At 39.4% G+C, this 60,948-nt stretch overlaps 1 protein-coding gene across 1 annotated transcript; it reads right to left on the bottom strand.

Annotated features, from left to right (window-relative positions):
• Nucleotides 1-682: 682 nt before the first annotated feature.
• Nucleotides 683-15,755, bottom strand: FGF23 (fibroblast growth factor 23). The gene is made up of 3 exons (XM_036761470.1): nucleotides 15,554-15,755; nucleotides 3,284-3,387; nucleotides 683-1,114 (listed from the first exon to the last, which is right to left on the bottom strand). Exons 1-3 carry the CDS (start codon nucleotides 15,753-15,755, stop codon nucleotides 683-685), a joined length of 738 nt encoding a protein of 245 aa, XP_036617365.1.
• Nucleotides 15,756-60,948: the final 45,193 nt, after the last annotated feature.

Raw genomic sequence — 60,948 nt, 5'->3', positions numbered from 1 at the left:
AGGGGAGCTTCTTAGAAGGGGCTCAAGGAGTAAGATAAGTGAATTTAAGGTTTACCTTATCAGGATAGTAACTTGGAATAAGCAAATAGAGAAATGGCTGTTTATAAGGTGGTATCTCAAGATTATCTATGGGGCTGGGAAACCAAAGGATTCTTAGACTTACAGGTCTCATCCTGATTTGCAAAGGAGGGGGAGCTTGATGAAGGGGTTATAAACACAGAAGAGGAAAAGTTGGCTTCAAGTTGGGCAGAGTTTGGCTGTCCACTCTAGGGTCGAGTCTTACTTGCTTTTTAGCCAGTGTGCTCCCCCACCACCCAGCATCTTCTATCCTTCATCTTAAACTAGAGGAAGCCACAGGAGTGATACTATTAGCATGGCAAAGCCTCTAACCGTTGATCAAAGATGAAGGGGGACCATCCACATTAGAGTCTTGATTGGAATGTCAGGTGCAGGGATACAAAAGAGAGCAGAACTCTACCCCTCAGCCTAGGGATGAGGTCCTAGGTCTTAGCACAGTATTCCAGGTTTAATTCCCATGGAGGTCCTAAGATAGGAAAGGGGAGGAAAAAGTTGATTTCTCCCTTGTTCTTTAAGGTTTAAAGAGTTCTGGGCCCTTTAAAGATGGGCTAGCTGCTAACAAGATGAATCAGGGATGGTTAAAGGGGATTTTATTGTAGTCCACTTAAGCAGCCTTGGGGACAGGGAGACATCTTTCCAAACTCATCCTACCAGGGTAGGGCTTCAGTCGATTACTATTTCTGAGTACTTCCAAAGGGTCATCATCTACTACACTGTTCTCCTCAGCGCTGTGGAGTTCCTGGGAGCAGGGGGTCACCCTTGGTCGGGGTTTCAGCACATTCATTGGGTCCAAGTCAGGACTGTTCTCAGCGCTCCTGGTGTGCCGGTGGGGTTCAGGTGTGTTGAAGTGGATTATGGGGATCTCATTCCTCCGAGACAGGAACTGGGAGTAAGGAGGTGGGTTCATGCCTGGCAGGAAGGCCCTCTTTGCCTTGCCAAGGCTGATCAGGAGGTTGTTCTGCGGAGAGTGATAGACATCATAACCATTTTCTAGTGTCCGGTGTTTGAACCTGCAGTTGTCTGGGCTGAAGAAATGCTGGAAGGACAGAGAAGGGACCGGGTGAAGGCTGGTTTAGTAACCGCATTTCCAGCTTCAGGGTCAACATAGAAAGAGTGTCACATTTCTGTATCACCTTAAATTCTACCAAGCACTTTCCCTTCACTCCTGTGAGGTAGTTAGTATAAGCATTAGAGCCATTTTATAGATGAGGAAATGGAGGCTCAGAGCTGTTAGGTGACTCACCCATGGTCGAAAAACTATTAGGGTTGGAGCTAATCTAAGCTTCCTAATTCCCAAGACGAGCACTCTTCCAAATGCAAGGCACCGCCTCTTTGGAGACCTTGTGATATATTCCCAATTGCAACATCTGGCCATTTGGATTTATAAACAAGAAAGAACTACTCAAATTCAAGTTGCAGGTAGTCATGAAGGCAAGGGCCACAGAACTCCACGGCTATTAAGTAGTGTTGACAGCAGCAAACTGAGTCCTGTGATTGGAGAAAACCAGTCCCTTCCTGTCTTGGATATGTTGGCCTCCTCCTTCCACTTTAGGATCTGCCATAGGTTTAACCATATTTCAGGTATGTATTCAGAATGGGTTATTTGTCAAGATCAAGGGAGTAATTACCTTGGATCCACAAGACAATTCTCTCTAAGGTGTTTGAGTGTCCTCCTTCCCCCAAGCTCATTGCGTACTTAGTTGTAAAAGCTAACACTGGCCATCCCTCAGGTTCCTGCCGTCCACTCTATAGCAAAGCCAGCTCACCAAAGCAGGTGATGGAGGAGGAGACCCAGAGGGGAAGCTTGTAAAGCAGCATTAGACAGCAGGGACTGAGCAAAAGAGTTCTACCCTCATGGCCCTCCCCACCCAGGGAAAGGTTGGGGGTTAGGGAGAGAAGGAAACGTGGGACAAAATTCTAGTTAAGGAACTTGAAGTAATAACGTGAAGATAACCCACCAAGCCAAAGGAGGAGCTTTTGCACTAGATCTTTGGAGAGAAAGGACAGTTGTCTAGGCAAAGGTTATACTTGATAACCTTTCTGCTTTTCTGTGTCCCTTTTCTACCTCCTGGTACCTCCTTTCACTCAGCTCCCAGGCCGTCAGTGTCCTCATGCTTCATCTGGCTGCCCACAACCCCGCCTCTCCCACCCACCTACAGAACCCCATTTAGGGCTGCTATGCTCAGAACTCTCCCATGCTCTAAAATTGCCTCTCCCTATTCCCACTTCCCTTTCCAGTGCTAACACTTATGTTAAAATTCCCATTCCTTCAAGGCAGTTAAATCATCCTAGGACATCTAGACATATCCTCCTAGAAGTATTTGCATCTTAAAGTGGCATCTACTTAAATAACTAACTGCTAGACAGGGAGATATACTGACCCGGAAGTTATATGTAGCAAAGACACGTTTCAAATCTAGCATGCTTTACCCCGTGCCACACTATCAAGGACACAGGAAATAGAAATGGCACCAGTACCAGTTTCACAACTAGCAGTTCTTGCCCCCAGGTAATATCATCTAGTGGTGGTGTAACTTCTGAGTTTAAATCATTCAATAATTAGTTTCTTGCACTTGCACAAATCCTTTGGTTGAAAAAACAAGCCTGCATAACTGAATCTGTCACTTCAAACTCCCGCATATTGGTTATGGTTTTCATTCCATTTGTTCTGTGGGATGCCAGATACCAAGCTTGAAGCTTGCTCTTCAAATGTGCCTTGTCGGCTACATTCCCCTACAGTCTAGCATCCAAGTTTACTTAATTATATGGATAGGATGCCAGAGTTGCAAAATATCTTTGAGATGATCTAATCTATCCCTTTCACTTAACAGATAAGAAAAGTGAGGCTCAGATAGGCTTAGGAGGAATAGTAGCAATGGATCAGATTCCTTTTAAAAGGATGGATTTGGATCCAGAATCCTTTGTTCTGTTGAACTTCAGGTATGAAGGCAGACAACCTGGGCAAACCAAAGATCCTAGTGATTCCCCCTGAGGCTTGCTCTTCAACAAAGGAAAATGGAGCATTGAGATAATTCAGGTAGATACACATTTTAATGGTATTAGTACCTTGGTCTGGGAAAAGGTACCAAGGGAGAAAGCAGGCCATCAGAATATAAACCAGATGGAATTATTCCATTCTAGAATTCTATGATTCTCTATTAACAGTCAATGACCTGCAAGCCACAAGCAGAGTCCAAAGACTCACCGATCCGAAGATGTTGCCCCTGAGGTCCATACAGAGATACCTCCTGCTCATCACACCAGTTATTATGACTAGCCCAGCGTCCTCTGATCTGATCATTAAGGCACCTGTTGAGAAAAGCATCTGAAGTCAAAAACTTCACACATTGTCTTATTCCTGCCTTCACACAAGCCCTAAAATGCTTTCTCTTTTATGCAGCTTTCTGTGGTGATTAATAAAAAGAAAATAAACTATTCCAACACTATATTATACAAGTATGCTGCTCCAGCTTCCTTCCTTCACAACTTACCGTCTTACAAATGGAATGAATTATGTGGAATAGAATCCCAGAATTGTAAAGTACCTTAGAGGCGGACTAATCTAACCCTCTCATTATAGAAATAAGGAAGCAGGCTCAGGCTGGCTAAATAAATTGCCTTTTTATGAGGAATAGTTACAATAGCTCATATTTTAAGAATTGTCCATCTAGGGGCAGGTAGGTGGCACGGTGAATAGAGCACCTGCCCTAGAGGACCTGAATTCAAATCCAGCCTCAGATAATTGACACTTACTAGCTGTGTGACCTTGGGCAAGTCACTTAACCCCAATTGCCTTACCTTCCCCCCTCCAAAAAAAAAAGAATTGTCCATCTAGTTTAAATTTAGTAACCATCAATACACACATTCTAACCCATTAACAAGCCCTAACTTCTCTCCTTCCCCCTCAAAAAAATCAATCACAGAAAACATTTAGTACCAACTATGTGCCAGGTACTGTGTTAGACACTGGGGTTATAATCACAAAAATGAAGAGTCCTTGCCTTCAAATAACATACTCCATTGTAAATACAGGGTAATTGGGAGAGAGACACTCATAGTGTAGCCAAGATTACACAGGAAAACGTGACCTTCCATTTCAATTTTTTGGTTTTTAAATGTTAATGAGAGAGTTAAATCGTCCTCTTCCCGTGTCCCCTTTTTCGTTTTCCCTGTGTTGTTCCTATTTTGTTGCTGTTATTATGAGTTACATTCTCTTGTTACTGTTATCATTATTAAATAGTTAATAATTAGTGTTTGTATTATTGTTTCGGTTCATTTTTCTTCATTTTGCTTTATTTTCTGTGCCTTCATATATTTCTTTGTATTTGTTATTTTTCATAATATTCCATTCGTAGAAGGTTGTTGCCTGATCAATTTGAGCCCTACAGTACACCTGGTAAAATCACTGGATGTAAGGGACTTTCCCCAGTCTCCCTTGGTTTCCTTCCTTCTGATGGTTGTCTCCAATTTTTTCTGTATTCATCTCATTATACATAGTTGTTTGTATATTCCCCCATTAGATTGTGAGATCCTTGAGATCAGAGACTATCTTTTGCCTTTCATTTTACCCCCAGCACTTACCACTGTGCCTGGCACATAATAGCCCTTAACAGATGTTTACTGACCGTTCGCAAGATATTTCACCATAAGGATTCTACCCTTTTCAGATTTTGGAGTAGCCCATTCCTTTCAGACTTTAGCAAGTGTTAAGGAAGTATACTCCTTTAAAATATAAAGAAAAAGTTCTCCAAAAAAATTAGGGTGGCTAGTAATGGGCTGATGGAAGGATCAGTTACACACCTAGTGGCTTTTTAAAAGCTTGAGCAAGTTCAGAGGAGTCAGGAAAGAAGAGATCTAGCTATGGAGGAAGAACTCAGCTCTTAAGAGGGACTCTTCTAGTACCTTTTCCGTTCTGCCTTTTCCAAAGTGTGTGTATATGGGGTAGGGCTGGGGATGCCATAGGATTCCTCTCTTCTATACATTTCCCACTCTCACTATCGGTAGTGGCATCTTGCAATATAGCACCTCAGTCAGTAGGAGACATCATGCTAAACAGAAGGCTCATCCAGAGAGTCTGGCTTAGAGTCAGCTTGAACTGTGGCAGGCAGCAGACCTGGGGGGGGAGGGGGGGTGACATACTACTCAGCAGAGATATGCCCAGGGGAAGCAGATTGATACCACCAGAAGAAAAAAGATAGCAGGATGATGCAACACCAGAGGTAATGTATGCCACTTTGGCTTTCTGTGTTCCACCATTATTAGTACATACTCTAAGTGTATGTCTACTCTTTCCACTGCCACTGTGTGTGTTGATGGGCTTATTGGAGCAGTCTTTTGTCACTACTTTTTATTTTTGAGGGGGGAAGGCAAGGCATTTGGGGTTAAGTGACTTGCATAAGGTCATACAGCTAAGTAAATGTTAAGTATCCGAGGTGGATTTGAACTCGGATCCTCCTGACTCCAGGGCTGGTGCTCTATTCACTGCACCACCTAGCTGCCCCTTTGTCATTGTCTTTGAGCCATGCTATTTCAATAAATGAGTTTTATTGATAAACACAGTTTTGTTATTTATGTGTTCTGGCTGATATTTTTTTTTTGGAGGGGGGAAGGCAGGGCAATTGGGGTTAAGTGACTTACCCAAGGTCACACAGCTAGTAAGTGTGTCAAGTGTCTGAGGCCGGAGTTGAACTCAGGTCCTCCTGACTCCAGGACTAGTGCTCTACTCACTGCGCCACCTAGCTGCCCCCAGGCTGGTTTTCAAATAGAGCAATGGAGGCAGGATGGAGGGAAACGCACTGCACACATGTCTATCACAGTTTTGCTTAGTTTTTCCTCAATCATTGGATTCATGGATTGCTTCCAGGGCTGTTTTGTTGTTTTGGTTTTTAATTATGAATAACCCGAGGCAATTCCAGCTTCATTTACAGCGCTTCTGCTGGTATTCTTTCAGTATATTTTTCTTCCATCATTTCTGCCTCCATTTGTCTTAGTGATTTTTTTTTTCACTTCGAATTCTTTTGGAACTCTCATTTCTTCATTTTGGATAGATTTTGTCCCTAAAAACAATTTTCTTTGAGGGTTTCTGGTAGTTTGTGTTTCTTTGTCAGCATTTTTGTAGCTTCTCTCTCCTTCAAAAGGAGGAGATTTTTAAGGAACAAGGGCTCTCTTATGAGCTCTGTCCTGAAAGGCGGGCTCAGGTTTCTATAGTGCAGTAAGGCCTAAGAACAGAGATTTGGAGCTGGAAGGGACCTCAGAGGTCATCTAGTTCAGCACAGTTATTTTTACAGAGGAGGAAATCGCAGTTCAAAGAGTCATTGGTCAGCCTGATGGAATTATAAGGCCTTGGCCACTGAATGACAATAACTGACTGCAGAATAGCCACACCTTTGATGGTCTTTAAAAAGCCAGCTAGCCAGCTTGGGAGTCATTTACACTGAAGAAAGTTCATTTTCTACCTTTTCCCTTTCCCTCTTATGTAGGAAAAGGGAAATGGGAATTTCTTCTCTTCCTCCCTTTGCTCTTATTGTGAGCATAATTATCAAATGAATTTGTTCCTTCTGGAAAGGTACTAAGTGAATTCTAGTCCTAAAAGTTCTTCTCGTCCTAAAAGCATCCGTGCACACATTTCAGCAACGCTAGGGAACCAGAGTTCTAGCCCTTTGAGGCTTGAATTTGTTCCTTCTGGAAAGGTACTAAAGTCAGCTGTGTCAGTTGACTGCCTTATGGATCAATTCACCATCACTGTGACTCCCAGGATCAAAATTCCCTTCCGATGTCACCACTTCCCCATATGTTTTGTCTGTCCCTATTAGAATGTAAGCTCCTTGAGGTCAAGAACATTCTCACTTTTATATTTATATGTCCAGGTTTAGCCAGTGGCTGGCATTCATCGTATAAAGCTTTTCAGTTTGTAAAGTATTTGTAATCCATTGTATCTCGTTATATCTCAGATGTATCGAGAGAGGATTAAGGTTCTGCTATGCTTCGATCAGTATTCGTGGCTACCTTGGGCAAACCACTCCATTCTTGTTCATTAAAGGTTATCATACAAAAGCTAGATCACTTGTCTGGTGTGTTGTAGAAGGGATTCTTGTTTACACGTGGGTTAGATGCAATGCCCGCTGAAGTCTTTTCCAGCTCTGAAACTGTGATCCCTGCCAGACAGCGAATAATCTGAAAAACTCCCCTTTTTGGTAGTGTAGACTGGCGCTGGCAGTGTGGTACATCTCAGGGTACCTATGAGCAATATCTGGTGCCACCTACTGGGAGTGATGGGGATCTGCACGAGGCCCTTACAAAAGACGCTGCTAGCTAAGTCAAGGAGAGCAGTACCTGACACCATCTTCTGTAAGAATTGCAGGAAGATTCACCTGGCAGCCACAGCTGGGAGGAGTAGGGCAAGAAAAAGGAAGTCACTTGTGACCAAAGTCCCGTGTAGGCCCTTGGGAGAGGGTCGCTTAGAGGAGGTTGCCATTATCTTCCAAGAATTCTGTTGTGACTTACATTTAGTTTCCTTTCTCCTTTAATTCTGTGAACTGTGCCCTTGCTAGTGTGGCATATGCTCTTGGGATATGCTAGACCCTGAGTTAGGAAGACCCGAGTTCAACTCTCACTTCACAGATTTACTGTGTGACCCTAGACAAGTCACTTAACATATCTGCCTCAGTTTCCTCATCTATAAAATGGGGGTCATGACACCACCTGTCTCTCAGGATTGTTGTGAAGGTAAAATGAGATAATTTGGTAATGCACTATATAAATGCTAGCTGCTGCTGCTACTGTTATTATTATTAACCATCATCATCACCATCACTTGTATACTTTTCTCAGGTTTCTGCATTAAAGCCTATCGTAGTGAGAAAATCTTAAAGTATACTTGAGCCCTTCAAGGCATGGGGGACTTGAACCCAGATACCATGGGAGCAACTCACTAAACCTGTCAGTTTCCTGGACTAAAGAATATAATAAAATGCCTTTAGAATGAGTTCACGCAACAAGAAAAAAAACTGAATATGTCACTTTTTTTTTGCGGGGGGAAGGCAGGGCAATTGGAGTTAAGTGACTTGCCCAAGATCACACAGCTAGTAAGTGTGTTAAGTGTCTGAGACTGCATTTGAACACAGGTCCTCCTGACTCCAGGACTAGTGCTCTACTCACTGCGCCACCTAGCTGCCCCGAGTATGTCACTTTTAACAAGGTATTTACCCTTCCTGATCCTTAACTTCCTCATGTGTAAAATGGAGATGGCATGATGCCCGCCGTACAGAGTTGTTGTGAAGATCAAATGAGGTGATAGACGTGAATGAGCTTTGAAAAGTGGAAGATGCCTCAAAGGGCCAGGACTTTGGTTCCCTGGGGTTGTTGAAACGTGGGCACTGATGATTTTAGGACTAGAAGGCCTCTTTTGGAAGTTTGACCAGGTGTGGCAAGATCCATTCCATGCATTGTTTCATCCTGTGTCTTTCATTGTGCCCACTAGAGAGGCAGACGACATGGTACAAGGGAAAGAGAGTGAGCCTTGGAGTCCGGCAGATTTGGAGGGGCTTACCTGATACCTCCTTCTGTGAGCTCCACAGAATTTTAGAAAGATCCATCTGGCAATGGCAACCAAAGTCTCTTGAACAAGTAGCTTAACCTCGTGGTGTGCGAGGCAGTTAAAACTGAATTATAGAAGAGTTGCCAAATCTGTATCAGTAGATGTGTCCACACTGAGGGTTACCTACACCAGTGAAATCATGGGTCCAGTAAAAAAGGGCTATAACACTATATATCATAAGGAAGTGAGATAAGCTTCTGAGACAAAGCGCCAACAAATTCTATCAAGTACTGTCCAATGTGAAGCCCCAAGAGCCAGCAGAATGTCATTCAACAAACCCTTATTTAGTTCTTTGTGCCAGGCACTGTGCTAAACTAAGAAGATTCCAAAGAGGGGTCGTGTATTTTTGTCTTACAAAACAGATAAAGGATAATTGGAAAGGAAATTTGGGTGTCTGTCTGAAGAGAAGAGGATCTCACTCAACAAATACCAGTGCCATAATTTCTTAAGAGACCCTGTCCACTTAAGCAAGTTCAAATGACTCAGTGCTGCTGATCCTCAGCCAAGTCTTTATCTCTTCTGAATTTCTAATGCTCACCTGTAAAAGGGGCTGGAAATGTCTTGTCCCTCTTTACCTCCCAGAGAGCCTGGTGGGGATGAATGATACATGTGAAAGGATTCTCAGGAGAAAGAAAACGCCAGGAAGAAAGATAAAAGAGACTAGGGAAATTCAGCATCGAAGAAAGAAAACAGGTAGAGGAGGGAGAAAAGGGGGGAAATGAGAGGGAGAGAAAAGAAATAGGAAGGAGGAGAGGACATTAGTAATGAAAGATCTTTGAATCCACAAAAGAATTCTGTCCTTTTTGTGAAGAACAGGAGAATGGGGAATGAGAGGAAGGGATATATAGCTCAGGCTTTAGGAAGGACTACAGTGGTTTTGAGACATACGCTACCAAAGAAGACTTAATAGGATTTCCTGTGGATGTTTTTTCTTAAAAAAGAGTAGCAGATCCAGTAAATCTTCATTAATTTCAATCCTATCTCCCAATAATTTTCGGTTATCCAAATTATATGCACACGTACAAGTGTGTGCATACACAAACACACATACATACATAAACACATACACACGCATACTACATGTGGGGAATGGGGGCGACTTTGAAGGAAGCTTTACAAAGCAAATCCCTTTGCTCAAGACTTTCCTTCGTGTTTCTCTATACCATGCCTCCCAATGGCTCTGCCTCTGCCAGTCCTGCCAAGCTGAAAAGGTGTTAAGTACCATCCCAGTGACAGGCTGCACTTCTCTCATTGTAGGTCTAAGATGTCAAAGAGCACAGAGGTTAGCCAGGATGATCGATTAATTTTTCAGCCATGGCAACTTATGAAGACCACGCATATCGTACCAATGAGGTCCTTAAAATACTGAAATAAAACAAATTAACCTTGTAAACAAGATCTCATGGGGAATATTTTCTTAAGAGAAGCTTTCAAGCTGGCCATTATTATGTTAATTACAATTTTTTATTCATTTAAGCCATTCCATTTTTGGAGTCTGCTTAGCTGCTTGGATAAACTAGTTTGTCTTGGTTTTTTTGGTTTCTTTTTTTGGTTTTGGTCCAGTTTTGTGACTAATCTATGTAGGGAACTCGAAGTGAGGAAATTCCCTCTGCCAGTACAGATCAGGAACTGGTTTATTTATAGTCACACAGAATTGCCTGGTAGCAGTGACAGGTTAGGAGAATTGTCTGGTGCCACAAAGACAGTACATGTCAGATGTGGGACTCGAACCCAGGTCTTGCTCACTGAGAGGCTTGGTTTTTTCTCTATAATGAAAATGTCTTGCTTAAAAGTAATCCTCCCCGCACAGCCCTCATTTCAACTTATTCAGGTTGACCTCTCCACCCACCCCAGCTCCTTTGAATCGATGTTGTTTTCCTGTATTTAAAGAATATTAGATTTTATTTTGCCCAAAGAAAGGGACAAATGAAACTTGAAACTTAAAATGTACGATTACCTACTAATCAATTAATTACTATTACATATTTAATTCAATAATGATTTATTAAGCCTTTCTGTATACAAAAGACAAAACTAAACAGTCGCTGCCTCACGGAGCTTACAATGACCTGGAATATCCAAAGAGCAAAAGACTGCATGATAGAGTCGGGCTGGGAAGGGGAGCAGAGAGCCCTGAGCTTGAGATCCCTGGACTAGCTGACCTCTTGGTGAGATTCTAAGGTTAAACTGCTGATCTATACGGAGCTCTTACCCTGTTTTTTATGATCATCCAAGATAATATAGTTTAACATCATTTAACCAGCCAGGGATAGGCAATGGAAATAATAACCCTGAATTTACATTATGCTTTACAGTTTACAAAGCACTCTTCCACATAACAACCCTATTATCCCCATTTTATAGAAGAAACTGGCTCAGAGAGAGGAGGCTATATGTCTAGGTCACACAGCTTTAGGAAATGTCGGAGCCGGCATTTTAACCAGCTCTCCCAGGTACATAAGTCAAGCATGCTTCCTACCACATACCACACATGCAGCATTTCTGCCTCCAGCTTTTATTTTTCTTTTTCAGTTTTGACATATTTGTGAAAAGTTTTCCTCCTAAAACACACCTCCATAGTTTCTTAGCAGAGGTAGCAGAAAATGAATATGGAACATCAAATATACTGGAAGACACAGTTAACTTTTTAGTTAGTTTTGTACTCTATCTCTCTTTCTTCCTTCCTTCCTTCTTTTCTTTCTTTCTTTGTTTGTTTCTTTGTTTCTTTGTTTGTTTCTTTCTTTCTTTCTTTCTTTCTTTCTTTCTTTCTTTCTTTCCTCCCTCCCTCCCTTTTTTCTTTTTTCTTTCCTTCCTTCTTGCTTTCCTTCTTTTTCTTTTTCTTTCTTTCCTTCCTTCTTTCTTTCTTTCCTTCTTTCTTTCTCTTTTTCCTTCCTTCTTTCTTTCTTTCTTTCTTTCTTCCTTCCTTCCTTTCTTTCTTTCCTTATTTTTTTCATTCTTTCTTTCTTTCCTTCTTTCTTTCTTTCTTTCTTTCTTTCTTTCTTTCTTTCTTTCTTTCTTTCCTCCCTCCCTCCCTTTTTTCTTTTTTTCTTTCCTTCCTTCTTGCTTTCCTTCTTTTTCTTTCTTTTTCTTCCTTCCTTCCTTCCTTTCTTTCTTTCCTTATTTTTTTTCTTTCTTTCTTTCTTTCTTTCCTTCTTTCTTTCTTTCCTTCTTTCTTTCTTTCTTTCTTTCTTTCTTTCTTTCCTTCCTTCCTTCCTTCCTTCTTTCCTTTCTTTCTACCTTTCTTTCTCTTTTTAATAAAGAATGGCTTCCAGTGGGGAATATATTTGGAAACAAAAGTAATACTAATATAATAGATATCAATAAAATTATTTTCAAATTGTATCTTGGAATATGAAGGATTTGTCTCCTAGGAGAATGATGTCAAACTCAAATAGGAAGAGGAATGTTAATCCATACAACAGGTGGCATTATTGATTTTGATTTTGTTTTAAAATGTAATGTTATCTTACGTTTTGTTGTATTTTTAATTACATAAGTAAATGTTTCCTAATTACATTTTAATCTGGTGCAGCACACTTGAGAATGTTGTGGGCCACATGCCAGAGTGTGTGTATTACATACCTTTGTACTAAAATATAACAGAGTGGGGATGGGGGGATGGAAATGACCCAAACCCATTCATTTGTTCAGATTTCTCCTACGCTGGATATTTGCCATTAGACTCAATCCTTCATTTAAAAAATAATTATTTCTAAATTTCTGTTGTGTTCCTTAGTTTCTATGACTCTCTTGGTATCTATAAATACTTCTCTTACTCTTCTGTCCTCCTTTGGCATTTCTTATCTATTCTAGTTTATCAACTTATCTATACTTATCTATACTACTTGTGTATCACATACTGCATAGTTTTATTAGCTAGCTTTGTATGTGTATTTTCTCTCCCCAACTGGATATCCCAAATGTCTTAGTGCAGTTTTAAGCTATTAAAGCTAGTGTGTTGGGGCAGCTAGGTGGTGCTGTGAATAGAGCATCGGCCCTGGAGTCAGGAGGACCTGATTTCAAATCCGGTCTCAGATATTTGACACTTACTAGCTGTGTGACCTTGGGCAAGTCACTTAACCCCCATTGCCTTGCCTTCTCCCCTCCCAAAAACAAACAAAAAAAATGACAACAACAGCAAAAAGCTAGTGTGTCCCAGTAGCCAAGCAGACATCTAAACTATTACAGCTAATTAACATTTTTTAAGCTATTAAAGCTCACAACTGCCCTAAAACTTTGGGACATTCTGTCTCTTTGTATTGCCGATAGTGCCTTGTATGCAGTGGGACTAAAAATCCCTTTCAGCTCTAAAAATGATTCAGTTCTTGGGCTTTAAAAAATAAAATGACATGTCCAATAGGACATAGAGAGCGGCAGAGTTAGGACTATATTTAGAGATTTTCAAAGAAGACAATTCCACACCCTCCCTCGGTAAGCTATCCTAAAGTCCATAGTCTAAATATGTCTGTTTACGGCATTTAGTCTCCTTCATTCCCCGCAGGGCTCTCATATCATACACTACTCGACTGCTTGGGGTAGGACAAGAAGAAACAGATCTATTGCGGTGGGAGGAATTTATGATCTATGGTAACTATAGAGTTATGAAGACACTAATTATGGAGGCCCTGAAACCACCTCCTTTCTACCTGACAGCACCCCACACCTCCCCCTGGCCCTGCCACTTATACACTATTAGGGCCTTTGTCAGGGGTGGGTGGGTCAGAGTCAGCTCCTAGCAACTGGAGATTGTTAATTTATTAATCTACCTGTTAATAAGATAATTGTTAGATTTTCAGTGTGAACGTTTACACCTCAGAAATTGCTACAAATCAGGGCTCTATTTCTCATTTTGTGGATTGTCTGGACTTAAGAAAATGATGGAGAAAATACAAGTTAAACTTAAAAGTATTGTCCGGTACATTTCCCACTCATCTTCCCCTCCCCCCCAAAAAAGCTGGTTATTAAACATTTCCCAATACGCCACTGCTTCTATTTCCTCATGAGCAAAATGAAAGGTATGGACTAAACCAATGATAATCATAGCTGACATTTGTATCATACCTTAAGGTTTACAAAGGCAGTTTACCTGCCCTGTCATCTCATTTAGTCCTCATTTCAGCTGAGTAAGGTCAATAGTGGAGGAATTATCTTTATGATCCTTTTCCATTTTAAATCCTATGATCTGATTCTCTTTCTAATGCGAACTGTTACATCTGTTCTTACAACAAACTGCCTCCCTTGTCTATATACTAGGGAGCAAAAGGACCAAGTTTGAGCCCTACACAGCTGTGCCACATATTAGTTATATGACCATGAACAAATGTCTGGTCTCTCTGTGCCTCAGTTTCCTCATTTGTCAAATAGAGATAATAAGGCAGCATGGTAGTAGAGTGGATAGAGACCTGGCCCTGCAGCCAGGAAGATCTAGATTTACATTCTGCTTTTGATACTTCCTGGCTGTGTGATGCTAGCTAAGTTCCTTAACTTCCAAGTGTTTTAGGCAATTTTCTGACACTTTAATTTGTAGAGAAGGTGCCAATCAGCATTGGTGAAAAGACTTTCCTCACTTGGGAGTTCAGGATAACACCCAAATCATAGATTTAGTCCCTATCCTTAATTCTTGCATTACCTACGCAATATAAGTTTTTCTTGGGCAGGTTGGTGGTTCAATGGAGCTAGACTTGTCAGGAAGCCCTGAGTTCAAATCCAGTCTCAGATGCTAACTAGCTGTATGATCCTGGGCAAGTCACTTAACCTGTTTGCCTCAGTCTCCTCGTCAGTAAAATGAGGATAATAACATTACCTACCTCCTAGGGTGATTGTGAGGATAAAATAATATCTGTAAAGCACTTTACAAAACTAGAAGGATACTCGTAGATCATTTAGTCTAGTTTGTAATCTGTGAACTTGGTTTTTAAAAAAAAACATTGAGAATTGTTTTCAATATAATTGGGGTTTTTTTTGGTAATTGTATGTATTTTATTTTCTGCATTGCTCTGAGAAAGGATCCCTAAGCTTTACAGACTGCCAGAGTGGTCCGTGAGACAGGAAACATTAACAGCTCTAGACAAGTAGCAGAGGTTAGTGGAGACGCTGCTGGACTCCCAGGCAGGAAGGATCTGGGTTAGAATGCAGCCCCAACCCCGCTCCGTGCCTTAATTTCCTCATCTGTAAAATGAGGCTGGCTTTTAGGGTTATTGTAAGACTCTCATGAGATCATTTAGAAAAAATGCTTTGCGAACTTTAAAGTAGGGTGTCCCCAAGGTCTCAGACTTTATAAATGCCAGCTGTTATGTTACAGAGAAGGAAAATGCAGCACAGGGAGGTGAAGTAATTTGGCAAAGATTACAGTGACGCCCACTAGAGGACGTAGGGTTTGAACCCAGCTCCTCTGACTCAAAAGCTGCTACTCTTATCTATACCACCTACCATCTCTACTTTAATGAATAAATGAGTAAAGAAAGGGAGGGAAAGAAGTAAAGGGAGAAGAGAGGAAGACAGTCAGAAAGGAACTTTTCAAGGGACTCGATAACCCAGTTTATCTGTATAATTTGACCTCTCAAGATTTTCAAAGAAGGCAGTTCCACAATCTCGCTCCGTAACTAAATTGTTCCAAAGTCCACAGTCCAGTAGGAACCTGCCTCATCTCATCGCCTCAGCCCTCCTAGTCCTTCATGTGGCTGTTCTACCACACCACTGCTTCCTTCTGCCTAAGGATGCGACAGTAATGCAGACGGATTAGACACAGCCCTACCTGGTGGCCAAAGGATCTGTTAGAGATGCCTTCTGGCCATCATAACTCAGGTCTTTTTTTCCCCTTCACCAGCAGTCAGACTGATGAGTTCCCATTTCTTTCTTGAGTTCTAACCCTTTACTTACTATAGATGGTTTGATGAGGAGAGCCATCCACGTGGCCATCTTTGTGGATCTGCAGGTGGTAGCTGTTCCTGGCTGTGGCAGTGTATAGGTGAGTCAGGCCCCCCCAGCCAAGGCTGAGTAGGGGGGAAGCATTGGGGAAGGCTTGGATGGCCCGCAAGCTGCATAGGGCACAGAATAGGAGTCTGAAGCAACCCACTGACATCCTGGTGTTCTCTGAATGGCCGAGGCAGAGGGGTTGAAATCAGACACTTTCCCTCACTTCTGCCTGATTAGAGCTCTCTTCTTCCTCCCAGGGGTACTTAAGACTGGGAATTCTGTTGAGTCTCCCTCCTTTTCTTACATGGACTTTTAAAGGGCAGCAGTGTGACATCAAACAGGAAAACCTCTGCTGTCCACATCCTCTGTGCTGTAATCGGTCCATTTGAAGAAAGTGCAAAGACCTCAAAGGCACACGGAAGGCATGTTGGTTTCCCTAGAGAGAGAAACAGTTGTGTACACACACACACACACACACATATACACACCCCTCAATTTCAAGCCAGCTTTCCAAAAAGTGGATGTGTGGGCAAAAATTATCTGCAATTCTGGAATGTCTGTTGACCTGCTCCACCCACCTCCACCAGGAAAAGAGAAGGCAACAGCCTCCCGAGTGACCCAGCTTCAGACAGGCGCCTGAAATCCTATTGTAATCCTATTCAGCAATAAATAATTAAATTAAAAACTGGAATTGTTGTGGGTTCGAAAACAGGGTGCCCTGAAATAAAGCTGAATTTAAAAAAAATGAATTTGTCTTTTTATTAAAACAAAAATAGCTTGCTTTGGCCTCTTTTTCGGTCAGGGCAGGATGAGGACAAAAGGGGATGAGTCCAACAGAGGGGTGGCCTTTACTATAGGATCGGGAACATAAGAACAGAGCATTCAATATCGGAAAGGCCAAGGAAACTGAGGCCCAGCAGGATTAAGTAGCTTACCTAAGAACATTTAAGTAATGATGAAGCAACCAGGTGGCAAAGTGGATAGAGCACAAAATCTGAGTTCAAATCCAGCTAACTAGCTGTGTGACTCCGGGCAAGTCATTTAACTCAGCCTCAGGAAAATAACAGACCTACCTTCCAGGGTTGTCATGAGGATTAAAAAGATTGGATTTGTAAAGGTTCTTTGCAACACTTTCTTTTTTGAGGGGGGAAGGCAGGGCAATTGGGGTTAAGTGACTTGCCCAAGGTCACACAGTTAGTGAGTGTGTCAAGTGTCTGAGGCCGGATTTGAACTCAGGTCCTCCTGACTGCAGGGCCGGTGCTCTACTCACTGTGCCACATAGAGGCCTCTTTTGCAAAACTTAAGGCACTTTATAGCTACTAATATATACTATTATAGTTATTATATATGTACATATATTACATATACTATGTATATGTAATATATATATACTATGTATATGTATATACATACATGAATACATACATACATACACATATATACTGTTATAGCTACTATTAATAAGGAGAAAAGCCAGGATTTGAATCTAGTCCTTCTGACTCCAGAGCCAATATGCTTACACTAGCCTGCTTCCGGGTCAGGGAGCTTCTTCCTTTGTGGGAATGAGACACAAAGGCCTGAGTCTAGGCCCCAGCAGAGCAAGAGGCATTTTTTTTAACTAGTGGTGAATTGGAGGCTTCAAGTTTTTTGTTTTTGTTTTGCTTTGTTTTGATTTTTGTTACGTATTAAACACGCAACAAGTATTTTAAAAAATACTTGGTTCCTCATTTTCCTTCTTTTATGCCTGTATTCCAGAATCAGGAGACTTGGCCTAAGCTTTTCCACTGTGTCTCCTTAGTGGAATCACTTCATCTCTCTGGTCCTCAGTTTTGTCATCTATAAAATGGGGCTTGGACTAGATGATCTCTAAGAGTTCCCATTCAGCTTGGATATCCTATGATTCTCTCACTGGATACATTGAGCCAGGATGTATTGAGTATCTTCTTTATGCCCAGCAAGATGCTATGGAGAATATGAAAGTGTAACACAGTGGACCCAATGAGAGCCCCCACCAGTGTGAAAAGTCCTTTCCTGGAGCACTCTGGGGAGGTCCAGAGCCCAATGCCATCTCCACCGGTTGATATCCTAGCTAAACTTCAATGTCCAGGTTAATCCCACCAGTTTAAGGTTGACCAAACACTTACTGTCTCCATTTAACAGATGAGGAAACTGAGACTCAGAGAAGTAAAGCGACTTGTTTATGGACACACTGGCATAAAGTCATTGAGTCAGAATTGAAATACAGGTCGCCAGACTGAGTCCAGCAGACATTTCACTTTCCTGGCTGCCCCTCGTTGGTCCCTGTTGTACTTTACTGTACTTTTACATACATATTCTAATTTATATCATATTAATTTGTATCTACCCATGCCCTTGATCCCATCCCCTCTTCTCTCCTCCAGCACATTGCTCTCTCTGTCATCATCTCTCTAATCTTCAGACTCTCTGTTTTCTTTACCTAATTCCCTCAAATACCCTTAAGTCTTCCAGATCCTTAAAAAAACCTTCACTAGATCCCCTCAAGTTATTGTCATTTCTCTCGTCGACTTTTCTCAGCCAAACTCGTAGGAAAATAACCAAACCCTATCTATATTGGTTGCTTCCACATCCTCTCCTCCCTCTCACTCCGCAGCCCTTTGCAGTCTGGCTTCCGACCTCATCACTCAATTGAAACTGCTCCCTCCAAAACACCAGTGTTCTCTTGGCCAATCTGACTGACTTTTCTGAGTTCTCATCCTTCTTGGCCTCTCTGATGTATTCAATGCCGTCCCTTCCTGGATATTTTCTCCTTCTAGGTTTTTGTGACACTCTTCTCTTCTGATTCTTTCCTCCCACCTGTCTGGTGACTTTCCTTTGCTGGATGACCATCCATCCAATGCCCCCTATGTGTGAATGTATCTGAATACTTGTCTCTTCTCTCTCTACCCTCATTAGGTCCCATGATTCAATTAACATCTATATAGAGATGATTCCCTGATCCCACGTATCCAGCCTGAACACTTAGTCCAATAGACAAATTGGGTAGACGTCTCAAAATCAACATGTCTAAAACAACTTGTGTTTACTCCAAATCTCTTCTATCAAACTTCCCTCTTTCTGTTGTTCTAGTCTCTTGGGTTCATAACCTCAACCTTCTTCTTGACTCTTCATTCTCATTTCCCTCCTTTCCCCCATATCCAACCTGTTGTCAAAGTCCTGTCTGTTTTACCTCTGGAATATTTCTTCTATATGCCTCCTCGGACACTGCCACTCCTCTGGTCCAGCCCTGATCTCCTCACTCCTGTACTGTAGCCTTCTGGGTTGACCTTGCCTCCCTTCTCTCCCTACCCCAGTCCATCCTCCACTCAGCTGTCAAACTATTCTTCCTAAGGCACAGGTCTGACCATGTCACTCACACCCCTTCTCACCCCCATTCAATAAACTCTATTGGCTCCTTATCACCTGTGGGATCAGCTATAAAGTTCTTTGTTTAGCATCCAGAGCCTTTCATAATCTGGCTTCCTCCTACCTTACCTTTTCAATTTTCTTACCCTTTACTTGCTCCCACATACTCCGTGATACAATGCCACTGGCCCCTTTGCTGTTCTGTCACCTCCTGACTGGGCATTTTCACTGGTTGTTCTGGGTCTGGAGTGCTCCTCCTCCCCATCCTTACCTCCTGGCTTCCTTCAAATCACAGCTAAAAACTCACCTTCTACAGGAAGCCTCTCCTGATCCCCCTTCACACTGGTGCCTTCCCTTTCACTGATCTAATTCTCTTCAATTTAACTTATATTTAACTTGTTTTTGTATAGTTGTTTTCATATCGTCTTAGACTAACTCCTTGAGAGCAAGGATTGTATGGGTTTGGTTTTTTTTTTGTTGTTGTTTTGTTTTTTTGTATCCTCAGCACTTGGCACAGTTCCTGGCACATAGACACTTCATAAATGTTTGTGGCCTTATCTGACTGATTGTCCCAGACTTATCTTCCGCTACTCTAAGTTTCTTGAAGGCAGGGATTAAACTATACTTTTTTTTTTAAACCAGACTTGAGATGTCATCTATGTGGGGAGCTACCAGAGAGGGACTCCACTTACCAATGCAGATTGGTCCCGACTCTGCGACTTATCTTAGATAGTTGTCTGGGGCACTGATAACTTGCCCAGGGTCACTCAAGCAGTCTGCTTCAGAGCCCAAGTCTTCCTGGCTGAGAGACTAGCTTTCTATCCATCGCACCATGCTGTCTTACTCAACTTTAGATCTCTCCCAGCACCTGGCAGAATTCAGTGTGTGTAAAGTAGGTTCTTTAAAAATGTTTGCTGAATGTTTAATGAATGATAAATCCAAGTATGGGAGAATGTAATACAAACATGTTTTAAACAACTTCTGTGTTCATAGCACTGAACTGAGTTCTAGGGTCGATGCAAGATTTAGATAAGGCATAAACCCTGTCCTTATGAAGCCCAAAGGTTAATGCTACCATTCTAAATTCCAAGATGTATTCTCTTAGTCCCACCCATTTAAAATCTCCAGATTCTCAACCAGGAGCGATCAGACTCTGGAAAAACTAGCTCATGCTACCCCAACTCATTGGTAATTTCAGGTAGAAATTTGGTATACTAGTTTCTTTTGGAGGCAATCAGGGTTAAATGACTTGCCCAGGGTCTCACAACTAAGAAGTTGCTGAGGACAGACTGAACTCAGGTGCTACTGATTCCGGGGCTGGTGTTCTATCCACTGTGTCACCTAGCTGCTCAGGTTTACTAGTTTCCACTGGGAAACTTCCCTGAAGCATGGCCAAATAGAAAAGGCTCAATGCACAAGTTAGGAAACATGAGTTTTTAATTCAGGTTTTGCCCATCTACTAGCTGTGTGACCCTGGACCAGTCACTTAACTTGTTTGCCTTAATTCACTAGAAAAGGAAATGGAAAACCACTCTACTATCTTTGCTAAGAAAGCCCTATGAACACTATGGTCCATGAGGTCACAAAGAGTCAGACACAACTGAACAACAATAAAATTGTATTTTTATTTATTTTATTAAATATTTCCCAATTATATTTTAATGTGGTTTGGGCAACACAGACTGTTGCAGCAGCAGTCTGCATATTACATGTCTGCCTCAGAGAGCTGTATGAGGGGCGTTATCCTCTTCATCAGCATCATTATCTGGCACAGCTCCTTGATCTCAAGTGGATGAGATATTGATATTTATACAGCAGATAACTATAAAAATTGAGTGATTTGTCTGTAGCTAGATGGTTCATAAGTGGCACAATGTGAAGATAGCTCCGGGTACTAGATATAATCATTAGACAGGTTGTTGTGTTTGTCCTTCGTTTTCAAAGAGGACCATGACATCAGGGAAATGATGACATGGCGTGCAGTTGACTTTGATTTGAGTGAGGGAGGATTGTGCAAGGTCACCAGCCTCACTTTCTCCTCCAAAACCATCTGGGTCCAGTGGCCTGATATTCATCAGGATGACTGGAGATGACCCAGGATGCAATGGGAGACCCTGGACCTTCTAGGCTAAGGCCTTTTCAGGTACTCACTCAGAATGAGGTAACGCCCATTCAGTGAAGTGAATCCAAGGGGCCATCCCTTGAATCATTTAGACAGCCCCAGTGCTAACGAGTCTCTCATGATTAGCAACATTGTCATCTTAGTCTTATAACACAAATAGAACACCAATACTGCACTAGAATGAGCATTGCATAGTGTAAAATTAGACATTCTGCCTTTTTTTGTTCTTTCCCTCCATGAGGACTCTTCATTCAATTGCACAGATTAATATGTAGATGGACCTTTGAAGAAACTTTGGTTTCCTTCTTATGACTGAATTTGACAGTATACTATTCCTTTGGGTACACCTGTACCCAATATAATATATATAACATAATATAAATAATAATATATGATATATAATAATAAATAAATATAATAAACCTGTTCCTTGAGTCCCCAAAAGGCGGCATAAGGTAGTATAGTTCAGTAGTTAGCAGACTCTTTGATCTTGGCACCCCTTTATGCTCTTAAAAATTATTGAGAACTCCCTCAAAGAGTTTGTGTTTATGTGGGTATAACTACCCATAGTTATCATGTTAACATATTATCATATTAAGATATCCTAGAATTATCATGAAAATAGTTTTGATCTCATGGACCCCCTGAAAAGGTCTCAGGGATCCCCAGACCAATTTTTGAGAGCCTCTGGCTCTCCAGAAAGCGCAATCATTTAGTGCCTGCTTTATGATCATATACAGTTCATCCTTTTGCTGGGCCTCCATTTCCCCATCTGTAAAAAGGAGCTGGTCTAAATGATGTCTAAAGGCCCTCCCAGTCTGAAATTCTCCAATCTTGCGAGGTTATGGGCCAAAGGTGCATGGCTATTCCTGCTTTTTGCATCTAGAGGGCACTCATCTTTCAGAGTTCAGGTCAGCTCCTCAGTGTGATGATGGCAACCAATTACTGACCTCCAAGGGGTGCATCCAGCTGGAAGTTCTGAAGACAGCAAGAAGCAAACAGTCGGATTTGTTCCTATCCGGGAGTCGCTGGAACGTATTCCAAGTACAGCCATGAGGTAAGCATAGGGAGACTTGATACCAGAACCTCCTGGGTTCAGGGTGGAACTCCTCAAGAGGGCACTAAAGTCTAGTGGCTTATAAGGGAGTCTGACCTTTTACGGAGTGGGAGAAGGAAGAGAATAATGGCAGCTCGCCTGTTCTGGGAATGCTGCCCAGTGGCCTGGCATCCTAGGAGTCTGCCTGGTTTGCCATGTGGAGCACGTCTGTCAGTCAGTCAGTCAGTCAACAAGCACTTATTAACCACTTACTATGTGCTAGGCACTGTGCCAAGTGTTGGGGATATAAAGAAAGGCAAAAAATAGTCTCTGTTTTATTCATTAGAAAAGAATCATAGGATCTCAAATATGAGGGAATTTAAGAGTTCCTATAGCCTAACCCTATCACTTTTTTTTGAGGGGGGTAAGCAGGGCAATTGGGGTTAAGTGACTTGCCCAAGGTCACACAGCTAGTGTGTCAAGTGTCTGAGGCTGGATTTGAACTCAGGTCCTCCTGACTCCAGGGTCGGTGCTCTACTCAGTGTGCCATCTAACTGCCCCCAGCCCTATCATTTTATAAATGTGGAAACTGAGATACACAAAAGTGACTTGACTTGCCTGAGATCATAAGAGAAATAAGTAGCAATGTTAATATTCAAAGCCAGGTCCTCTGACTCCAAATACAGTGCTATTTCCTCTATAAATATTTTCAATTTCTAGCATGCATTTTAATTTGAAGATCAGAATGATTGAACGTATGAAAAAAACATTTAAGGGCTTACTACATGTCATACTTTGTACAAAGTATTGGAGATATGAATAAAAAAGCAAGGAACTCACATTCTAATCTGGTTAGATTAGATTAATGAATGTTCTCCTATCCCAGGAGTCAGCAAACTGCCAAAAGTACCCTGGAGATGCCAGGTGCATACTGAGAGGTAGGTGCTAGTGTTTTCATTCGGGATCCCCCAGTCGCAGGTTTCTGGAAGCCTCAGCCACAGGGGAATATTTCCTAGGTGCTGAGGATGCTGCTGCTTCAGTTGATTTGTCTGGTTAACCTAGCTACCCTGTTCTGAATAAAGATCTTTTTTGCTCTAATGTCCTATGTTTCATTCTAGTATAGTCTGGCAGGGCTAGGTTATGTGGCTAAATGAGTCAAACACGATGGTTTGTGAGTACCCAAGAGTGGATCATAAGACAATAGATTTAGATCTTGGAGAGACGTTAAAAATCACTTAGTTTAGTCCTTTCTTAAAATTTTTTTTTCAATTTTATATTTTTCAGTTAACATTTATTTTCTTTTCCTCCACCTCCTCTTATATTGGCAGAAGTTTTCTTTGAGATTCTGATTGAACACTACATTGATCAGGATTCTTAAGCCTTTCCAAGTCCTTTGTCCTTACAATGTTGTTATTTTATTTATTTTTTTTCTGTTTGTATGTATTTTAGTTTTCAACATTGATTTCCACAAGATTTTGAGTTACAAATTTTCTCCCCATTTCTACCCTCCCCTCATTCCAAGCTGGCATATATTCTGATTGCCTCATTTCCCATTCAGCCCTCCCCTCTTTCACCCCATCCCCCCCCATCCCCTTTCCCCTTACTTTCTTGTAGGGCAGGATAGATTTCTATGCCCCATTCTCTATATATCTGGTTTCCCAGCTGCATGCAAAAAATTTTTTAAAAACATTTTTAAGCATCTGCTTTAAAACTTTGAGTTCCAAATTCTCTCCCCTCTTCCCTTCCCACCCACCCTCCTTAGGAAGGCAAACAATTCAACATAAATCACATATGTATCATTATGCAAAACACTTCCACAATGCTCATGTTGTGAAAGGCTAACTGTATTTCCTTCCATGCTATCCTGTCCCCCTTTATTCAATTTTCTCCCTTGACCCTGTCCCTTTTCAAATGTGTTTGCTTTTGATTACCTCCTCCCCCATTTGACCTCCCTTCTATCATTCCCCCCTTTTTTAATCCCCTTCCCCTTACTTTCCTGTGGAGTAAGATACCCAATTGAGTGTGTATATTATTCCCTCCTCAAGTTGAATCTGGTGACAGTAAGATTCACTCATTCCCCCTCACCTGCCCCCTCTTCCCTTCCAATGAACTGCTTTTTCTTGCCACTTTTATGTGCGATCATTTACCCCATTCTATCTCTCCCTTTCTCTCTCTCTCTCTCAATATATTCCTCTCTCACCCCTTAAATTTATTTCATTTTTTTAGATATCATCCCTTCATATTCGACTCATCCTGTGCCCTCTGTCTATATTCCCTTCAACTCCTCTAATACCTGAAAAGGTCTCCTGAATTACACACATCATCTTTCCATGTAGGAATATAAAAATAACAATTCAACTTTAGTAAGTCCCTTATGAATTCTCTTTCTTGTTTACCTTTTCATGCTTCTCTTGATTCTTGTATTTGAAAGTCAAATTTTCTATTCAGCTCTGGTCTTTTCACTGAGAAAGCTTGAAAGTCCTCTATTTTATTGAAAATCCATATTTTGCCTTAGAGCATTATACTCAATTTTGCTGGGTAGGTGATTCTTGGTTTTAATCCTAGCTCTTTTGACCTCCACAATATCTTATTCCAAGCCCTTCGATTGCTTAATGTAGAAGCTGCTAGATCTTGTATTATTCTGATTGTGTTTCCACAGTACTCAAATTGTTTCTTTCTGGCTGCTTGCAAAATTTTCTCCTTGACCTGGAAACTCTGGAATTTGGCGACAATATTCCTAGGAGTTTTCTTTTTGGGATCTTTTTCAAGAGGTGATTGATAGATTCTTTCAATTTCTATTTTACCCTCTGGTTCTAGAATATCAGGGCAGTTCTCCTTGATAATTTCTTGAAAGATGATGTCTAGGCTCTTTTTTTGATCATGGCTTTCAGGTAGTCCAACAATTTTTAAATCATCTCTCCTGGATCTATTTTCCAGGTCAGTGGTTTTTCCAATGAGATAGTTCACATTGTCTTCCACTTTTTCATTCCTTTGATTCTGTTTTATAATATCTTGGTTTCTCATAAAGTCACTAGCTTCCACTTGCCCCAATCTAATTTTTAAGGTGGTATTTTCTTCAGTGGTCTTTTGGACCTCCTTTTCCATTTGGCTAATTCTGCCTTTCAAGGCATTCTTCTCTTCATTGGCTTTTTGGAGTTCTTTTGACATTTGGGTTAGTCTATTCTTTAAGGTGTTATTTTTTCAGTATTTTTTTGGGTCTCCTTTAGCCAGTCATTGACTTGTTTTTCATGATTTTCTTGCATCACTCTCATTTCTCTTCCCAATTTTTCCTCTACTTCTCTTACTTGCTTTTCCAAATGCTTTTTGAGCTCTTCCATGGTCTGAGACCAATTCATATCTTTCTTGGAGGCTTTTGATATAGGCTCTTTGACTTTGTTGACTTCTTCTGGCTGTATGATTTGATCTTCTTTGTCACCAAAAAAGGAATCTAGAGTCTGAGTTTGAGTCTGAGTTCGGTTTTGTTGCCTGTTCATGTTCCCAGCCAACTACTTGACCCTTGAACTTTTTCTCAGGATATGACTGCTTGTAGTAAGTACTTTGTCCCAAGCTTTAGGGTCTAAGCACTGCTATTTGTAGAGCTACTTCTACTCCACCGTCACCCCAGACTGTCACAGCAGAACTCCTCCTCCCCCCAAAACTGCCAACCAGGATGCAATTCATATCCAAGCAGGGCACAGCAAGAGAATCTGCCTTTGTGCCCACAAAGTGCTCCTTGCATTCCGGCTCTGATCTGCTGCTAGATTCCTCCCACTGTGTGAGCTAGGGACTTGGGAAGCCACTGACGTTGGTTCTCTGGAGGCAGCCTCAGGGGCTTCCCGCTGCTGCTACTGCCATGCTGCACGACCTCCTCCATCCCCAGAGCTGGCAGCTCTGCAGTTTCCCCCTAACCTGCTCTGACATTTGTGGGTTAAGATGTCTGGTAACTGCCTCAGCTCACTGTTTCATGGCCCCAAGGCCTCTTCCAGCTGGCTGACTCCAGGTCTGGTCTGTCCCAGTGCAGCCCATGTTAGGCTGCCCTCCGCTCTCAGCACCATGTGATAGATCCTTCCCAGCGACCATCCAGGCTTTCCTGGGCTGGAGATCTGTTTCCCTCTGCTATTTCGTGGGTTCCGCAGCTCTAGAATTTGTTCAGAGCCATTTTTTTACAGGTGTTTGGAGGGATTTGGCGGGGAGCTTAAGCAAGTGCCTGCTTTCCTGCCCTCATCTCGGCTCCACCCCGCCCCCCATGTTGTTATTTTATAAGCTGATCTCCTTGTTTTGCTGACATACCTCAGTTTATCTGTTTCCCCAGTTTTCTCAGAAACTGTTCTTGCTGTCATTTCTAATGGCACAATAGTATTTATTTACATAGCATAATTTGTCCAGCCTTTCCCCAGTTGATGGGCATCCCTTTTGTTTCCAGTTCCTTGCAACTACAAAAAGAATTGCTATATTTTTGTATGCATGGATACCTTTCCTCTTTCTTTGACAGACCTAGTGATGGCATTGCTGCGTCAAAGGGTATACACATTTTAATAACTTTTGGGGAATAATTTCAAATTACTTTTCACAGTTCTACCTGTCTCCATTCTCATTTTTTGTCATCTTTACCAATCTTGTGGGTGAAAGAAAGACACTCACAGTTACTCCAATGTGTGTTTCTTTAATTATTAATGATTTGGAGCATTTTCTTGTGGGTATAGTTCTTTGAAAACTGCTTGTTTATATCCTTTAACCATTTGTCAACTGGGGAATGGCTCTTATTGTTATAAATTTGAATTGGTTCTTTATGTACCTTGTAAATGAGATGTTTATATTGATGCAAAGATTTTTCTCTAGTTAACTGTTTCCCTTCAAATTTGAGCTGCATTAGTTTTGTTTATACAAAAACTTTTTAGTTTTATGTAACCAATCAAAATTTTCCCTTTTATCGTTTGTGATCCTCTCTGTTGCTTATCTGATCATAAATTCTTCCTCTATCTGTAATTGTGAATGGTAATTTCTTCTGTTCTCCTCTAATTTGTTTGTGATATGTTGCATCACAACCTAATTTCTGCTAGATTGATTTCCAGTTTTCCCAGCAGTTTTTGTCAAATAGTGAATAGTTACCCCAGTAGTTGGGGTCTTTGGGGTTATTGAACGCTGTGCCACTGTGGTCATTTTCTTCTGTGTGTTGCATGACTAATCTGTTCCACATGAATCTTTTTAACCAGTAGCAAGTCATTTGGATGATTATCACTTTGTAGTGTAGTTGGAGATCTGGTACTGCTGGTGCCCCTTACTTTCCACTTTTTTTTCACTATTTCCTTTGAGATTTTTAACCTTTTGTTCCTCCCAATTAATTATTTTTTTCTTGTTGCATAAAGTAATCTTTTGGTAGTTTGATTACTATGGCACTGAATAAATAAATTTAGGTAGTTTTGTAATTTTTATCCTATATTAACTTGGTCTACCCGTGAGCTACCATGAAAAATTAATATTTCTACTATTATTTACAACTCCCTCATTACAACTTCATTTGCAAATGAGGAAGCTGAGGCTCAAAGTGGTTAAATGATTTTCCTAAGATCGCAAAAACATCAAGTGGAAGCATTGGAATTTGAACCTAATTCCTCTAATTCCAAATCCAATGCTCTTTTCACTGAACCATGCTGTACCTCAAAGGTTCTGGGACATAGTATGGTTCATCAATCTTCCAATAGCTCCATAATTATAGTGACTCTTCCGCTATTGGAAAGTTAATGTTCCTCCATGGGCTGGGTCCTTTAAAGCACCACCTATGGCCATCTCTTCCACAGCTTGCTCACCACCTGCCTTACCAGCCACATGGTGTAACCATGCCCTGAAAGAACTTATGTCCTGGATCTCATTCTCCTTATGATAACTGCCTCTCTTGGGACACTATTTCAGGAAAGCTCTAGACATGTTTCACTCTACTCCCTAGTCTCTAGCCAACTCCTCTATACCTCCTTGCCTTTCCTACTCTATCCTTGCCCCCACCCTCCTAAAATTCTTTAACCTTGATCATATCAATTCTTCCATTGTTCCTGGATGATATATGTGCCTCCCCATGTCTCTACTCACCAGCCCTGCAATTTTCCATACCAAAGTTCCCCTCCCTATTCTATACTACCCTATGTATATTGTTTCTCCTTGTAAGAGGGTGAGGGTTGGGGGAGGGTGAGGAGGGAAAGGTAGTTGTCTTACCCAAAGTGTTCACTGAGGTCATGAAGAAGCTCCATTGCAGAGTCCAAGGTGAAGAGGGATTCCGTATAGGTAGTGAAGTCCTCTAGATGTTTCATGTTTGGTTGATTCTGTGCCAATTGCTTGAAGCCCAAGAACATTGATGGAAGACTGCTCAAAAGAATGTGTTCTAACTATTATCAGAAGAAAAACTAGATTAATGAAGAATGTCTGTTGTTCTGACTGATATGCAGTTAGATGGACAAGCTGTAGAGCACATCCTTTGGTATATATACTGACAGAAATTCTAATAGGATAATAAGTTTGACCAAGTATTTAACAGAAAGAGGAAAGCATGATGCTCATCCTCAACCAGACCTGGCCTACAACAGAGACCAATTCCACCCTCATTGTAAAATATTAGAGTTCTAACATTTACCATTATTAAATAAATATTACTACATATCAATTCTCCCTTATGTTTGCATAGGACTTTTAGCTTTTCGATGTGTTTTAAATATTTGATGATGTAGCTTAGCTTTAGAACAGCCTGTACACTTAACTCCCTCCATGTAACTTGATCGAATCAATCAATGAAAAGTATAAATCAGGTACAAACAAGTCTACAATCGATTTGAAAGGAATTGTTTTGATTTTTGGATAAAGGCAAATGATCCCGCTCAGGAAATACTGTAATGGGATGCAAAAATCAAACTCACTTTTTGGGTCAGGTATTAAATAAAAAATCAGTCAGTCAGTCAAGAGGACTTTGAACCCATGTTGAAAGATTCCTAAGAGGTTATTATCTTTGGGGGTGGGGGAAAAAGCTTCTTTCTCTTTCTCCCCACCTCTAGGCCCCCCTCCCCACATTTGACCAAGTGATGGCCTTACAAACTTCAAAAAGTTGGATGATTTGGAGTTCCTATCACTGTTAGTAGCAATGTCCACTCTGAGTCTGTAGCAGTGTCGAACTAGATATTGAAGAAAGACACCTTTAGGAAGTGTGACAGAAAGAAGTGTCAGCTGCATGCTCTACAGGAGCACTGATTTTCAGAGGGTAACAAATTGCTAGACTTGAGGTGAACATCATGAGGACTCTACAAAGAGAAAAGAACTCCCAGTGTCGAGACTTGCAAGGTTTGCCACATGTGTTCCCTACACACATGGCTCATTACCTTTGTGCTTTGTGTTTTACCTGCTGTATTATGTGTATACTTGTGGGAGAGTGTGTCCCAATGCTTTTACCATCCCCACCCCCACCCCCTAGGAAATGTTTCAAACTAACCGTTCTTATTACATCAACTAAGTATATATCTTTGCTAAAAGCTAATTGAGTCTACTGGCTAATAATGAAAGGGAAACATACTGGTAGGGGCTTATGAGCAAGGGTGCTAGAAACCCCTGCTCCTCAAGGTTATCCCTAGAACTCTGGATAGGAATAGTAGTCACCTTCTGGGAAGTAGAAAAGCCTACCAATGGGGAAGGGCTCTGAAGGGAGCACTATATATTTTTTGTTTTTTTGGAGGCAACTTATGGCCAACTCTCCTCACTCCCACTCCCACCAAATATAAAGAAAAACAAAATCTTGTAACAAATTTGCCTAGTCAAACAAAAAAAAATCCCATTTGGGTTGAGTCAAAAAATATATGTCTCATTCTGCGCCTTGAGTGAATCATCCCTTTACCAGAAGATGGGTGTCATGCTTTATCATTAGCCTTCTGGGATCCTAACTGTTCATTGAATTAGTCAGAGTTCTTAAATCTTTAAAAATTGTTTTAATTTACATTTTTGTTACGGTATAATTGTTCTTTCAGTTCTACTCTTTTCATTCTGCATCAGTTTATACATCTTTCCATGTTTCTCTGAACTTGTCTCATCATATTTTTAGTGCTGCAATAAAATTCTGTTACATTCATATACCACTTATTCAGCTGTTCCTAAAGTGGTGGGCACCCCCTTAGTTTCTAGCTTTTTGACACAACCAAAGGAGCTGTCTGTGTGTATGTATATTTATATGTGTGTATATGTGTATGTATATGCATATACACACATATACATACACATATATATGTGTATACATACACTAATATTTACATATGGGTCCTTTTTCTCTTTCTTTTGATCTTTTTAGGTTGCAGAACTAGTGGTATCTATCACTAGGTCAAAGGGTATGTGCATAATTTAGTAACTTTGGGGGCATAGTTCCAAATTCCTTTCTAGAATGACAAAGAATAATTCATAGCTCCAACAATACTGGATCAGTATGTATCCATGTACCCTATAGCCCCTCCTTTTTTTCATCATCAATCCAATGAGTGTAGAGTGGAACCTTAGAGTTTAATTTGCATTTCTCTAATTTTTAGAGATGGAAAGCATTTTTTTTTCAATTTGGCTGTTCATAGTTTGGATCTCTTCCTTGGCAAGTTGCCTGTTCATATTCTTTGACCTGTTATTTATTGGAGAATGGATCTTGTTCCTATAAATTTGAATCATATTACATATGATTATATACCTTAGTTAGCAGACCTTTATCAGAAAAAAAACTTACTTTAAGGATTTTCCCCCATTCAATTTCTAATTTTTAACCACATTGGTTTTGTTCATGCAAAACCTTTTTATTTTAATGTAATCAAAATTATCTATTTTATCTTTTGTTTGGTCATAAACTCTTACTCTCTCCATAGCTGTGAAAGATAATTTTTCTTCACTCTTCTAATTTATTTATGCCATAACCTTTTATATCAAAGCCCTGTATCTGTTTGGAGCTTATCTTGACATATGATGTGAGGTATTGGTCTAAGCCAAGTTTCTGCCAGACTGCTTTCCAATTTTCCCAGATTTTGTCAAAGAGTGAATCCTTACTTTAGTAGCTGGGGCCTGAGGTTTATTAAACAATAGGCCACTACGTTTATTTCCTTCCATATATTATTTAACTAATCTGTTACACTTATGAATCTCTTTATTTTTTAGCCAGTACCAAATTGTTTTGATGATTGCTGGTTTATAATATAGTTTGTTATCTGGTACTAGTAGACCTTTTTGTTTTTCATATTTTTTCCATTATCTCCCTTCTTGACCTTTTGGTATTCTAAATGAATTTTTTTTCTAGCTCTATAAAGTAATTCTTTATTAGTTTGATTGCTATGGCACTGAATAAGTAAATTGATTTAGAATATGATCTTTCTAATTATATGTTGGCTTAGCTTACCCATGAGAAATTAATATTTTCCAAAGATTTAGATTTGTATTTCTGATTAAAGAGATTTGTATTGTAGTTCCTGTATGTGTCTTGGTAAGAGTCTACCAACTCTGGAACCCTAATTCTGTACTTATTTTGAAGGAATTTCTCTTTCTGTCTCTTCCTGTTAGATTTTCATGGTGTTATATAGAAAATTTATTTGGGTTTTATTTGGATTATTTATTGGTTTATTTATTTGGATTTATTTGGATTTATTTTGCATGATCTTATTTTGCTGAAGTTATTTCAATTAGAAGAGATTTTTCTAAATTAATCATCATATCATATACTAAAAGTAGTTGTTTTGTTTCCTCCTTACCTATGCTTATTCCCTTAATTTATTTTTCTTATCCTATAAGTGCTATAGCTAGCATTTCTAGAAACATATCAGATAATAGTGGTGATAAAGGACATCCTTGCATTACTTCTGATTTTATTGGAAAAGATGCTAGCCCTTCTCCATTAAATATGATGTTGACTTTTGATTATAGATAGATAGTACTTACCATAGTAAGGAAAGTTCTATCTTGTTTCTGTGTTTTTTCATGTTTTTAATAGAAATGGGTGTTGAATTTTGTCAAAAGCTTTTACAGAAGCTATTGATACAATAATGGTTTTTAACATTGCTTTTCTTTCTGGTATGTCTAACTTAGTCATAGGTTATTATCTTAATATATTGTTGTGGTCTGCTAATATTTTATTTAGTGTTTTTGCTTCAGTGTTCATTAGGAATATTGGTTTTCATTTCTGCTGTGGGTGTGCCTGGTTTAGGTGAGTATTAGAGTTAATTGTTCTTTGAACATTTAATAGAATTCACATGTCAATACATTTGGCTCTATGAGTTATTTCTTTGGAGTTCATTAATGCCTTATTCAATTTCTTTTTCTGAAATTGAGTCATTTAAATGATCAAATACCTCTTTTGACCCAGGTGTTTTATATTTTTGTAAATATTCATCCATCTAATCCATTTTGGCATGTAATTAGGCAAAATAGCTTCTGATAGTTTATTTCATCTTCAATTTTATGACTTTTTAAAAATCTTTGATTCTGACAATTTGGTTTTTTCCCCTCTCTTTTTAAATGAGGCTAACTAACTGTTTAACAGGAGAGTTGTATTTGATATTATACAACTTTTTTATTTTCTTCTTTTCTTAATCTTTTGATTTTGCTTTCATATTTCTTGATCTTTCATGAAGTCATTGCTTTCTGTTGAGTCCATTTTAATTTTCAAGGATTTAATTTCCTGGATTAGTTTTAACACTTTCTGTTCTAAGCTCTTAATTCTCCTCATTCATTCCTCCATAGCTCTCATTTCATTTACTATCACATCTTGTACCTCTTTCTTCATTACTTAGATGGCTAGGACATTCTTTTCTGTGAGACTATACTTTTTGTGGTTCGGTTATCAACATGTGTAGTCATGTCAGCATTAGTAACTAAGGTGGGACTTTCTTAATGTTTTAGAATGACAAATTAAGTCTCTTTGATTGAATCTTCCTAGGTGCTAAACCCCAGGCCCACACCCTTTTACTAGTTTGGGCCCCAGGCCCAAACACCTAATTACTAGGTGCTAAGCCTATGTAGGTGTGAAGCCCTCAGGGTCCTAAGGGGAGTTGCTAAGACCAGAGCTCATTGTAGGAGCCTAAGTTCTGGTCCCTCAGATGAAGATTGATGATATAAGACTGTATAAAAAGAGAGAACAGAGCTATTTGCTGGATGCTCTCACTCCTGGAGGAGTATTGGCATGGGACTCTGGGCAGCCACTGTAAGAGCCTCCTGGCTCACTCAGATGTTGATGGTTTCTTGGTAACTAATGAATTTTATTTGGTCTCTTTATAATGTATGTGCGTAGTTTGTTTGTATTTGCTCTGAAGTTCAGGGTGCTGGCTTTTTCCCCTGAACTAAGTGAATGATATTTGTATGTTGGATTGAAATAAGATCGTTAACCCCTCAACAATGCTTTCCTTAGTAAAGCAGATCAAAAGAACCTGTGCTGGCAGCATCCTTGTTGTTGGGCTTGTGCTGGGCTTTCACCCCCACAACAGCTGCTAGCTGAATTGTTGCAACAATTTCTGACTCTGTTCCCTCCTGCGTGCTTGAATGAGTGGGCCTTCCCTGCTCCTTTCTGGATGTGATGGACAAGAATAAACCCCACTATGAAGAATTGTTATCCTGCGTCTGGTATAGTTGTCTACCATTGTAGCCCATTGCAAGATGATTTTAAAAACCATTTTTCTAAAATATTCCAATACCCTCAGAGGATAACAACAAATAAAAACCATCAAGAAGGTTAAAAAAAAAGTACCAACAAGGAGGTTGCCTGGACTCTCAGAAGCTCCTACCAAAGTGTCAAAAACTATTTTTATTCTCCTCTTGCTCCAAGGGTCCCAGATCAACCTATCTGAGGGCAATGTTAACCCTAAATACCCTGGGTCTACACCAGGCCTTCCTGGTTTTCAGTAGCTCTGGCTGTAGTTATGGTGGGGGTGGGGGAGATTAACTCACATTCCCAGTTCTCAGCCCATAAGACTCACCCTTTGCAGAAATTGCTGAGTTTTCACTAATCATCCTGGTAGTTTGATTTAGATGTTCAATTTGATTCCTTCTCACCTTCCTTTTTTCTTGAAAAATCTCAAATTCAGAGTTGGGTCCATCCCTCGCTGTGATCCTGACAGGCTTCAAGTCCATGTCATCTGCGGTGCTGGCAGCAAGCCATCTTGCCCACTTCTCTCCATCTTTCTCACAGGGAAAGTAATAGGAGGTAAAGTTGATGTACCAGTTTAGCAGAAAATTAAATAAGGCTAGTCTGGAACGACCTCATTTTGATGAAGCCCTATAGGCTCTTTGTAATCAATGCCTCCTTTTCTAGATGTTCGTTAATCCTTGTTTTTGTGACCTATTCTAGAACTTTTCCAGGAATTGAAATCAAGTTCACTGGCCTATAATTTGAAAATGTTGTTCACTTGCTTTTTCTGAAAAGGGTTACTACTAGTCAAACTATGCAGAATTCTGGAAGTTTGCACATATCTTTGGAACCAATGATTGCCAGTCAAGATCTCCTCTCTCCTTTCAATGAATTTTTCTTTTAATACTTAATATTTTCTTTTATAATGTTTTGAATTATGTACTTGCAAGTGGGGATCATAAAACATAGACAAAATTTGCCTTCTCCAATTCTGCAGTGCCTCTCCCATTCCCCTAAATCTTTTTTTAAAAATTTATTTATTTATTATTAGTTTTCACCATTCACTTCCATAAGATTTTGAGTTTTAAATTTTCTCCTCCTCCCCAAGATGGCATGGAGTCTGATATAAGCTCTACATATCATTCATATTAAACATATTTTCACATTAGTCATGTTGTAAAGGAGAATTAGAATCAATGAGAGGAGCCGTGTGAAAGAAGAAACAAAACAGCAACAAAAAAAGAGAGAGAGAAAATAGCATGCCTCCATCTGCATTCAGACTCCACAGTTTTCTCTGGATGTGGATAGCATTTTCCATCATGAGTCTTTTGGAGTTGTCTTAGATCCTTGCATTGCGGAGTCTATCAAGTTAGTCCTTGTACAATGTGGCTGTTACTTCACTCAGTATCAGTTCATATAAGTCTTTCCAGGTTTTTCTGAAGTCCACCTGTTCATCATTTCTTATAGCACAATAGTATTCCATTACATTCATATACCACAACTTGTTCAGCCATTCCCCAACTGATGGGGATACCCTCAATTTCCAGTTCTTGGCTACCACAAAAAGATCTGTTATAAATATTTTTGTACCTGTCCCCACAATCTTTTTAAATAGAATAACTCTAAAAGTTTATAAGTAGGTTTTAAAAAATCAATGTTATGAGTGCAAGATGGGGGCAGTTATGGCTAAAAAACAATTCATCTGATCTGAGGTTGCTGGCAAACTCTAAGTTCAATATGAAGCAACAGAAGCAATAGTACCAAACTGGAGAGAATTTAAAAGCAGATCATCGGGATGGTGAATGGCCTTAAAATAATTCCATGGAAAGATAATTTGAAAGACCTGGAGGTGTTTAGTTAGGAGAAGGGAAGATTTATGGGGTAGATAGTTGTCATCTGGAAGAAATTTTAGTCTTCCTCTGCTTGGCCCTTCAGGTCAGGTCTAGGAAAAATGGATAGAAGTTGCACAAAGGGCTCAGACCCTTCCTGAATAAGCCTCTGGAATCAGGGTTATGATATGATTTCAGTTTAATGGAAAAATTCCTAACAAGTGGAGCCATTACAGGGCTGTCTTGGAATAAATGGGTTTTCTCAGCAGGGCTTCAAGGTAGAGAGAGATGAGGTAGGCAAGGCAACAGCTCTGGCTGGGTAGCCTGTCCACTGGGGAATCAAATTTGTGTGACGAAAATTTATATAAAGCAAGAACCATCTTGTACAAGCCAAAAAGAAAGATAGCCCCTGTCCTCAAAGGGCATTATATTCCTTCTGTTTGTTGTCTTTCCCCATTAGATTATAAATTCCTTGAAGTCCAGAGACTTTCTTTTTTCAAAATTTACCTCCCCAGTGCTTAGCATAGTGCCTTGTCCATAGCAGGTGCTTAATAAATGTTTATTGACTGATTGAATGTAATTTTAGGCAGCTAAGTGTCATAGTTGATAGAGTGCTGGACCAGGAATCAGGAAGACCTGAGTTCAAATATGACCTCAGATGTCCTTGCTGGGTGACCCTGGGCAACCCACTCATTCTTCAGCCGCTCCAAGTTTTGTCATGGATAAAATGAGACTAATAATAGTACCTCCCAGAACTGTAAGGATCAGATGACATAGTATTTCTAAAACATGTTGTAAACCTCAAAGTACTATATAAATACTAGCTTTTGTTGCCTACTAATGGGAGAAGACAACACATAAAAGGAAGCTGAAGTGGGGGCAGGGCAGTTAGGTGTGGAGCATATTTGCTACCTTGCCTTACCACGGTTCATTCTTGCCTTGCCTGATAAATTGCTTGGATGGGGGAAATCATCAGAAATAGAAAGGAGAGAGAGACAGACAGAGAGATAGACAGACGGAGACAGAGACAGAGCCACAGAGACAGGGAGAGACACAGACAGAGAGACAGAGAGAAGGAGGAGAAGGAGGAAGAGAAAACACCATGTTCCCCTTTCCCTTTATGTACAAGATAGGAGAACTATATGTAACTGGAGATTTTCATATAACTTTGGAACCAATGGTTACCCATTCAAGATTTTTTTCCTTCCTTTCATAAAACTTTCTTTTGTAATATTTTGAATTGCATACATGCAAGTTGGCATGACGTATAGCTTATTTTCCTAGGTTTCCTGAGTTGGAATTACATGCCCAGAGAAGTTTAAAAAAAAATTCCTCAAAGTAGCTTCAGACCCTTCATGACACAAGTCTTGGGAACAAGTGTCACGATAATAAAGCTGCCTTTGTAAAAGTTACATTGAAGTGGCATATATAAGTGCAGTGGAGATTTGGCTTGGCATTCCAGCTTTGTTCACTCACTAGAAATTTCCCCATTTGTAAAACGGGGATAATGATACTCACAGTACCTATCTAAATGTGAATTCATAAAATTTCACAGGTCACCCATGGCAAGGTGAGTATTTGCATTTTATGACCTTGTGTGTCACTGGGAACTGGGAAAAGGTTGAATTGGTTGGGGAGCTTTCAGTTAAGGTCTCGTTGCCCCCAAATATCTCAGTGTTTTCACAATAGCCTTGTAAGGTGGGGAAGAAAGGCATTATTATTCTTATTCACTAATGAGACAGCATGGCTAAGTGATTTGCTCAAGACCATGTAGCTTATGTAGGATGAACACCCCAGTTACTAAAGTGCCTATATGTGCGCAACTGAATTCAGCAAACATTAAGCACCCTGCTCTGTGTAGCACTGGGCTAGGTGCTAGAGATTCAAAACTGAAAAATGATATAGTTCCTTCCTGCAAGAATCTTACAATCTAATGAGAAGCTAGGCATACAAGTAACTATGATATAAAGCAGAATGTGACAGAGGAATGCAAACAGAGTGTTTGCAGTTTGAGGAGGTTTTTCCTGTTGTTTAGTTGTGTCCAACTCTCCATGACCTCATTTTGGGGTTTTCTTGGCAAAGATACTGGCATAGTTTGCCATTTCCTTCTCCAGCTCATCTCACAGCTGAGGAAACTGAGGCAAACAGGGTTAAATGTACCCAGGGTCACACAGCTAGTGAGTGTAGGAAGCCAGATTTGAACTTAGGAAAATGAGTCTTCCTGATTCCAAGCCCAGTGCTCTATCTACTGCACCACCTACCTGTCCTTGAGGGGGTACAGAGTACTTTGAACTGAAATACCACTGGCATGAACTAAGGATATGCACATAATAGGGGGAGGGAAATGAGAGAGGTGAGATGGTCTTCACAACCTTCTCCAACCCGCCTTTCTGGTCATATTATACACCACTCCCTGTTACACATTTTATTGTCCAGCCAAACTGATCTTGCATCAAACTTGATCATTTCAAGGACGTTCCACCTGGAATCTTGCATGAGTTGTCAGTCACAGTGGGAATGTACCACCTCCTCGCTCCCATTTCTTACCGTCCCTAGCTCTTTCAGGGCTCAGCTCAAACACCACTTCCTGTCCAGGGCTTTTTCTGATCCTCCTAGTATTAGCCTATTACCCCCCCTCCCAACTGCCTTGTATTGTATTTACTTTCCGTATATTTGGTTTGGAGATATATAGCGGATAGAGAGCTAGTCTAGGAGCCAGGAAAGCCTGGCTTCATGTCTTGCTTTAGATCCATATTGTTCCTATCACCCTGGGCAAATCATAACCTCTCAGTGCCCCAGACAGCTAATACTGCTAGAGCAAATGCCAGTTTACACTGCTAGAGGAGGTTTCCTCATTGGGAGTTCTCTATACCAGTGAAGCCGAGGGCATGGTAAAATATGTGTATTTTTTGGTTTATATTTATTTAACATCTACTTACATGTGTCTGCACTGTCTCCCACATAAAATATGTGTCTTGGGGCAGGCATTGCTTCATCTTTGTTATCTCCAGTTCCTAAAACAGTGCGAGGCATAGAGTGGAGACTTAATAAATGCTTAGGCAGCGAGGTGGCACAGTGGATAGAGGGCCCTGCCTGGAGTCAGGAAAACCTGAATTCAAATCCAGTTTCAGACTTTAGCTATGTGACCTTAGGCAAGTCATTTAACCCTGTTTGCCTTAGTTTCCTTATCTGTAAAATGAGCTAGAGAAAAAAATGGAAAAAAAAAACACTCTAGTATCTTTGCCAGGAAAGCCCCGAAAGGGGTCAACAAGAATCAGACATGACTGAAAATGACTGAACAACAAAATAAATGATTACTGGTTGATTAATGGATAGAGGATAGAGAGGTAAGGTACAATTGGACCCCATCCTCCTCAGCTTGGTGCTACCCTGGAAGTTAATTGATTAATATTCACTGGACTGGGGGTGGGGGGAGGTAATTTTTTGTTTTTTTACCACGTGTGTGAGAGAGAGCCACATCAGCCCTAGCCCCTGGAAAGCAGAGGTTTGGGATCCTGGAATTTTTCCTAGCCTTCTGGGTGGAACTTTGTCTTTTCAGGCCATGCTGGGAGCTCGATGAAAAGGCAGAGCTGCCAAGAGTTCTGGGATTCCAGGAACGATGTGCTTGGGGAGGACACGGCTCGGTTTGGAGCTCAGGCATTGTCTGGAGCATCCCAGGCCCTCCCTTTCAGGATGACTGGGGCTTGTCACGCAGCCCACATTGTACAGAAAACATCCTGGTTCCCACTCACCTCCATGAAGCCAACAACACAGACCAGCCCACCGTGTTTGGGGCTCCGGGAGCCTGCCGACACATCCGGATTTGTGGCCGCCCAAGCCCTTTATCTCTGGATTCTGGGTCTTTTTAGCTCCCTTTCCCTCCCACCTCTCCTCCCTGTGGACACGTAGCCCATGCAGCCTTCTCGGAGGGGAGGGCTATTTTCAGCTGTGGGGCCGGTAACTCAGCCCCCGCCTATGTGCTTGCCTGGGACGGGAGACTTGACACGTTGTGGGTTCAGCAGAATGCAGGATGTCAGGGCTTCCGGGGGCAGGCATCCCCTTGGCTTTCGTTAGAGTTCAGGGTTACTGTCAGGATGGGGATAAGCAGGACATCCACATCTATCTCGATGCATTCAAGAGGTCAAGAATATCAGCAGTGGGATCCTTAAAGCAGCCTCTTTATACCTTCAGTGACTGCTCCCATCCCTCCACCCCATCCCTCAGGCTACAGAGCAATAATTCTTTTCTCAGGAGGTGTTAAATCCCATCATTGCCCACCCCCCCCCCTCTAAATCAGAAGTGAGTTCTGATCATTCTGATTGTTCTGATCGCTTCTTCCACACTATCAGATGTCTGAATAGATAACTACACCAAATTATCTCCCCTCAATGCCGCTCGGCACTGACTCATGGAAGAGGGAGGGTCTCGTGCTGTCTAGCTGAAAGTACTTGTCTTGCAGTCAGAAAATGGGAGTTCAAGTCTTGGCCCTAGAACTTACCTTCAGCAAGTCACACCTTTCTGAGCCTCATTCTCCTCCTCTGTACAATGAAGGTAGTAATACTTCACCTACTTACCTCACAGGGCTGGGACTTTATGAGTGTGGACAGTCCTTAGTTACTATATTATTATCTGACAGCTGAAGAAAGTGAAGGTGATCTGCCCAAGGTCATAAAACTAATGAATAGCAGTCTCTCCATTCATTCCAGGAACATTTATTAAATGCCTGCCGTTGTATAGAGCACCGGGCTAGGCACCTAGAGAGATACAAAGGTCAATAACAGGTCCCTGCCTTTAAAGAGCTTACAATACACCTGAGGAGGGGAATGTGATATAGTAAGACATGTACACAAATAACTTTAAGTCAGATTAGGGGAAGTGCAGGAAAAGTATAAAGTTCTGTGAGATAAAATAATAAAGAAGTCATTTTTAGCCGGGAAGATCAGTTAAGGTTTCAGAGAGGAAGGGAGCCTTCCAGCTAAGCAAATTTACCTGTATCATAGAAGGTTAGTTAGGTCTTGGAAGGGATGTAAGAGTTCTTCTACTTTATCTTTTCATTTTGCGGCTGAAGAGCCTGAGTCCTTGCTCTGTTTTCCTTTGGGCTGAGTATGAATCGTAAAATCATGAACTTAAAGCCGGTAGGGGCCTTTGAGGTCACCCAGTTCTATCACCTCATTGTATAGATGTAAAAAAGTATTCTTAGATCCAATTTCCCTGGGAGGAGAGTAGGGGCAGAAAGACAGCGCATGGTTTATGATAGCTTTGGGTAAGTACGCTAATAATAATAACAACCCACATTTCTATAGCACATAAAGAAAGGTTTATTATAGAACACTTTCCCAAATGACCCTATGAGGGAGGTAGTGTGAGTATTTTAACTTATTTTACAAAGAAGAACTTGAGACAAAGAGATTACATGGAGTGCCATAGCTACTTAATGTCAGTGCAGGGATCCAACACCATGTGTCAAGGCCAATGCTTTCCACCACAACATGGTGCCCAACTCAAAAACTTCTATTTATAGGTTATGCTTTACAGCATTCTGCCTTTGTAGTTACCATGTTTCCTCTCTTGCCCTCTCCTCCTTAATCAATCACTCAGTCAGAAGATAGTCATTTAGTAAACACCAACTATGTGCCAGCCACTGTGCTCACTGATGAATATGCAAAGACAAAAATGAAACCATCCTGGCTCTTAAAGAATGTATAGTCCGTCAGGGGAGACAACATGTACCTGTATAAGTGCACGAGAAATATACACAGCATAATTACAAGATAATATTGCGGGGAGGGCGCTATTGGGGGCATCAGGAAAGGACTAAGTAGAAGGTGTCATTTGAGCTGAGTTTTGAAGGAATGGGAAAGTGAAGATAGAGGGCACTCCAGGTACAAAGGCAGTCAGAGCAAAGGTAGGTAGAAAGGGAAAGGAGTATTATTGTGAAGTATCCCAAAAAGAACAATTATCTTCCTTATTCTTCTATGTATTTCCTGTCCTTCCCTCAGCACATCTTCTATGCTTCTCATTCCCTTTAAACAGCTTTGGAGTATGGGCTAGACTAATCCATATTCCAGCAATGATAAAAAAAAAGCACCAGATTGAGTAATGAATCCAAAGAGAAACATAAGTAATTGTCTTCATTCATCTCAGGGCTGCACAAAAAAGACAAGCTAGAAAGTGTCCCACTAGGAAAGCCAGCTTGAACTGAAGTGTGTGGGTTAGAAGCCCAAAGCATCTCTCAGACTGGAAAGGCCTAGGGGTGGGGTGGAATAGAAGCCAGGAGCATTGCCCAAACTGGGGAGGCCACAGAGGGATAGAAGCTCAGAGCAGTTTCCTGATCAGGTATGGTTGGTCACAAGGCTCTGACAGGAGACAGAAACTTAACATTGGTCTGAGTGCAAAAACAAAAGTGGATACAGAAGCCTGTAGCAGGGGCCCAGGAAATCAAGGTATAACAAGGGACTGGCTCCTGAGCTTAATCCCCATAAGCATGCAGGGATTGGTGCTGATGCAATTTTCTGTATAGAAGAAGACGGAAAGTAGTGATGGTATGTAAAGGAAGTGTCTTGAAGAGACTTTGGAGTACATATAGACATTCTGCAGCTGTTTCTGATCTACTAACCAAGAGGTGGACAGCTGCTTCTTTGATCAGCTACAGTGTAGGGGTGGGGAGGTGATTTAAAAAGGCTTTATTCAATCCAGTCCTCTCTTTCTTGATTAGACATCTTACCATGATTCGACTTCTTCACTGAGGGTGTCCAGTCAGAGACAATGCTGTAAGGGAACAGGCCATGGACCCTCTCCCCACTAAACACTGCTATGTGGCCCCATGAATGAATATAGGTCTCCATTTTTATTCTTTCATTTTGAGTGAAGGGTCTAGAAGTGATGACTTTGTGAGTTCTCAAAAGGTGAGAAGAGTAAGCCATTTGAGTCTAAGAGTCAAGTCCATCTCAAGGCTGCACAAAAAAGACAAGCTAAAAAGCTGTGGTTTGCATCCAGCCAGACAACCCAGCATTAGTCCTTTGAGGAATGAGGAACAACCTTGGAGGTCCAGCCCGGTGGCGGCTGAGACAAGGATTCATCCGGCAGTGATGTTATACTTGGACATGAACTTGATGGCACCAATGCTACATAAAAACCACTGGATTTGAGTCCACCCTCCTCAGAGGCAAAGGGAGAGGATGCCCCTGAAATGTTGGCAAGGGGAAGTTTATGCATTTGTTCTTGCCGTATCTTTAATGTAAATGTCCCTTTGTAAACACTGAGTGTTGTTAATCAGTTAAATGTAACTGGGGCACTAGTCAATAGCATCTAACCAGAATGAGGTAAAGAAAATTGTATTGGAGAAAAGACATCCAATCCCTCTAGAGAACCCCTAGCACCCTGAGGGGGAGATGTAGGCAGCTTCGCTTACTGTAGGATAGCAGTTCAGAGAGATACTTGTTACAAAGGTCAGGACCAAATATGGTCTGATTGTCCCATCTGGGAGGGGGAAGGGAAGAGCCTGACCGAGGCACAAGGTTTTAATCTAGAAACTAAGGTTGGAGATATTAGAAAATAAAAAAAAAAACTATCACCAAACATTATGAAGAAATACTGTGGATCAAGAGATACCTATGACTTAACCCAGGAGAAGAAAGTAAAGTCACAAGTTCTGAGTCTTAGGAAAAATTAAACGGCTTGGCCATGAGGAGTACCTGGAAGAAATGGAGCAAGAGATAAAAAATAAAATAATAACTCTATAGCAAAAATTATACAGAGGATAAATAGCTTATAACAGAAGATGTAAAATCTTATGTAAGTAGGAAACTCCTAGAAAATTAGAATAGAAAAAAAAAGAAATTCAGTGTCTCCATGATATAATAAGGAATATCAAAACCAAATCAAAATGGGGGGTTGGGGGGAAACAAATGTAAGGTATGATCAAAAACAACTTACCTGGAAAATAGGCCAACAGGAAACAGATAGTGTATTTCAAGAATTCAGAAAAATTATACAGACTTACTAGAACCAGAAGGCAAAATTAAAAAAAAACCCACTGGTTACCTCTTGAAAGAAACCCCCAAATGAAAACTTCTGTGAATGTCATACCCAAAATCTAGAATTTATGGATCCAAACAAAAATACCAGAGGCAGCCAGAAAGAAAGAATTCAAGTACCAAAGAGCCACTATCAGAATCATACAAGATTTGGCAACAACCACTGTATAGGAGAGAAAGTTTTAGAATTTCAGAAAAGCAAAACATAAAGGCATATAATCAAGAATAAGACTGATATAATCTCACAGGAGAAAAAATAGATCTTTGTTAGAATATAGAACTTTCCTGCACTTGTGAGGAAAAAAACAAAACTGAGTAGGTAGACAAACAGATAGATAGAAAGATAAAGCATCATACACACTTATTGTGTGCTCAGCACTTTGCTAATTTCTAACTATGAAAACCAAAAACCAAAACCAAAGAAAAAAGATTGTCCTTACTCTCAAGCAGCATCAAGAAAGCCACAAGATGGCCTCATCTTCAAGGGCTGGGGGAGGGGAAGGGAGCTGGCAATGCAGCTGAGTTTGATATACAGCAGACCAGAGAGTGAGCCAGGAGAAATTATAGAAACTTTGAATTACAGATATAGGAATCAAGAGAAACTTAGAAAGGTAAATTTATTGCTGTTCAGTTTCAGTTTTGTATCTGACTCTTCATGACTCCATTTGGGGTTTTCTTGGCAAAGATACTGGAATGGCTCATTGTAGATGAGAAAACTAAGGCAAAAAGGGTTAAATAACTTGCCCAGTATTACACACCTAGTAAGTATCTGAGGCTGGATTTGAACTCAGGAAGATGAGTATTCCTAACTTTAGGCCTGATACTCTATCTAGTAGTGCCATCTAGCCACCCCAAGAAAGGTAAATTACATTTGAAGAACTGGAAGGGACTAAATGATGATGAAAAATTTATAATCTAATTAGAGGAAAAGATGTTCCTTTGAAATCCTAATGTCTTCAAGGATCATAGAAGGAATTAATAATACAAGCAGAAGCCCTAGGGGTGGTTTTGTTCAGTTTTCATGGTCTTGAGAGGAAAGAAAAGAAAGGTAAAAAGGAATATACTAGGGAAAAGATGAAAAAGAAAAGAGTGGAGCTTACTATGTCTAATAATCAGAGTACATGAGAAGAAGAGTAGGCATAAAGGAAGAGTTGGGGGAGCAACTGTCACAGGAATCAAAATCTTATCTAAGCTGGTCAAAGGAGGGTTGAACACCACACATAAACATGCACAGAGTAAGATATTAAACTCAAAAGGGGTAGGGGAGAAGAATTTAAGATGGAGGGTAAAGTTGGGGAGGGAATAATCACAAAGCTAACTTCTACCTTACAGGGTAGAAGAGAGGATTAAAAGAAAAAAAAACAGAAAGAAAAGCAGTGATTGCAGGTTTAGATGAGATGAAGAGAAGAGGGTCAATGCAGTGGAAACAGACCATATAAATTTCAGATCAGTGATGTAGATCATATTCCTTTTCTTTTATTCTTTTTCTTGTGAGGGAGGGTCATGGGACCAAAAAAGGGGGGAAAATAAAGGGATGCAATGGAGGAAAATATACAATTAACAATCATAACCATGAACATGAATAGGGTGAACTCATCCATAAGATGGAAGTGGATAGCATAATGGATTAAAGAGCAGAATTGAACAATATGTTATTTACAAGAAATACATTTTAAAATATGAAAAATCCACAGAACTAAAATAAGGGATTGCATCAGAATTTATCATGTTTCAAGTGAACTTAAAAAGCAAAACAACAACAACAGGGGTACTAATCGTGATTTTAGACAAGGAAACAGTAAAGATAAACCTGGTCTAAAGATATCAAAATGGAAGCTACATTATACTTTAAGGCTCAATTCACAAAGAAATAATACCAACACTTAATACATATGCATTGAATGATATAGCATCTAAACACTGAAAGGAAAAGTTAACTGATTTTCAGGAAAACATAGAAATTAAAATTATAATAGTTGAGGATTTTATTTTATTTATTTTTTAACTTTGGTTGGGGATTTTAATGTATCCTGGTGGGACAATAACAAGAATGAGGTTAATGACCTAAATAGAGCTTCAGAAAAATTAAATATAACATATCACTGCTAATTACAGAATGGTAATATAAAGGGATATATGTGCTTTTTTAGTTGTGGATAACACTTTTATAAAAACTATCCGTGTATTAGAGAATAAAAACCTGATAAGCAAATGCAGATGCTTGCTCCTTAGAAGGAAAAGTATGGCAAATCTGGACAGCATGTTCAAAAAGCAGAGATCTCACCTTGCCAACAAAGGTCCATATAGTAAAAGCTGTGATTTTTCCAGTAGCAATATGTGACTGTAAGAACCAGACTGCAAGGAAAGCTGAGTGCTGCAGAATCAGTGCTTTCAAGCTGTGGTTCTTAAGAAGACTTTCGAGAGTTGCTTAGACAGCAGTAAGATCAAATCAGTCAAAACTTAAAGAAATTAATTCAAACTATTCATTAGAAGGTCAAATACTGAAGCTGAAGCTTAAATGGCTACATAATGGAAAGACTCATTGGCAAAGACTCTGAGGTTGGGAAAGATTGAAGGCAAAAGGAGAAGGGGACAGCAGAGGATGAAATGGATAGGTAGTGTAATAGAAGCGGTGGATATGAACTTGGACAAACTTTGGGAGAGAGTGAAGGATAGAAGGGCTTGGCTTGCTGTGGTCTATGGGGTCACGAAGAATCAGACACAACTGAGTGACTGAACAACAACAGGCAGATGCGGAAAAACAGAAATGTTAAACATCCTTTACTTACCACAACAAAATAAAAATTAAAATAAGCAAAGTGCCTTTGAAAAAAGGATTCAAACTAAAATATAGATCAATTAACTTAAACCTAAAGAATTGGTAAATTGAAGAAGGCAAAGAAATAATAGATGATTTCATGAAAGAAAATGACAATAATAAGGCAACATGTCAAATCTTTTGGGATGCAACCAAAGAAGACTTTCAGGGGAAATCGATATCCTTAAAACAAAGAGAAAAATAAACACATCAATGAATTGGGCACGCAACTAAAAGAACTAGAAAGGCAACAAATTAGAAAACCAAACAAAACAGTAAATGGAAATCCTGAAAATCGAAGAAATGAAACTGAAGGCCAAAAAGCCATGATTTACAAATAAAACTAGGAGCTAATCTTTTGAAACCACCACAACAAAAACATCAAATCTTTTAAATATTTAAACCATTAGCTAATCTGATTTTTAAAGAGAAAGGAAACCCAAATTTCCAGTATCAGAAATAGAAAAGAATTCACAAACAAATGAAAAATAAATAAAAGAAATTATTGGAAATTCTTTTGCCCAATTATAGTCCAATATAATTAATAACATGAAAAATACAAAAACTTGAAAATAAAATAAAATACCCAGATTAGCAGAACAAGAAAGAGAGAATTAAAATTCAATCTCAGAAGAAGACACTAAAAAAGTCAGAAATGATTATTCAAATAAAAAAAACCCAACCACTTCAGAGTCTCATGAATTAATAATTTAATTCTAAAAAATATTCAAAGACCAATCAATGCCAATATTACATTAAAATGTTGGAAAAAATAGGAAAAGAAGAGATACTACCAAGTTACTTCTGTGGTGTGAATATCTTGATATTTAAAATTGGAAGTCAAAAATAAAAGAGATGAAAGTATAGGCTGATTATCTAACAAATATCAACATAAAAATATTTAGTAAAATATTTGCAAAGAGGTTATAGCAACATATTTAAAAGATTATATGTGATCACCAGGCTTGATTTATATCAAGAATCCAAGGTTGGTTCAATATTATGAAAACTATAAACATAATAGACCATGTTAATAACAGAAACAATAAAAATCACATGACTTTATTAATAGATACATTAAAAGCTTTTGATAAACTACATCTATTTCTATTAAAAAGTTAAAAAAAGATAGTAATAATTGGACCTTTCCTCAGCATCAAGATAATTAGTGTCTATTTGGACAAGAGCTAGTATTAACTGAAATGAAGAAATGCTAGAGGTCTTTTCAATACAATCAAGAGTAAAGCAAAGATTTCTAACATCATCATTATATTTAGAATGTTAGATATTGCAATAAGACCAACAAAAGAAATTGGGGGAATAAGCATAGGCAAATTTGGAGTTTTCCTTTTGCAGATGATATGATAAACTACTTAGAGAACTCTATAAATTCAAATTTAAAATTAGTTAAATAGTAATTTTATCAAACAGCTAAAAGATACAAAAAAGACCCCTACGAATAATTTATTTTTTCTATATATTACCGAATAAAACACAGTAGGAAGAAATAGAAAGAGAAATTCCAATCAAAATATCTATAGAATGTATAAAATATCTAGGAGTCCATCTACTAAAGACACACACATTATATAAATATAGCTATAAAACACTTAACAGAAATAAAGAACTAATTAATTGGAAAGATATTAATTGCTCATGGTTGAAACATACTAAGAATAAAAATGACCACCTAAATTAAATAATTTGTTTAGTGACATGTCAACCAAATTACTGAAGAGTTACTTTATAAAGCCTGAAAAAAGTAACAAAATGCATCTAGAGGACCAAAATATCAAGAATCATAAAGGAAATTTAAAAAAAAAATGAGAAGAAGCCTAGCATTACCAGAACTCAAAAGTATCCTGCAAAGCAACAATCATCAAAACTATTTAGTACTATTTTTTTTTAAAATAGAAAAGTTGATCAGTGGGACAAATTAGTAACATAATAGTCAGAGGCAAACAAACACAATAGTATAGTACTCAATAAAATCAAAGATCCCAGTTCCTTGGAAGATGACTCATTATTCAAGGAAAATTGGAAAGGAAATTTGGCAAAACCTAGGTTTAGGGGGATGTCTCACTTCACATATCTTAAACTCAAAATAGATATATCACCTAAATATAAAAGATCACGTCAAAAACAAATTATAAGAACACAGAAGGAGATGCCTTTTACAACTATGGACAGAGAAAGGATTCTTGACCAGAAAACAGAGAGAATCACAGAAGACAAAATGAACAATTTTAATTACGTAAAACTGAAAAGGTTTAGTGCAAAACCAAAAAATCTTTGTGAAGCTAAAATTGGAAAGAACACAGTTATTTTGAAATTAAAAAAAATATATATATTTGCAAGGCAGTTGGGGTTAAGTGACTTACTCAGGGTCACACAGCTAGTAAGTGTCTGAGGTCATATTTAAACTCAGGTCCTTCTGACTTCAGGGCCAGTGCTCTATCTATGGCGCCACCTAGCTGCTCCTTCTGATAAAGTTCTAATATTCAAAATCAGAGAACTGAGATATATATATATCTATATATATATAATATATATACGCATATATATATAATATATGTATATTGATATATGTATGTATATTGATACACACACACACACACACACACATAACAAGATTCATCCTCCAATAGAAATAAACAGGAAGGTCCTAAAGGAAGAAAGACGAAGTATCAATAACATTATGAAAAAAATGCTCCAAATCACTAAGAGAAATGCAAATCAAAACAACTCTGTTTTTACAAGTAATTGGGGAGAAAAAAAATATTTAAAAAATGAAACAAAACCTCTGAGGGTCTATTCACACATATCAGATTGGCAAAGATGACAAAAAAAACGGAAAATGACAATTGTAAGAGGGATTGTGGGAGAATAGGTACACTGATGCATTGTTCATGGAGAGGTGAATTGATTAATCATTCTGGAAAGCAATTTGGAGCTATGCCCTCAAAATCACTGAGCTAGAATACCCTCTGACCGAGTGATGCCACTACCAGGCATATACTCCAAACAAATAAAAGAAAGAACACATGTACAAAAATATTCATGGAAGCACTTTTTATTGTGAAGAATTAGAAATTGTGGGGATGCCCATTACTAAGGAAATGGATGAACAAATGATTGTATATGAATATATTGAAATATTATTATTATATAAGAAATAAAGGCATGTATTCAGAGAAACCTGGGACAATGGGTATTAAATGAGTGAGCCAAACGAATTATACAACGATTGCGATATCGTAAAGAAAAACAACTTTGAAACACTTATCAGTACAACAACCAATCAAGACCAAGAAGATTGATGATGTTTCTATAATCTTCTCCTCCACCTCCTCTCCACTTACTCTCTTGGGTCCAACCTCATTATTCAAATGAAATTCCTCTCTCCAAAGTAACCAATGATTTCTTAATTGCCAAATCTAACAAGTTTTCCTCCAGTCCTCATCCTTCTAGATCTCTGCAGTCTTTGATGCTGTAGATCAGTGGTGTTACACAAATAGAAACAATCCCTGCAAGCAGCATATATTGACTTAGAAAACCACACGCTAACATTAGTTATGTTATATTGTATTTTTATTTATTTTGTTAAACATTTCCCAACTCCATTTCAGTCTGGTTTAGCTGCAGGGGAGTCTTGCAAGTCACATGTCTGTGCATTTGATACTTCTGTCGTAGATCATACCCCTGATATTCATTTCTAGTTCTCCTGACATTGCCCTCTCCTGGTTTTCCTCCCACTTGTCTGACCACTTCTCACCCTTCTTTTCTGGATTTTCATCCAGGTCTTGTCTGTTAACTATAGGTGTTCCCCCAAAGGTCTCTCTGGGCCCTCTTCTCTTTATTCTCTATAATATTATGATTAGCAGTCTCATCGGCTCCCATGAGTTCAATTATCACTTCTGTGCAGATGATTCCCAGAGCTACTTATCCAGACATAACCCTGTCCTGACCTCCAGTCTTGTATCTCCAATTGCCTCATGGGCATCCTGAGTTGAGTGTCCTTTTAGACATCTTAAATTCAACAATCCCAAACTGAACTCACTGTCTTCCCTCTCCATCCCCCAAGCCCCTCTTCCTAATTTTCCTATTACTCTCCAGGGCACCATCATCCTCCCAGCTGATCAGGCTTGAAACGAGGTGTCTCATGCTTGACTCCTCACTCTCTCTCTCTTTCTACATCCAAACAATCACCAAGCCCTGTCAATTCTTTTTTGTTTGTTTGTTTTGTTTTGGAGGGGGGAAGGCAGGGCAATTGGGGTTAAGTGACTTGCCCAAGGTCACACAGTTAGTAAGTGTGTTAAGTGTCTGAGGACGGATTTGAATTCAGGTCCTCCTTACTCCAAGGCTGGCGCTCTACTCACTGTGCCACCTAGCTGCCCCAAGCCCTGTCAATTCTACCTTCATAACATATCTCTAGTACATCCCCTTCTATCCTCTAACACTGCCACCACCATATCCATATATATTTATATAAATATATACTCTAAAAAACAACCTTTAGCTTTCAGATTTGTGACATCTTTATTCTTGTGCTGGTTTGTTTTTGTTTTTGTTTTTGTTTTGTAAATGCAAGATGGATTGTATAAGTACACCTTTTCTTGAATATTTTCATGAATATTTTCATGTTATTTTAGATCAGACCTACATAACTTGGCAATAGGTAGGGACCAAAATTAAAACAGGCTAACCTTCTTCAGGGTGCAGATAGGTTTTTAGCAGCTCACTGTCCAAGTAAAGGTAACTAGAGAAAGACTGACCATGGTTGGTTGCCGCAGATCACGGCTTTGGTGTGGCGATCCTTTGGTGGGCTGCAAGCAGCCCCAGGGTGTATGTCGTGTAGACCTGCTTTAGATCTTACCTCATCTGGTCCTAACCTCTAGCACGAGACTTCTCTATAAAATCTAGGGCAAGTAGTTCTTTAAGCTCTTCTTGAAGATTTCCAACAAAAAGGAACACATCACTTATGGAAGCATTGATATAGCACTTTAAGGTCTGTGCCATTTGATCCTAACAACAACACTGTGAGGTAAGGGGTATTATTATCCCCATTTTACAGATGGAAAAAACTGAGAGGGCTTAAGTGAGTTTTGCAGGGTCAGAATTGAACATACTATCTTCTCATTCACGTTTTATTTTACTCTTCTAGTTTGATTTTGATTTCAGCCTTTTCTTTAAAAAGTCAGTGATATGACTAGACACTGACAACTGAATGAGAAATGACTCCTATTGTGGTAACCAGTCATTTCTTACCTAATAAAGTATAATCTATATAATTTTTAATGTTATTATCTGGAGCTCATGTCTCACCTGTCTGTGTCTCTTTATCTTTCTCTGTGTCTCTGTGTGTTTGTTGCTCTGTGTCTCTCTCTATGTCTTTTTCTCCTATCCGCTTTCAGCTTTGGGTAGACTTATATATAAATGCATAGATTTGGGGGGCAGTTAGGTGGCACAGTAGATAGCATGCTGGGCCTAGAGTCAGGAGGACCTGAGTTCAAATCCAGTCTCAGACATTTACTGTGTGGCCTTTGGCAAGTCACACAACCCTGTTTGCCTCAGTTTCCTCATCTGTAAAATGAGCTGGAGAAGGAAATGACAAACCATTCTAGTATCTATGTCCTGAAGAGTTGGATATGACTGAAACGACTCAACAAAATATTTAATTTAATATATAAGTATTTACTGATGCTGTTTAAACACACATATTTATATATATATATACACACATATGTATCTCTCTCTATATATATGTATATCATATATAAAAATGTTATAATTCTTCCATCCCTAATAGAACTTTCCCTGGTAACAAAGTTAAACAAAGCAAAAAACCAGATTGGCTGTGTCTGATAATGTATCTCATTCTGTGCCTACAGTACAACTGGTTATCTCCTTGCCAAGAGATGGGCTCCCAAATCACTTATCATATAATGTATTCATTATTACTTCACAGAAGCAAGAGGCTTCTGTGTTATTTACCATCTTCTTTTTTCTTTCTTACTCCGGAGCCTCATATTCCAACATGCTTTTCATCCTCTGCCCGCATTTAGTATCCTAAGATCGTAGATTTAGATCTGGAAGGAACCTTAGAGATTTTTAAGCCCAACCCTTCCCCTGTAAGATAGACACTTTTTCAGATGAAGAAGCCAAGGTCAAGAGAGGCAAAGCATTTGACCCAAAGTCATACAGCTTGAATTTGAACCCAGATACTCTGACTCATCATTCCTTCCACTGTACCACACACTTGGTTGTCTCGACTTGATGTCACTTGGCCCCAAACTACCTTTGCAGTCTCATTGGATATTCCCTTCCTTCACTTGGCTATCCAGCCAAACTGGCCTTCGCTCTTTTCCTCACAAGCCACGCTTCAGCTCCCATTTCTGTACATTTGCACTGGCTGTCCAACATGTACTCCCTCCTTACCTCTGCCTTATACAGGCCCTTTCTTCCTTTAAGAGGCAGTTCCAGAACCATGTCTTACATTATGCCTCTCTTGATTCTAACTTCCAAAATAACTTTGCATTTAACTACTTTGTACATTTGTATTTATTAACTTCATATTTATGCTATATACCTTTTTGCGTTTGTCTCCCTCATTAAAATATAAACTCATTGCAAGTAGGGATCATTTCTTTCTTTGTACCTGTATCCTCAATGCCTAAAAGAGTGCCTTACACCTAGTAGGTGTTAAATACATATTTGTTGATTGACCAAACATTAAAGCACATGTGGATTTAATTTGGAACTCTCTTATGTAGTTTTTGGTAAAATTGTCTTACCTCTCCATCTGCTGCAACAGATGTTGTATAAGTAACAGTCATTTTCCTGGTATTCTCTTTTTTTTAAAATTTATTTATTTATTTTTAGTTTACCACACACGGTTCTACTGGTATTCTCTTTTTGATGCTTGTCGTGAGCGCTGCAAAGGAAAGTTGACTAAATGGTTCGTGATATTATGTTTTTTGTCGCCTTTGGATGCATGGTAAAAACCAGCTTTGCTAATTCCTTTACCTACCTCCCCAAAGGGAGCTGAGGAACCATCCTTCCATTCAGCCTCATTTTGTCTTATTATTTCATTTATAGTGATACTATTTGCTATGATTCAATATTTTAACTGCTATTCAGCTCACTGGTTAAGGATCTCAGACATAGTACAAACAATCAAATTAATGTTTGTAGGTAGTCTAAAAGCTGTGATTTTCAGCATCTTCTAATCCTTTTCCTGCATTTCTGCCACAATTACTACAGAAACTGAAGAGAAATATATCACACTGAGGACCAATCTGGATATTTCTGTTTCATGAGTTGCTGTAGCCAAAGAATTCATCCCCAAATGGTGATAAGCTTGCTTGTAAAGAGCTTTCTCTGGTAAAGAGACTCAGAGAGGAGGCTGAAGCTTGGTCTTTTCTTCCCCCTTGCCCCAAGGGATTTCCTCTCAGCGGCTTGGATAGAAGACTTGGGTCTCCTTTGTTGTTTTTGAAGAGGACCAATGACATCATGAGGCTGATGGCTTAACTTGCCTGTGAATTGAATTTAACTGAGGTAGAGCTGTGCAAAGTCCTCAGTCTCCTTAATGTCCTGTTCTGGAATCTCCTGGGCTTTGAAATGATCTGATTTTTCATTAACAAATCCAAAGGCTGGGGCAGCTAGGTGGCACAGTGAGTAGAGCACTGGCCCTGGAGTCAGGAGGACCTGAGTTCAAATCCAGCCTCAGACACTTGACACACTTACTAGCTGTGTGACCTTGGGCAAGTCACTTAACCCCAATTGCCCTGCCTTCCCCCTACAAAAAAAAAATCCCAAATCCAAAGGGCACAACCAAGTTTCCTTAACCAATCCAAATATTCTAGCGCAATGTCATTCCATTTTATACATGGCTTTTGAAGACTTCTAAATTGACCAAGAACTTTTAAAATTTAGTCTAAGGCCTTGAATGTTTGCTTCCGTCAATACAAATGTTCTCACCTGGCCAAGATACGAGGGCATAGAATTTTTGTTAGTTGCTCTAGGTATTTTGGAGTGATTCAATCAATTCCCAGCTTCACAGCAGCACTATATCAAGTAATAATGGTGACAATGGTTATACTTACTTTACCCTGATGTTACTGGAAAGTCCTTTACCTCATCCCAATTACATACAACTCTGGCTCTTGGTTTAAATAGATTCCATTTACCTGTTAAGGAAAGGCCTATTTGGTTCTATGCTTTTTAGTGTTTTTAAGAGAAATAGGTATTGTATTTTTTTTTCTACATGTGGTTGGTATAGTCATATGTTTAATTGCTTTTCTTATTAATATAGGCTATTGTATTTACAGTTTTGCTAATATTGAACCAACCTTGCATTCCTAGTTTGACTTCTAATTATGACTCTTGGTCATAATGTATATTCTTTTTGATGTGTTGTTGCGTCCTCTTTGCTAATATTTCATTTAACATTTGTTTTTGCATCGACATTAACTAGAGTTATTGACCTATTGATTTCTTTATCTGACTTGTTTCTCTCTAGGTATTAAGATCTTAGAAAAGGATTTCATATGATCCCTTCTTTTCAAATTTTTGTAAACACTTCATTTAATATTGGGATTAATTGTTCTTTGAATGTTTTATAGAAATAAACTGTAAATCCACTTATTATAGAGATTATTTTTTCCTTTAGGAGCTCATTTATGTCCTGTTCAGTTTCTTTTTCTGAGATTGGGTTATTTATATTCTTTACTTCTTTTTCTACAAATTTGGATATTTTGCATTTTTTTTAGATATTTATCTGCTTCATTTAAATTGTCAATTTTGTTAGAATATAACTAGACAAAATAGTTTCTAATAATTTCTTTTATTTCTTCTTCATGTTGTGATTTATCTTTTTTATTCTTGATATTTGCTTTTCCTCTCTCTTAAATATCAGACTAACCAACAGTTTATTTTTTAAAAATAGCTTTTTTCCTATTTATCAACTCCATTTTTGACTTTAAATTTTGTTAAGTCTTTTCTTTGGTTCTCAGAATTTCTATTTTTGTGTTTAGTTGGGGATTTTTAATTTGTTGGGTTTCCATGGTTTTTGTTTTGTTTTGTTTTTGTGTTACGCTTAACCATTGATCTGTTCTCTTTTTTGCAGGTGAAAGAGTTAAAGGATGACCAATTTAACTCTCAGGCCTTCTTTGAAGCCCAAATTTAGTCATGTTGTTTCACTGATGCCATTTTCTTTGATGAATTTTCTATTGTTTTTATGATTTATTCTTTCACTCACCAATTCTTTAGTATTAAATTATTTATTCTCCAAATAATTTTAATCCTTTCTTCAAAGGTTTTTTAATGAAAGTAATTTTATTGCCTTGTGATCACGCAAGGATATGTTTCACATTTCTATTTTTTTGCATTTGTTTGTGAGGATTTATGTCCTAATACATGATTAATATTTGTAAAGATATCATGAGCAATTGATATATATGAACTCTCCTTCCTATTCCCATTACTTAATATCAAAGATTTCTAAGATTTGATTCAAGTCCTTAACTTCTTTCATATTTATCTTTTTGTCAAATTTTTCTACATCCAAAAATGGTAAACTGAGGTCCCTAACTCATATTTTTACTATTTTTCCCTGTAAATTGATTGTTTTCCTTTAAGTTTTTAGATGTTATGTGACCCAGTGCATCCATATTAAGTATTTATGTTAATTGAAATATTAATTGAAATATCTTTAAACAGTAACTCAGGCTTGTCTGGATATGTCCAGGTCAGCTAACATGGAGAGGCCTTTGGAGCATGTCTAGATTGCCTAATATGGAGACCACTGAGTATCCTACCCTGCCATGCAGGTAGGTGGAGCTGTCTGTGTCTTTAAAACTACTGAGACTGAGAAAGTTGTTCTCTTTTAGTCATTCTTTCTTCTTGTACACTCACAGCATGGGTAAGAACTTGACTGAAATCATAATTGCTACTCCTACTTTTACAAGTTCACTTGAAATGTAAGTTCTACTCCAGCAGCTAGATGCTGCTAGGTGGCACAGTGGACAGGGTGCTAGGCCTGGAATCAAGAAGACCTGCGTTCAAATTTATTTTCAGGTACATAGTATCTGTGTGTCCCTGGGCAAGTCACTTAACCTCTATTTGCTCAATTTCCTCAACTGTAAAGTGAGAATAATAACAACACTTACCTCACAAGATTGTGGTGAGGGTGAAATTTGTAAAGAGCTTAGCACAGTGACTAGCACATAGTGGACATTATATAAATGTTTATTCCCTCAATATCATGATCTTCTTTTAACTTGGTATGAATCCTTCTAATTTAAATGTTTTTCTTGCAAATAATATTTTGTTGGATTATGCTTTCTAATTCATTCTGCTATTCTTTTCCATTTGGTAGGTAAGTTCAACCCATTCATGTTCACAGCAATGATTATTAATTGTGTTTTCCCCTCCGTCCTACCCTCTTATTATTTTTTTCTCTTTTTAGCCCTTCTTTATGAAGAAAAAGATAGTGAGAAAGAGTATGTCCTGTACTAGTAAGGGTCCGCTTTTGTTTTAATGCCCTTCTTCTCTTTTTCTCTTCCTCTTCTCCCACCAAGTAACAAGAACCCTCGTGTTATTCAGAACCTCTTACTATGGCCCACTACAGATTTCTTCTCCGTAGTCAACCATCCAGACTTCATACCTTTCCTTACCTTTTCTCCAGGGGCCATCTCTAGTCATCCTGATCTATATCTTGCCGCTGGACCCAGATAGTTCCAGAGGAGAAAGTGAGGCTAGTGACTTTCCACAGCCCTTCCTCGCTTAAATCCAATTTCATATGCAAGTCATGGCATCACCTTCCTGATGTCATGCTCCTCTTCAAGAACAAAGGACAAACAACAGCTTCTTTTCCAACATCAAATATATTGGCCCAAGATCCCATTTTCTCAGGACACTGGTCTTTACTTTCCAAATGATAGTTAGGTACTCTGGTAACCTATTCCATTCTGAGATATCAATAGCTGACTACTACTCTCTGCCCCGCTGACTGGAGGGCAGAACAAAGAACTCCTCTCAAAGTCTCAATTTATAGATGGCTCCTAGGCTGTCCAGCTCTTCATTTCCCACCCAGCTAAAGTCCTTTGGACTAGACTCCATAATGATCATGTCCCCATACTGTGTACTTTTTCTTCTACTTTCCTTCTCTCTGTGCTCTCCAACATCATTTCTCAGCTTCCTCTTTTAGATTATGAGCTTCTTGAGGGCAAGATTGTCTTCCTTTTTTGTATTTGCATCCCTGGCACTTAGCACAATGCCTGGCACATAGTAGATATCTAATAAATGTTTATTAGTTGAGTCCCTCCTGAGTTGAATGTAAACAGTTTATCTTTTTTTGTGGTCTTTTATCATTGTTATTCATGTTTAACTTTATGTTTCTTTTCATTTCTATGTTTGAACTTTAGATTTCCTCTGCAGCTCTGATCTTTTTATCAGGTATGTTTGGAAGTTCTCCATTTCATTGAAGGTCTATTTTTTCCCCCTGTAACATTATACTGAGTTTTCCTGGGAAAGTTATTCTTGTCCGTAAGCCAATATCCTTTGCCTTCTGGAATACTGTATTCCAGAGTCTCTACTTCATTATAGTAGTGGCTACTAAATCATGTAGGATGCTGACTGTGGCTCCTCAGTACATGAATTCTTTTTTCTGGCTATTTGCAGTACTTCTTTGACTTAGAAACTCCAGGTTTTAGCTATGCTGCTCCTCACAGTATTCATTTGAGAATTTCTTTCAGGAGGTAACAGATTCTTTCTATTTCTACTTTGCCCTCTGATTTTAGGAGATTGGATAGTTTTCTTTTATGATATTTTGAAATATGATGTGCAGGCTCTTTTTTGATCATAGTTTTCAGATGGTTCAATGATTCTTAAATTTTTTTTCTCCTTGATCTGTTTTCCTGGTCAGTTGCTTTTCCTATAAGATACCTTAGATTTTCTTCTATTTTTCCAGACTTTGGACTTTGTTTTAATATTTCTTGTTGTCTCATGGAGTTATTGGCTCCTATTTGGTCCATTTGGATTTTCAGGGAGTTTGTTGCTTGGGCAAGGTTTTATACTTCTTGTGCCAAGCTGTTAAATTCCTTTACAACTTTTTCTTCCATAGTTATCTTTTCTTTTCCATTTTTTTTACTCGTGTTCTCATTTTCATTCCTTAATATTTAAAAAAGCCCTCATGCTTCATTTCTTCCAAGAATTCTAGTTGAATTTTTGCCTAACCTGTGTTTTTCTCTGAGGCTTTGCTAGTAGATGATTTTGAGTCATTTCTCTTCTTCTGGGCTTGTGTCTTAAGCTTCTTTACCACCATAATAGTTCATGATGGTAGGGTTCTTTTTTTTTTGTTTACTCATTTTTCTAGGCTATATCCTGACTTTGGAATTGATGTTAGGCCTGTGACACACTTCCTGGGGAGAAGGTCTAGACTGGTTCTCTGTTTCTGCTTTCTTGCATTATTTAGTGTTGTGTTAATCCAAGATCTCAGGAACAGATTGTAGAACTACAAGCTTTCAGTGCTTTCAGAGTGGTTCAATCCAGGGCAACATCTGATGGCTTCTCCTCTGATATGAACTCTGAAAGTTCCTGACCTGGGTTTTGGTCTGTGTAAGAGTAGAATGCTGCTGGACTTAGCCCCTATCAACTAGGTAGAAAGCTCTGTTGGTTCAAAGTGGCAGAATTGTAGGCTCCCCTTTGGTCTGTGATTCCTGTACTGGCTACTTCTCTGTAGGCTGGCCTAGATGCTGAAATTGCATATTTAGGGTGCAAGCCACATGACTGCTACTTGGCTTCTGAACTTGTTCCTCTCTTGTTACCATTTAGGACTTCCCTACCCGGGAATGGCCACCTCTGTGCACAAGTACCCTTTTCAGTATCCCCTGGATCTAGGGTAGAAGGCAACACAGCTGCCAGTTTGCAGCTATAACTGTCATAGTATGTCACAGCATGAGTTTGGGATCTCCACTTGCCTTTTGAACTTTCCCTGGGTGCCTAAGTGCTCTATGCAGAGTGCTCCTGGTCTGATCCTGTTCCCAGTATCCACAGACCTCCCTATCCATCTTTCTATACTGAGCTGGGCTGGACAAATGACTCACTGATTTTTTCTGGATTTCTCCAGCAGGATTTAGTCTGATGCATTTTCTAGATCTATTTAGGGGAGTTTTAGGAAGGGAAGCTCAGTTGTACTGCTTCCTTACAGTTTACCCTCTTGACTTTGCCTTTGAAAAAGAATGAGATGTTTTCGTTAAAAGTACTTGCCATTCATTGAAGAAATTCTTCACTGAGTCCAAAGAGAAGATGATTCTCTATAGATAGTGAAGTTGTCTAGATTTTCCTGTTCACAAGTGGTATCATGCTCATTGCAATAAGTCCCAGGGTGTTATGGATACTTCTCTTTGAGAAATAGGGCCACTGAGAAGAGATTACTCAGGAAAACCAAATGTATGAAAACTTACAGACAATGTTGATCAATTGGACAGGAAACTTGAGGCCAAAAATCTATACATATATCTTGGAGAGGAACTGCAGGTGGACAATGACTTTGACCGAGACTTGATCAAAATAAGATGAATGCATTTGGCTAATTGTGTAGCTCCTTCAATGATTCCAAGGGAGTTAGAAAAAAATCACCTTCTGAACACCAATGTTTTTTCAGTAGTGCTATATAATTGCTAATCATAAAATGCCACAATACCTCGAGAATACAAATTGTCGTTAACCCAAGGGTAATGGAAAGATGTATAGGGAATACAATTAGGCTACAGATTATTATCAGCAATGACTTAAACAACAAGAAGTGCCATTCAAGTTGTCATGGAGTCTCAGCAACAGAAGGGACTTAGGAGGCACCTGGTACAATCTACACCTGAACAAAATTTTCCTTTCCATTGTATTATCACCATCACCGTCACCGTCACCGTCACCGTCACCATCACCATCATCATCATCATCACCATCATCATCATCATCATCATTACTATCCACAAGTGGCCATCCAGTCTTTAATTGAAGACCTCTAGTGAAAGATAACTCGCTATCTCTCAAGGCCACCTATTCCACTTTTGGATGGCTCTGTTAGGAAGGCTTTTCTTATATCAAGCCTAATTTTGCCTCTGTAACTTCTAGCCATTGCTTCTTGTTCTGCTGTTGAGGGACAAAGTCAAAAAGTCTAAACTATTTTCCACGTGACAGCCCTTCAAAAGTTTGAAGACAGCTATTGTTTCCCTTCTAGGTTTTCTCTGCTTGTGGCTAAACATCTCCAATTTCTTTGGTTGATTTTATTATGACATGAGCTCAAGGCCCTTCACCATCTCACCTACCCTCTTCTAGATATTGTCTAGCTCATCTAAGTCCTTCCTTAATAATTTGTTGCCCAGAAAAGAATTGGAAATTGAGGGGATGCTCATTAATTGAGGAAGAGCTGAACAAGTTGTGGTATATGATTGCATTGGAGTACTAGTATTTTATAAGAAATGATGGGCTAGATAGTTTCAGAAAAACCTGGGAAAACATATG

The sequence above is a fragment of the Trichosurus vulpecula genome, chromosome 5 (assembly GCF_011100635.1).
Source record: "Trichosurus vulpecula isolate mTriVul1 chromosome 5, mTriVul1.pri, whole genome shotgun sequence".
NCBI lineage: Eukaryota > Metazoa > Chordata > Mammalia > Diprotodontia > Phalangeridae > Trichosurus > Trichosurus vulpecula.
The sequence above is the reverse complement of the archived record's forward strand: the minus strand, read 5'-3'. Positions and strand labels throughout refer to the sequence as shown.

Bases quoted from the DNA above. Each gene is read 5' to 3' on its own strand.
- FGF23 (XM_036761470.1), bottom strand. From the start codon at position 15,755: ATGTCAGTGGGTTGCTTCAGACTCCTATTCTGTGCCCTATGCAGCTTG. The intron at 3,388-15,553 runs GTAAGTAAAGGG...TTTTCTCAACAG, and splicing joins TCCTCATCAAACCATCTATA to GTGCCTTAATGATCAGATCA. The intron at 1,115-3,283 runs GTGAGTCTTTGG...CTGTCCTTCCAG, and splicing joins GGGGCAACATCTTCGGATCG to CATTTCTTCAGCCCAGACAA.